This window comes from Chelon labrosus (genome assembly GCF_963514085.1).
Source record: "Chelon labrosus genome assembly, chromosome: 21".
Taxonomy (NCBI): Eukaryota; Metazoa; Chordata; class Actinopteri; order Mugiliformes; family Mugilidae; genus Chelon; species Chelon labrosus.
In genome coordinates this window covers 20,515,918-20,588,006 of record NC_140354.1, presented here as the reverse complement: position 1 = coordinate 20,588,006, position 72,089 = coordinate 20,515,918, and the positions used below count along the sequence as shown (strand labels likewise).

General features: G+C 43.2%; 1 protein-coding gene across 1 annotated transcript; it reads right to left on the bottom strand.

Moving 5' to 3' along the window:
* Window positions 1-43,049: 43,049 nt before the first annotated feature.
* On the bottom strand, window positions 43,050-71,531 carry spag9a (sperm associated antigen 9a). Its single transcript, XM_084571384.1, has 29 exons — window positions 70,999-71,531; window positions 66,215-66,335; window positions 62,909-62,979; window positions 62,733-62,821; window positions 62,496-62,646; window positions 58,003-58,138; window positions 57,813-57,906; window positions 57,602-57,723; window positions 55,389-55,446; window positions 54,382-54,534; window positions 54,239-54,290; window positions 54,017-54,147; window positions 53,883-53,939; window positions 51,837-52,007; window positions 51,631-51,760; window positions 51,186-51,275; window positions 50,967-51,086; window positions 49,878-50,064; window positions 49,586-49,801; window positions 49,287-49,500; window positions 49,071-49,187; window positions 48,901-48,981; window positions 48,739-48,806; window positions 48,485-48,633; window positions 48,221-48,392; window positions 47,907-48,020; window positions 46,794-46,970; window positions 46,247-46,384; window positions 43,050-46,164 (listed from the first exon to the last, which is right to left on the bottom strand). Exons 1-29 carry the CDS (start codon window positions 71,296-71,298, stop codon window positions 46,046-46,048), a joined length of 3,798 nt encoding a protein of 1,265 aa, XP_084427510.1. The 5' UTR covers window positions 71,299-71,531; the 3' UTR covers window positions 43,050-46,045.
* Between the last annotated feature and the right edge of the window lie 558 nt (window positions 71,532-72,089).

Here is a 72,089-nt window from a genome sequence, read left to right as displayed (position 1 = left end):
GGGTGGCGATCTGGATGCCCTGCCCACAATTCCTCCAGACTAACTCGGGTTTTCCTTTAATTAACACTACGCTCTGCCCTACCTCCACCAGTTACAAAGAAATGTTGGATTATACACTGTTTATTTCCAAAATATGTGCAAACTTTACCAGATTTGAATAGGTACAAATCTACAAAAAATGGAAATAGAAGTAAATAGACACTACATACATAGGAAGGATAAATGATAAGGCGCAACAGTATGGTTGAAGGAGCATTGACATGAATAAAGATGGAGTTATCTGTTGCAGAAAGGTGAGTTGTTGTATGAATGATCATATGAAGTCGGTTTGAGGCCGTTCAGAGTTCAGTATTTAATTCACGTGAGTATATTTCTGCACAATAGATCGATCATCTCTCTAAGACAAACCATCTACGGCAGTTTAAGCTGCACTTCTGACTTTCTTTGTTTTGTTGTTACACAACTTTCAGGCGCTGACAGTAAAGTGAGGAACCAGAACATCTGCAGGGAACATACCCAAACATGCACTTATTAAAAAATATAGTTTATACTGCATAGTACTGTTTTTAGCATTAAGCTTCAGACCCTTTGACCCTTAGCTGTTCAGGGACGTCCAAATGAGCAACAGCAGGCGTCTCTAAGCTTCCCCTGCCCCACACAACAGTCAATGCACATAAACACCCCTGCTCAGGTCAGACGTATAAAAGCAGCTCTAGCAGGTAAACAGGCGTCCAGCCGTGAGGAGAAAACAGCTGCAATTACAGTCCACGGGACGGGGCACGAAATGAACGGAATCAAAGAGACGCGCCGTCGCAGTTATTGTGTGTGAAAGGCTCCCGTTGTGCATTTGTTGTGTGTTTTCTTTTCTTGTTTTTTTCGACTCAGCACGTGTCCGACTACAGGTTAACGCTCGTATGCAGGTGCACGCATGTGTCCGCTCTGCGTCTTCAGCCTCGGAAAATTACCCACAATTCACAGAGGATAAAACGAACAGATCTGCTGCAGTCTGCAACAACAACACGGAGAGTCTTGGTCCGAGTCCAAATGTTTGTTTTTAGCGAGATGGGTTCAGCTTTGTGGCAATTTTGGTGGAATTATATTATAAGAGTATACCGAAAACAGTTTATAGTATTTAGAAAATGTTTTATTTAAATAATCCTGGTCTTGTTTGGTTTTATTTAAAAAATTTCAATCTTTGCAATGCCACCAAAAACAATTTGATGCATTTAACACCTGTTTCACCTGAAGTGACTTTAACTGACTCCAAATAAATCCCAGCTGGTATCGTAGCTTGTAGATCTTCTTCACAAACAATGCTTCCACAGCCAACCATGTGGAAAAGAAATGAGAGGAAGATTTTGCACAAAATTGTAAAAGATGATCCGTATGTTTGGCGAAGAAAAAAAAAACATTATTTCTGTTGCGACTTCGCCTACCAAGGTTCATGGAGGAGGAAAAGAAACTGCGTAAAGGTCAAGACTCCAACAACCCTTCCAGCATCGAAACGTGTCGGTCTAATGTTGTTGCTGGAGTCTTGACCTTTATCTACAAAAGCAACACGCCACTGTGGAGCACGGAGGTGACAGCATCATGATTTAAACTGGGGCTTTAGCGACAGTGGAGAGATTATCATAAATGTAGTTTTCACCTGACAGGGTGGCAACACACCAACGAACACCGGAATCCTAGAGGAGGTCTGTGCAAAGAAGATGAGAGATTTATCTTTTATCCAAACAGACAAACACACTGGCTTTCAGAAGAATTGCTTCAGTCTTTTGTTATTTGTTTTAACAAATTAGAAATATTAATAAAAATATCGATAAAAATATTACGGAGACAAGATGTGCTTGGACTTTAGTCATCCACATATTAAATAAAAAATAAATAAATAAATAAATAAATAAAACACTCTTTAAGACCACTAGTAAAAGAAAAATAGGTGTAAAAAATTAAATAAAATAATTATAAAAAATATAAAAATATATAAAAATACCAAAATAAATAATATACAGTATATAATAATTTTTATAAAAAAATAAATGTACAGTTCAGCGGTGCAAACCTATGCAGTTAAGTTATTCCACATTTTTTATTTTAATATTTTATCTTAGTTTTCAGAGCCAAACGTTCTGATATGATTCATCGTCTTTTTGCTGATTCAACAGGATGTTTAGCCTATTTATACCCACTGTAAACACATAATCACATCATCAGTGATAGTGGGCGCTTTGTCCTTCTCCCTCAATAATAAACAACTCAATTAAAAATGACTGGAACCTGAACTTGAACACCTCCACGCATCCACGCGGGCGTAACGGCAGTGGCAGCAGCAGCAGCAGCAGTCGCCCACGACATCTAGACGCACACAAAACGCAGCAGAGAGGGGAGGTGGTGGGTGAGTGGGTGGGTGGGTTGGTTAGTGAGAGAGGGGAGGGATGAATCCTCCTGATCGTCTTCAGGATCCGGAGAGACACATTTCTGTTGCTTGGATTTCTTAAAGTGTCTCCGTCTGTCGTCTCGTTGTCTGCCTTCAGATGCGGTGATGTCATGGTCACCGTGGCAACCATTCTCACGGTCCCCTCCTTTGCTTTTTTTTTTCCTCTTTCACCCTTTTTGATCCTTTAAACATGCATTATGTGACTGTGACGTTGCCAGCTCATCCAAGAGCAGGCTGATGTGATTTCCTGGGAAGAATGAAGCAGAACGAGGAGGCCTGGGTCATAATCTCTCCATGCAGCCTCCATCTCTCCTTCCTGCACACATTCATAGCTCACACAGGTGGTCGCTCTGCATACAGAGACTCATATCGGGGTCTTTTTCCTGGGCGAAGGGAGGAGGGCGTTTAGAAAAATGCATCGATTTATTCAGTGAAAGAGGCATGAGGTGGGGGACGACGGCCTCTGAGATGCAAGAGACAGATACATAGGCTGCAGTGATTGATGAGGGACTCAACGGTGGCGAAGCAAAGCACAGAGGCAATGAGAGAGAGAGAGAGAGAGAGAGAGGGGGGAAGTAGGGTACATAGCATGTACAGCGTCCTGATAGACGTTAAAAACATCCGTCCACTCCTACGGCCGTGACAGCGCAAATAGAGGAGGACACAACGGAGCAAATTTGAGACAGAAATAAGGACAAGGTGGACATAATCCACATTTTACTCTCAGCTGGGAGCCTGAGTTATTTATAGCAGAAGAAGTTTGCTTTACCCATCTGTGTCCTGCAGTCTTAAACTTGGCCGCGACTTTTCCTTTTTTTTGTGCGAATGTAGGTTCCGATTTGAATGCACCATCTGTCGCAGTTCATAAAACGATTATTTGGCTAATTAGCGGCAGGTAAATCTGTCTGTATTTGTCACTGTGCAAGAGTTTTAAATCAGTTGTCAGTTCTGGTAAAGAGTTAGCGATGAGGAGCTGAAGAGTGTGGAGGGGCCTGTGGAGGAGAAACTAGGGTTACAAATGAGTGAGAATTCATAGAAGCTAGGGTTACATTTGTAACCCTAGTAACCTCGTTGCAGAGCGCCAACACTAAAGTACTGAGAGACTTTATAAGCAGAAGTCGACAGAAGGGGTCGACACTGGAGCTAATTAGCTTAGCAAGAAACAGGAAGAGCGGTATCTTGACTGCTTCTTCAGATAATAATACATTGACCAGCAAGAATCAGTATGATATTGAATTTGGCTAAAAGATCCAAAACACAACAGAAGCTCTAAATTAGAGAGAACAGTCAGGAAAGCTGAAAGCTGGTTGGATTTTTTACCTAGAGGGAGAAGATGGAGGAGGTATCACAAAGATAGGTTTGAAACTGAAATATGTCTAAATGATTGAGGAAATCAGCAGCGATACCCAGCCCTGACACTGAATAATATTATCATGTGTCTATTGAGCCAACGACAGCTGCAGGTTGGCACCATTTTCACAAGCTGGCGACCATATTGGATATCCATTGTTTTACGCTTTCTTTCTGTTATCTGTTCAGTTCAGTCATTCAAACACTCGAGATAGCAATTGTTATGATTATGTAGCAGTAGGACCCAAATGTGAGACAGTAAAGTGCTACAGGGATGGCAGGATAATCCAAAAACAGGTAAGGACCACAACCAAAGTGAGAACTTGGGAACACGAGGAACTACGTGGACCTGAACAAACAAGGTAACATCACAGACGACCTGACAGAGAATAAAGGGAAAGGCAGGGCTATGTATACACATGGTCAGAGGGGCTAACGAGACATGGGTGAAGCTAATGAGGGCGGAGCCACAAGGAGAAAACAAGAAACACAGAGGAAGAAAAACAGGAAACACAAGGAAAACGAAGCAAGGTCACAGAAAATACTCAAAAGACTAAAACCATGACGGACGTATGCAGTTCTAGGGTTAGGGTTGTAGGCGCTTTAGGCACCTCCCCAGAAATGTAACTACGCATCACGGCATCGCAGACCGCAAGAACTGTGAATGGTCCTCTTGGCAGTAGCGCTTTAGTATTCCCGGCTGCTTCTTCATCTCCGCAGTTTTTGAGTTGATTGTTTTGGATCAATAAAGATGGAACACATGGAGGAAAGGTTAACTGAGGAGGTTCAGTCACCATTGTTGAAAGCGAAGCAGGAAGTAGAAACAAAAATTAACCTGACCGCCAAAAAAGACACTGGTGTTGTTACAGAGTGAACTAGACTGACACCAGCGTAGGCTACGTACGTTGGTTAGGGAGTCTATGTCCCGCATGACTTTTAATAAGCCTTCAGCCCTGTAAGCCCTTAACCCAAAGATCCCAACGTCATTCTGCCTTCCGAAATATAACCGGAAAAATCGTCTGCATAAAAGCGCAGCATCGTTTGCTGGTTTCAGGGTATTCTGATTTACTGATCAACCCTCGTATTGTCTTCCCGTGCAACTTTTGTCCTCTCAGATTCTGTTTGGCTAAATAATATTGGTTAATTCTTCTGGGATGTAAAATGATGTGACATGAAAACATGTCATGCGATAGACTGGCGACCTGTCCAGGGTGTACCCCGCCTCTCGCCCAGTGGCAGCTGGGATAAGCTCCACCCCTGGCAACCCTCCACAGGATAAGCGGCTACCGAAAATGAATGAGTGAATGAAAATATTTGCCCCGGTGGAAAAGAAGAAGGTTAAACTTTGTGCTTGGCTGAAAGTTATGTACGAGGTCACGGTCAACTTTGGCATTTAACGTCAGGGCGTCTTGAAATGTTAAAATGCATCATATATATACTGGTGTGTATTAAAATAAATAAATAAAGGGCTGTGTAGCTGCAGCGTGTCACGTCCCACTTAGCTGATAACGGTCAGGACCTGCTGGCATTGATCGCTGCTGCTCTCACACTGACTTGGTTCTTATGTAAGGGCACCGGTTTATTTTTAGAGAGGGCTATCAGAGGAAACACCCACTCACACTCAAATCCAGGCCTGTGCCGTTTCACCATAAGGAACGTACATATGGATTACATGCTGCGTTCAGGTGTGTGGTGGAGGGGAAACGTATGTTTATGTGCTGCATGTTGGGTGGAGAATTCTCAGTTTCAGGTTAATTAAACGGAGCAATTAAAAAATAAATGGCACGACGACAAGTTCTCTGGGCTTCTGTGCCCGTTGCCACGGTTGTTTGCTTGGTTTCCTTTCTACCGGGGCCCGGGTCATTGTGACAGCAGAGCGAGCGGTCGTTCAGCGGTCAGGTCACAACTCCGCGCTCATCTGTTATGTAACGGCGACGTACACTGACCCAGTTAGCGCTATTGCATCACAAAACTAGCCTCTTACTGCTGATGCATTTACGCCGTCTGTGCACTAAGTTAAAATGGTTACAGGGAGATCAGATAAAGAAATTGGATTAGCTCCACGGAGGAGAGGAAAACAAAGACAGCCCAGAGAGGAGCAGAAGATCCAAAGCTTGTGTTGCGTTTGGACACATTTATAGGAAAAAGTAGGGTTTCCAGTGGATCAAGGAATCATCTTATTGGATGTACATACAATAAACAGTGTTGTGCAAGTTCACACTAAACAAGAGTTCAAAGTTCAGCTCGCACAGATAAAAGTGAACTAGCTCAAGTTCATAGTTCACATTTTTTATGCGGAAAAAATGAACAGTTCACTATCCTTGTTGCAACAGAAACTCTGACTGACTTGCCCATCCATCCCCAGTCCGATCTGTTCTGCTTTTTTGAATAACCATTGACTGTATATATACTAGGAAATAACCCAACTGTTTGTGTGGATCAGCTGCTTCTGCGGTGCCTGGACGGGGGTGAACATTGTTATTTCCTTCAAGATTGAGATTCAGTTCACAGTTCGCAAAAATTTGTTCGGTCAGTGTTGTGCATCAACGCTAAAGACATATAGTGAATATTGGTTTGAAAATTGGTGGAAAGGTGTAGAAACTACACATCTTTGATTTTCAGCCCCTTAAGGGACTTAAAGTTGCTTCCCATCCACTCATCCATCCATTTTCAGCTGAGTGGCAACAAGCAAAGCAAAGTCCTCAAGGTGCTCCTCCTCATGAGGGATCCTGAGCCGTTCCCAGACCAGATCTAATCTCTCCAGTGGATTCTGGATCTACCTTCTACTTCCTTGCGATTCCACTCACCTGTCTTACCTTACGTCCTTTGTCTACCTTCGTTAGTTTCACCTGTTCCTCGTATATGGAGTCCATTCTTTCCCTTTGTTTCTTGTCAGTTTGCCTCTGTTTTCTTAAATGCACTCACTTGCTGTTTCTTGGTGTTTTTTTTTTTTTTTTTGCTTTTTGCTTGGACTTTTGGTTGGACTGTTTATTTTAGCACAGTGGAAGCGATTGACGTCAGCTTGTCACTCTTTTCACTTCTAATGTGAAGGCTCCAGATAGGGTCAGGGATAGGGTTGAGGATTTCTGACGTCTGGATGGAGCTAAAAAAAATAAATAAAAATAAAGCTGCTGCTCCTTTGTGTCAAAAGAAGACAGTTGAGGTGGTTTGGCCTCCTGGGTGCCTACCTTGGGAGGTTTTCTGGGCCTGATCAGCTGGTAGAGGAGGCAGAAACAGCAAACTATATAAATATAATGGAACATAATGGCAAGGTGATAGAAACATCCATTTGTCGTGATCGCGAGAGGGTTGCGGAGGCGGATTGGAGCCTATCCCAGCTGTCACTGGGCTGTCAAGCAACCATTCACGCTCGCATGCACACCTACGGCCAATTTAGAGTCACCAATTAACCTAACGAGCATGTCTTTGGACAGTGGGAGGAAGCTGGAGTACCAAGCAAGCACAGGGAGAAACAGGCAAATGAGACGCTGCGACAATGAAAGTTGAGCTTCAACTTATTTTTGTTGTAATACATGATTTGCATTGGCTTCACCCGTTGCCGAGTTGTAGCTTCAGTTGCTCGCAGGCTGTGAATGAACTCATTTCGGCCTCTTGTGTCCGCAATGTCGTTCTTTCGGGTCATGACCCGAAGCTCTTGACCGTGGGCGAGGGTTGGAACACAGCTCAGCCTTCACCACACTGCCGCTGCCAAACCAAACCAAACCACCTGTCTGGAAGTGTGGCACTTGTGTTTGGAACTGCATGTACAATCACAACCCGATCAGAACACCCGGTCAGTGCCCAAAAATATCCAAACGCTACTCATGCCCCGTTTGAGTTCACCCATGCGTGTGTGTCCCACCCCCCATCCCACGTCTCACAGCCTTTGATCAGTCCAATGCCACGCAACCGAATGCCAGGACTGCCCCGCCGCCCCTCCTCTCGCCACACTCCTCAATGGCCTCCTTGTTCGCGGCCAGCGCTGTAGAAGTTCAGGGCAAGCGGCGTTTAAAAACTTGTTGTTTTGTTGCGGATGGACGGGGCGGACGTGGAGGGATGGGGAGGTAACGAGCGAGCCGGCGAGCCAGTGGAGCAGAGGTCAGCGGCAATAATCAGCATTGCACATGCGAACGCTGCAGAGCACAGGCTGCAGCCACCGGAGATGGGACGAAGAACAAGAGGGGAGGGGGCGGGGGGGGGCAAGTGGAAAAATCATTATCTGAGCTCAAAGAGGCTGTTTCTGGTCAGATTACTGCCAGCGAGCGCTGAAAAGACATTAGCGGCGAAAGAGCACGAAGAGAGAGTTTCCTTTTTAGTTTGTCCCTTCGTCTGGTTAGATTAACATTTCATGAGTATGGAAAGAGGTAAACATATCAGAGCCCTGCTGCCCCGATGAAGGGATTTGGATGCAAATGGAACAACGACAGGAGGGAGAGGAGGAGAGAGGGGGGAAAGAAAAAGCAGACATGAGAGGAGGGAAATTGTTTTAGTGTCCGTGATGCTGATGATGCCAGATATCGCTGTGCCTTTTGGGAATCAGTGGGGAACATGATGCTGTTTCTATTCTTGCACATCTGCATCCTGTGTACACGCTCCTGGATGCTATCACCGTCCTCTCTGTGTGTGTTCTAATGATAATTTAATGCACGAGGTTTGCACGTGCACGCACACACCAGCGAGTCCCGATTGAGATTAAAAAATAAAAACAATACGAAAACAATGAGGTCCCGGTTTCTTTACGAGGAGTTGTCAAAGGCCTCGGGGCTGGAACGCGAGGAGGGCACAATGACACGCCCCCCCCCCCCCCCCCCCCCCCACCCCCTTCAAGGACAATGCAGGAGCAGAGGAATGTGGCTCACCTCCAAGTTGCCCACACGGAAAAAACACAAGAGCCGATACAATCGATACAGAGTGTAGCTCGAGGCTAAAAATATGCGAGAGCAGGCAGCTGCCGAGGGAAATATGAGAAAAAATAAAGGAGGGAGGAGGAGGGTCAACGTTTAGCGATCCGACGGCGAGAGCTCACGTTACTGATGAAGCCCGGCTCGGTTTACATCTTGACATGTAGAGCATGAAAGCGCTGAAATAAGAGACTCAAATTTCCTTTTTTTGTGCAGCGTCAGACGAACTGAAAACTCCCCCGCGATGCATTTTGTGTCAATAAATAATAATTAGAAAGAGTCTGGGGAAAAGTTCAGAGTACTCATTTGATAAATGCACTAAAATCAAGATATTTTAACGTGGTCGGTGCATTTTGTTTGTTTTTAAAGTTTGCTTTTAATACCCGTAGTCTAAAACAAAGAAGAGAAAGTTAATATTAGACTTAGTTATCTTTCTACTAACGTGATTTAAAAAAATAAAAGTGCAACAAGTCAAAACTCACTGTATTTACCAACAATGAGCCAGGAAGTAGACTTCATCATCTGTAGTTTCCATGGATCATTAAAGGGGAATTACTGTTTTTTACAACCTGGACCTTATTTCTGGCATAAAATATGATCGTTTACTCACCCATATAACTTATGTGTAATTTGTTTTCCTTCGGGAGATAATTAGATCAGCGTATATCCATATAGTGGGAGTGACTGGGGCACCGAAACGCAGCCTCTAAATAACGCGTTATCTGCCGTGAAACTTGTTCATTTCACAAATATTTTGTTATGATACGCTCGTGCTATTCCCCATTGAGTCCAGAGTTACCTGTTGTCTTCTGACCTGGATGATGTCATCCCTGACACAACCTCAGAAACGGAAAAATATTCAGTCATGTTGCAAAAAACTAGCAGTAGCAAATTACAGGTAAACAAGCCGACCATAGCGGGGGCGCGCAGCACTCAGAGATGACATCATCCAGGTCGGAAGACATCATCTGGGGTCTGTAGATTGACCTACAGACCCCGGATGATGACAACAGGTAACTCTGGGGAATAGCACTAGCATACGATAACAAAATATTGATGAAATGAATGAGTTTCGCAGCAGATAATGTTTTATTTAGAGGCTGCGTTTCGGTGCCCCAGTCACTTCCACTATATGGATATACGCAGATCTAAATATCTCCCAAAGGACTACAAATTACACAAAAGTTATATGGGTGAGTAAACGATCATATTTTATGCCAGAAATAAGGTCCAGGTTGTAAAAAACGGTAGTTCCCCTTTAAGTTCAGCACTAAATAAACCTGGTGCTTCTCCAAAAACTGCAGTTCCTCAAATGTCCACTAGTGGTTAACTCCAAAAGTGAGTCAATGCTTATAGACCTCCTCCTCCTTCTTCTTCTTCCTCCTCTTCTCCTCTGTGTCCTTCTTCTAACTCATCCTTCTTCTTCCTCTTCTTCTTCTTCTTCTTGTTTTGTCTCTTCATAGTCCATCTTAATCCATGCTTCTCCAGATTCACAAGACAAACGCCCAGAGATAAATTCAGATGACCAGATTTCCTTGTGTCAGAAAGTCTAAAATTACATCTGAATATTGTTCCAGAGTCGCGTCCGTGCTCCGTTTAGACCAACAGAAAAGTTTTTAAATCATTGACTGATGGAAACTACTTCTTCTTCTTCTTCTTTGCGTTCACGAAAGGCAAATTTACTCCGATTTTTGAATTTTGCTTTTATTTGTTATTTTAGAGTCTAAAACCAAACTCAAAAAAAAAAAAAACATAGACGATCTTCACGTAATTTTAATTTTAATTGATCTTGCCATTAATAATTCCAGATAAGCCTTCATGCTCACACCTATGGCCAATTTAGAATCACCAATGAACCTAACCAGCATGTCTTTGGTCAGTGGGAGGAAGCTGGAGTACCTGGAGAGAACCCACTCAGGGAACACAGGGAGAACATGCCTTTGCACACAGAAAGGCCCCTGATGGATTAGAACCTTCTTGCTGTGAGGCATCAGTGCTAACCACCACGCACGTTTATTACTGAAATGATCTCAGTCACCCCTCGGTGATGATGAGGAAAGTATTACATTAGAGCAAGAGATTGAATTTCCATCTTTTATTACACCTTTCCCCCTCCCCGACCCATGCATACACAGCCTAATAACAGGAATGAGCTGGGACCAAAGGTTGAGGTATTTTTACTCAGTTTTTATTTGTTATCAGCAGTGGACCGCTGACACAGCTGGACTCTAGACACATTTTGTGAAAATAAGGTTCTGGTGTTTGACATCGGTTGATCAGCAGAGATTTAAACATCACTGCAAATGTCACTGGACTCGTTTTGTCAGAGGAGCTAAAGAAAGACTCAGCCCACAGCTGTTCCAGCTCTTTCATTCCTTTGTCCCTGCCCATGAATTGCTTTCAGCCCCCACAGCTCGTCCAGGATGCCGAGGCCGGTGTTGCTCTTGTCGAGGACGCACGGTCCTTTCTCCACTCTGTCTAACAGATCGCTCATCCTAAGTTGTTGCTGCTGCTGCAGAAGGGAGTTTATTCACTTACACAATCAGTCCACAGCCCAACCTGCGCTCTCAGGAAGTGATTCATCCTCCCTCGGGGTGACCTGCTATAGCAGTTCAGGGATTTCCCTGCACGCTACAACAACTGTGATGTTTGCATGTGCAGCAGTATCCTGGATATGAGGCTTATGTGGCAGAGAAATGTGGTTATTCACATCCTTGTATAATAAGTGCGGCGCCGTGGAGTAGTGGTTAGCACTGATGCCTCACAGCAAGAAGGTTCTAGGTTCTAATCCATGGGCCGACTGGTTTCTTTCTGTGTGGAGTTTGCATGTTCTCCCTGTGTCTGCGTGGGTTCTCTCCAGGTACTCCAGCTTCCTCCCAGCGTCCAAATATGCTGGTTAGGTCCATTGGTGATTCTAAATTGGCCACAGGTGTGAGTGTGAATGGCTGTCTGTCTCTCTGTGTTAGCCCTGAGACAGACTGGAGACCTGTCCAGGGTCCCCCCCTTGCCCAATTACAGCTGAGATAGGCTCCAGGCCCCACCCTGCAACCCCACAGAAAATGAACGAATAAAAATGAGTTCTTCTTCAAGAACTACAAACATGGATAGCCAAAAACTGAAGTTCCTCACGCTAGAGGCAGGCTCCAAATGTCCACTGGACCTCCATCTGTGTGGGGTGAAGAGTTTCCAGGAGGGACAGCATCCAAGCTGGAATCCATGTGGACAGCAACGTTGGAGACATCTTGGTCTTCTAGACTGGACACTAGACCCTGTGGTCTTCCTCCTTTTCTTCTTCTTCTGTTAACTCATACTTCTTCTTTTCCTATTTCTTCCTCCTCGTCCTCCTCCTTCTTCTTCTGTCTCTTCCTAGTCCTTCTTCTTCTACTGCATCAATTCACTGTTGTCACAAAAGTCTTCTCTTATATGTCGAGGAGGTTTGACGAGCCACGGCGGGTCGAACCGCTTTTGCCATTAGAGCTCTGTAGTGATTGATTGAAACAAATTTCTAATCAGAATGATTGATCAGGCTGAAGACGTACCGTCCATGTAGACAGCTTCCCATGAGGAGTGATGATAATGTGCCCGGCGGTGCAGCATCATAGGTTCACAGCGTCATTCATCCTCCAGATTATATTCATTCATCGTCACCGCTACAGGCAAACCGAGCCCCCAAGGACACGCTAACAACGCCATTAAACGAGGAGGATAAATCCTGCTGCGTGTGTGTGTCATTGTGTTGGCATTAAGTGTTACGCAACAGCAGCACTGAAGTCTTTAAAGATATTATTACACTTTTCTATCATCCCCATTGTCACTAGAAACACGTATTTACTTTGGGTTGAGTGCTGATCTAATACAATGTTTTAGGAAGAGGATAAACTATGGCTACAGTAAAGCCTCTTTTAGAATCATAAACGCTGTAACCTATGTACGTAGCCTACACCGGTGAGAGTCATTTATACTTGTGCGCTCTTCAGTCTGGCTCGTTCAGCCACCCAGACACTGGTCGGTGCGGTGGCTTTTTTGCCAGTTGGATTAATTTCAGTTTCCACTTCCTGCTTCACTTTCAACAATGGCGACTGAAACTTTCGCCGAAATTTCACCGAAGACGAGTCGTACAAATGTTCATATCTCCTCCTCAGTTAATCTTTCCCCAATGTTTTCCATCTTTATTGATCCAAAACAAAACAAAAAATTGCGGAGACGGAGAAACAGCGTATGAGTCCCCATTCAGACCTCACATTAACATCCAACCTGAGCAATCTGATCGCAGTTGGTCAACTTCGAACACCTGAATTCACACCTGGTGTTAAGATCTGTCTCCACGTGCGTCCCCAGACAGAACCTGAGATCAGATCTCACCTTGTCTGTATGTAAATGAACAAAAAACAGTAGTATATTATAACAGCTGTTGTCTCTTAATGGATCTCTAGCTACTGTTGTTTCAGAACCATGAACAGCAGAGTGTTGTGTGCGTGCATCATGACTTGGGGAGATGATACGTATTTTTGAACAAGCGGTAAAGTCTGTCTCTCACCCACTGGAAGCACAAGTTATTATTTATATATGTCCACCTTGACGCTAGTTATTTTAGAGACAAAGCTCACGTTAGAACTGAACCATGAACACTTACGTACGCTAACTGCTAATTATTGTTTAGGTTTATTTCTTATTTAGTTAGTCCCTTTTCAGGTGATCATTTCTAATAGTGGTTGAATGAATGAGTTAAACTCCTCTTCCACAGATCAGCCCTGTGGAGTAGGTGGTCTTTTATGTGACCCAGGACTCATTGTGTGTTCACACTAACAAAAGAAGGAGGTCAAATGTGTCCCAGACCTGGGCGATCCACATCAGACTGGGACATATGTTAATATAAGGTCTGTTAAACTCCGGTCTCAGATGTCAGATTACCCCTTAGATTAATAGCAGTCTCCCAATTAAGTTGAGTTAATGGGATCGTTTATTATTCAGCTCTATTGTCCCTTCATACTGTAATAACGGCTGTGAGGCAGGACAGTCTGGGCACAGAGGTAGAAAACAGAGATGGCCAGCGGACGTGAGGAAAAACACTGAGTCACTGTTGTCCTCCAGGAGTTCTGGACATATAATCGATACCTCGGGGGGTGATTCAGGCACCAGACAGTGGCGTCGAATCCGATTTTTATATCATTCGTACTGTTTTAAATATGTAGAAAGTGAAATTAAAATGAACAGGTCCTCTCTGGAGAAATCTAAAACACATCTGTGGGTGTTTACCCATAAAGGCATTTTAGGAAGCGACCCCCCGCCACACATCCTGCACGACTGAAACATTCGACTAATAGCTCGGGCCGACGCCGTGTTTGGATAAGGAGGAAAAAACCACTTACCTCCTCCCCTCTTAGACAATGGAGGCTTTGGATTCACACAACTCCTTAGATGGGACGGGGCCTGTTTTTTGTTACGGGAGCTGTGTGGCTTTGATTTGCATCCTCACAGATCGGTTAGCCAGCAGACAAAGAGAGAGAGAGAGAGAGAGAGTCCTGAATAAATAATTGAATCGAGTGTTTCCATTTACAGAAGTTAAGCAGAGACCTCCACCCCATCCCCTTGCCCATGGTTTATTTTGAAAAGTGGTGCAGTAGATGTTGGTCAGTCTGTGCAGAGAAACATTTTAAGTGAGTAACTCCTCCTGGCTGCAAGACTCCAACCCCTCCCCCACCCACCCTACCCCACCTTCACCTCACGCACAGTTTTTGGATTGCCCAACTCAATGTTGAGTGTGTTGCCAATCATGTACCTCTGCCAAATTCCCATGAGGGTTAACAGGTGTCTTTCCAACAACACCAGCCTTCAGTTGTCTTTGTAGATAAAACTACACAAGTATCCATACTTTTACTTAAGTACAGAATGTGAATATTTTTGCCACCTCTGATGACACCTATTTTTGAACAAGCGGTAAAGTCTGAGAGAGTCCTGAATAAATAATTGAATCGAGTGTTTCCATTTACAGAAGTTAAGCAGAGACCTCCACCCCATCCCCTTCCCCATGGTTCATTTTGAAAAGTGGTGCAGTAGATGTCGGTCAGTCTGTGCAGAGAAACATTTTAAGTGAGTAACTCCTCCTGGCTGCAAGACTCCAACCCCTCCCCCACCCACCCTACCCCACCTTCACCTCACACACAGTTTTTGGATTGCCCAACTCAATGTTGAGTGTGTTGCCAATCATGTACCTCTGCCAAATTTCCATGAGGGTTAACAGGTGTCTTTCCAACAACGCCAGCCTTCAGTTGTCTTTGTAGATAAACTACAGCATGTGTTTACATTCAAGTGACAGTGAAGTCCACAGACAGAGGAGGTTGGGGTGGATGGACGTATTAGTAAAACATTGGACATAGATAACAGCTGTTTGCTTCCCTTGGGTTAAATTTAACCACATATTTTTTGGTACCAATTAATCCTGACAACAAAGATCTGTTATCTTTTTTTTTCAAGGATGGCTTCTGTCATTTTAGGTAGTTAATATAATACTGATGCATACTCAAGTGTCCATTTTAGTTGGTTATTTGACGCTAGACAAACAGGATGTGACATTATGATAATTACAAGTTGCCATGCCAACCACTCCATGAAGTAGTCCCGTAGGACAATAAAGAGTTGGAAACAATAAATAAGAACAGTTTATAATCCAACATTTCTTTGTATCTGGTGGACGTAGAACAGAGCGTAGGATTAATTAAATGAAAAGTGTGGGCGGGGCATTGATATTGTAACTCCGCCCAGCTCTACTCGTGGACCATACTGATCAGACTCTATGATCAGAACACGCAACCTGCTGTAAAATCTGGCGTTGTTTCCCCATTGCTACACTTTAATTACACAATGAGAACATCCCGTTTTTACAAGTTTAATTATTAAACTGGATCCTGACTCGGTGACATTACGCCATAAATCACAGGCGGCGTTTTAAAGATTTGAATGAAATCCAGAGTGCTTTTAGTCCATCATCCTCTAAAGTTTGAAGTCCTTTGAGCCATTTATCTACACGGCTCTTCCCCTTCCCCCTCCCTTGTATTCCTGTCTGTATCTGCTCCAGCCGAGTGTGTCTAAGCTCCATTGATTGATGCACTCACTGTATGAAAGTACTGACATTTCTGCTGAGGACGACAAAAGTGGAAAGCGTTAATTTTTCCGGCTACATTAAAACAAATCTGCGTTTCTATTTAGACTAATGAAAAGAGGGGGAAAAAAGAGCATGGTGTTGATTAAGTGTGATTTCATTGCCTGGAATTAGGCGACAGCGTGAAAGGCAGAAAAATACATAATTTGCAAAATGTATAACGTGTAAACTGTATATTCTCAGTGTGAGCTCAGCAGTCTCCGTTATTGCATGGATCGGTAATGTCACCGCTGTCACCCTCGCTCTGTGATTTACGGTTTCAGCATTAACGGAGGTGTCAACACCAAAAAACAAATGGGCCGGGACTTAATATGCAGGCGTGCACGACATGCAAGCCCTACTTTCAAGGACAAAGTGTTCTGCATGAAACCGAAACATTTATTTAACGTTAAGAGTATCTCTGGTGAGTGAACTCAGTGGCAAAGTTTTTAATTGAGGCCCTGAAGCGGTGATAAGATTATTCCAAAGGGTATGTTGGGTTGCATTTGATAAGGGATGTGAGGGATGGCAAGGTGAAGCGGTTTTTGCAACACTCTACAACGTCTACATTTCTGCAGAAGAAGTGACTCAAAACATCTTGAAATAATATACCGAATGAAAACGAGACAATATTGCACATCTGTGAGGTGCAAGATTAAGTACACCTTTTGGATTACAAGTTAATCCCAAAGTCAAATTAGAGTCCGTCAGTTCAGAAGCGTTTTCAGTCACTGTAACGAGACTTGGGAGTCGTTCGGTGTCACATTTTTTTTTCTAAAAAAATCACAGGTTTCTTAGTTTCAGCTCTGAAATGTTGTGGAAGGACCTGGACCAAGCAGTTCAAGTGAGGAAACCCACCAACATCTCAGAACTGAAGCGGTTCTGTAATCAGGAATGGGCTAAAACTCCTATAAGTTGCTGTAGGTGGCAGATCAGCAGTTACCGAAAATGTTTAGTGTGATATTAAAAAACTAGGGTTTGCATACTTTTGCAACTTTATTTATTTGAATAAATAAAATGTACAAGTATAATATTTCTGTTTAATTTGTTTGGTCGGGTTCTCTTTGTCTACTTTCAGGATTTCCACTGAGGTCAGTAAAGAAGCAGCTGGAGACATGAATCGCCCACGTTTTTTCAAACATACCCCGAGATCTCTCCTGCTCTTGATTCCAGCTGTCTCTTCTCCTTTTGGCAGTAACAAAGGTTGAGGAGTGTTAATGTTTCACTCACTCTGCCAGTCTGTCTGCCAAGTTCCTAAAAATGCACCGTAGGGCCTCCTGGAGAGAAAAACTGCTTGTGCAAACACAACCTCTTTCTCCTTCTGCCTTTTTCCCTACAGACTTTTTCCCGACCCTCGTTTACTTAATCTAATATTTTCCGCTTTGCATGTGACACAAAGTGCACTTAGGCTTGATTCAGCGACTACTTTCATACTTTAAAACTACTACAATATACATATTCAGGTAATGAATTTTTAAATTTTTAAGCCAACTTTTTCCTCCAGGGGTCTCATCATTCAACAGATCTTCTCAGGCCTGGAGCATTTTTTTTATTTTTTTTTTTAACAGCACACCTGAATCCAGCAGAGCAACGGTGGGGAAAAGGTTCTGGATCTGTTGCCGGGTAGAAGCGCATCTCCACCCCTCCCCGTGATTGGTCGGTGTCGAGTCTTAATGGCTCCACCTCTTGGAACGGTCCTCTCCGAGCTCAGCCATCTGTCACAAGCAGGCGGCCCCAACAACTGTTCTGGGGCCAGGTATTTGTAAAGCGCTGGCTGTTAAAGTTGGAGGACACGGGGTTAGGTAATCCGTCAACGGCCCCAACAGATGACTTCAACAGATGAAAACTTTTTCTCTCGTCATTTCTGTGAAGGGTGACGCGGTCGGACAGATACTTGTTTGTGCGTCCAGTGTGGCCCTCACAGCGAGGCACCGTTAGTTAATCATCTGTGGATTCTTAAATATCTTCCAGAATGTTTGTTTGTAGAGAGGATGAATCATCTGTCATCTTCACATGGGCCTCACATGGAATTAAACACATAAGATTTACTAAAATTACACTGTATTATGTCATTTAGCCAATTTGAGGTGCTTCATGTCCAAAGACATGATATCGTACAAGCATTTCACGTTTTATGTCTAAAATCGTTGTATAAAAAACTAATATGTAAGTTCAATTTTAAGATAAAAAGAAGTCTGTTAAATATATTGATTTAACAAACTAAACAAGCACAAAAATGGCAGTAAAAGTACCTTAAAATATACAAAACATGTCAATAAAGTTCTATAAAGACTGATCGCATATATCATTTTATTTAGTGTCTTGACTTATAATTTCAGCTGTTTAGTAAAACAAATTGAAACAGTATGTGGTCTATTATTGATGTATAAGGAGACTCAAGGAGTTAAGCTACAAATTTCCTCAATAACCAACGTCTTTATGAGTTTTGTGCAGGTCTAACTAACATCAGGGCAGAGATTAATACACAATAACTTGCCTAAGTCATGAGGCACACACACAAAACAGCGTTGTTCTTGGTTCTGAAACAGCGGTGGAGATCCATTAGAGACAACCGCTGTTAAAATATTCTACTGCACCCCAAATAATGTCGGAGTTTATTTACCGACAGGGAAACTGAGATCAGATCTCAAGTGCTGGCTGGGGATGCACTTTAATACCAGGTGTGAACACAGGTACATAAAACTGGTCACTTTAGATTGCTAAGCGTGTCAACAAAGTTCTATAGAGACGACCGATGATAACATCCGTCCCGGGGATCACAAGTAGAAGTGTGAAAACTTGTACTTTAAGATGCATTGAGGTCGTATTTGAGAGATCTGATTTCTCTGTGGTCTGGTTCGCATTTGTCCACATTTGACCTCCTTCCTTTGGTGGTGCGAACACACAGTGAGTCCTGGGTCACACTGAAGACCACCTACTCAACAGGGGTGATCTGTGGAAGAGGAGTTTTGCCTCATTAATTGAGAAAAAATTTAAAAAACAACTGCTATTATCGATGAGCTCCGTAAAGCACTTGATGTTCTTGGTTCTGAAACAGCAGTGGACATCCATTAGAGACACCCTCTGTTAAAATATTCTACTGCACCCCAAATAATTTTGGAGTTTATTTACTGACAGGGAAACTGAGATCAGATCTCAAGTGCTGGCTGGGGATGCACTTTAATACCAGGTGTGAACACAGGTACATAAAGCTGGTCACTTGCGATTGCTAAGCGTCAACACAAGTGTGAACATTTGTACTCTGAGATGCACCGAGGTCGCATTTGAGAGCTCCGATTTCTCTGCGGTCTGGGTCGCATTTGTCCACATTTGACCTCATTCCTTTTGAATTAATAGCACCTTAACGCACATGATGTTCTTGGTTCTGAAACAGCAGTAGAGATCCATTAGAGACAGCAGCAAGATTTGCACCCTACAGCACCCTAAATGATGTCGGAGTTTATTTACATACAGAAAAACTGAGGTCAAATCTGAGGAGCTGGCTGGAGATGGATTTTAATACCAGGTGTGAACACAGGCGCTAAAAAAAGGCCACTTGTGATTGGATCATCCAGGTTGGATGTTAATGCAAGGTGTGAACGGGGCCACTGCCTTCTAGTCTCTTCCTTGTGGTTAATAATTGGTGGCTATGTTCCAATAATAGCAAGTTTATTATACCAAGAAAAACCAGACCAGACTAAACTCTACCACCTCACATCGACAGTACGACAAGGCTGCTTGGACTGGGATGCACTCAGGTGTGAGACTGCATAATGTAATCCTCTATGAAAGTGAACCCGCTCATCCTTCCAGGAACTCATTTCCGCGAAAAGATGTGACATCCCTGGCGCCGTCCTCTTCTCATATTATGCCATCTGCTGCTCCATCACAACACTCGACCGCCTCTCCAGCCTCTAATCCCTCGTCTTCTCTTCCCTAATTAGATGGCGCGAGTATCGGCGCCATCTACGTGTTGTCGTATCTCGGATGAGAACGAAGAGTGAGCTGAAAAGTGACTGGAGAGACAGAAACTATCCAGAACACTGTTTAACACTTTGGTTTCACTTCTGAGTGTTTTGCATCAACGAACTGCTGCAAAGACTTGAAAACAACAGAACTACTGTGCATACAGTTCATCAGCGGAAAAGGAATCTGCAAATTAAACATGGCTGACCTGCCAACCGCACAGCAAGAGGGCTGATTGAAACAGAAGTGCACACATATTTGGAACAGCAGTGAGGAGTTCAGTTTTTAAAATGGGAACTGTTGATTGTGGCTTAGTGAGGTATCAAGAGAATGATGCGTTCAAGTAGACTGGGCAGGTTGATGTGACCAGGACTACAAATGGGACATCCCTCCAGCAGCCTAGACCTACAGCAGCATGAGTATAAGATTAAAAAGGAAAGTTTTAGTCCTACCCTTGAAAGTAGAGAGGGTGTCTGCCCCCTCAAACCCAAACTGGGAGCTGGTTCCACATGGGAGGGGCCTGGGAGCAGATGCAAACCTTTGACCTTGCTGCCCCAAAAGCTGCCCCTCTACGGCTCTACTCCATGGCCCTTACATTATGAATGCCTTCCTAATTTTGTGCAGGTCTCCCTTGTGTTGACTCATCGGAGAATGGACCTGGGCCTTCTGAGGGTGTCCTGTGGTGTCTGGCAACAGGATGTTGTTAGTCAGTGTTATTTACGTCTCCTGTAAGTGGTTTTAATGTTGTGGCTGATCAGTGTCGATTGGAATGGGGTTATTTTTAATGTGGCCAATAAATGAGCAGTAGGTGGTGATTCAGAAACCAGACCTCACTCTACTGCAGTCTGCTTCAAACAGGATGCACTCAGGTGTGAGACTAAACTAAACTCAACCAGAATAAACACAGACGTACTTACGCTCACACTTTCTCTCAAATATGCACCAGACAGATACGGGTTTCCAACGTAGTACAAAAGTGTTCTGCAGCTTCCTCACCTCCCTGCACATGAACAGGGCAAATAAACATTGCGGGAAGGGTGACCTTTTTATTACCAGCTCCGAGCGAGCGGGTCGGCGTGGAGTTAAAGTGACCGAGGCGACCGCTGTAACCTGGAGGAGATCTTAACCGACAGCAGGCGCAAATACAGACGGAGACGGTGCGTGTTTGAGCGCCCGTGCTCTCTGTTTGGCTATCTGATGTCCTTCCAGAGAGATTATGGTTAATTGCAAACAAGAGAAGAAGAAGGAGAAGAAGAAGAAGGGAGGGGCAAGTAAGAGTCTGCACATCCGACGACGGCGAGATAAAGGCAGCGGTTGATGAATTCACGACGCTTTGTAAGATGAACATGCTGTCCTTTCTCTCTGTCTTTCATCTAAGGGGATCTAAAAAAATAAATAAATAAAAAGAAGGGGACGTGTGCAGGAGAACATCAGGTGATTTCTCCAGCAAGGTCAAAGATAAGGAAAAGATAAAATCCATATGTTTTTCCAGGGCAGCAGGTCAGAGCAGGAGAACACTTTCCACTCTCCCTCCATCCATCCATCCCTCTATTATCTGGTGACCACCTGGTATTAGGCTACACCCTCCCTCCTCCATCTGCTCTCGTTCTCAGGCCAAGGAAACTCTCATGGAGGGACGGATGGATGGAAGGATGGAGGGTTTGGAAAAAACAGGGGAGTAGGTAGGAAAAGCAAACAGTGAGGCCTGAGCACCTTTTATCAGCTTCAGATTAAGCACTGCACACTGCGCAAGATTCAAATCTGCAATTATTAACTCTTGGGGGAGATTAATCCCGACAGCGTTGCTATTTACGTGCAAACAAATCAATATTATTATCTCAAATGTCAGAAGAACGCGCTGACGCTCGCCCTCAACGTCCTGATCGGCTTCTCTCATCGATTCAGATTCCTATGTGACGGTCGTGTGTCTTTTTGTTTTTACAGTTAAATCTGAGGAAGTGGCTTTTGATTTTAAAACGTAGAGGGTCTGCAGATCAATGAAAGAGGACATACAAGAGCAGTCGATGTGCGTTTGGCGTGTTGCCGTCGGAAATACGGAGCCTGATGATATGGAGGCCACGTCGAAGGGCACAACATGTCCAGACAGGTGTTTATCATAATCAGTCAGAGAGCGGGTGTGAAGCAAAGTGTGAGCGACAGACGGCCGGTCGCCTCGTGGATGCAGCTCTCCGGTTTAATGTCTCGGTTGATGTGTGTGCAGGTTCAGGTGTAATAACGTACACGAGTCACGCACAATCTCATCTTTTGTTAGCTCAGTTTGGTGCGGGTCTGTTTGGTTTCCAGCACTGATGCCTTACAGCAAGAAGGTTCTAGGTTCGAATCCATGGGCCGACTGGTTCCTTTCTGTGTGGAGTTTGCATGTTCTCCCTGTGTCTGCGTGGGTTCTCTGGAACCAAATGGAACCAAAGTGGTGGACAGTGTTTCCTTCAGGTGAAAGTTTGAGGAAACATCATATGTCAATTAGGGAGGTCCAGATCGCTACCGGGGGGGGGCTAATCCAGGGATATACCTATTATTTTAGGTCTGCGTCAAACAACTTCTTCTGTTTTAAGATGCCTTCTTTAAAAGCTGCCAAAAGAAAGAAGAAGAAGAAGAAGAAGAAGAAGAACCACATGACTAAAAATGGTCGGTGGAAGAACTTCCCTCTGCAGGATTGAGTCGGTCAGGCGGTAATTAGTAATAGTTCAATGTGGATGACTGGTGAGGTGGTAGTAGTTGATCATTATTTCCAAATAAGGAAAAGGACGGACTGAACGCTGCGTTTAAAAGAAGGAGAAGAAAAGTTTCCTGGAGACAGCGTCAAGGAGAAAAATCTTCCAGAGAGGGTTAGGGAGTTTATGGCAGCGTTGGATGACCAGAGCCAAGGTACGAGCTACCCTCTCCAGACTACATTAACTTTGACAGAAAGGTTTTTTGACTCTAGGAGAAGACAAGGAAGACAAGGAAAGGCTTCAGAAATCTACAGGGGAGGAACTTGGACATTTAAACTTGATCAGGATGTCCCTCATGTCAATCAACTACTTCCATTTGTCGTCCTGCAACATAGGACTTTGTATAAATCCCATCTGCAGCAGCTCACACTGTTAGAATCCCTGACATAACTCTGAGTGCATCCTCTCTAATGTTTATTTCAGGTTACTATCTACCGCCTACAGAGCACCGCTGTAGAGGAAAAACCTGCACGACAGATCATAAACATGCTCACTCTGCTCTGCGTGGTTTAGCTCTTGCCTTTTTTATTTTTATATTTTATTTTTACTGCTCGTCATAACTCTCGGGCCGTGCACCTCGCACCCTGAGGTGTCAGCCCGGTGCATGCTTTATGACGGTCCCAGGGGAGTATGAAAGATTGGATGGACATACCTTAATACCTTGAAGGTCACCGGGTGGGCTTTGTGTTGTCGTGGAGCGGGCGTCAGACTAAATTAGAGAACAAAAAACAGACCAAGCAGAGCCTAGATCTTGGCTCGAGAGACAAACAACAGCAGAGAAAATATCCTGTGTTTGGAAAAGGCAGCTTTTTTTTTATGTTCATCAGCTCTGTACTCTGGGATTTATGCCACCCCCTGTCTAAAAGTGCGCTCGCCTTGTGCTTTATGACACTAATATGAATCAGGGCTGAGGTGCAGGGAGCAAAAGGCAGCGTATAATTTAACTGCATGTCCACTGCTTCACCTCTAGCGTCCAGCGTCCCATCACTCTGCCTCTACTGCAGCGTCCTGTCAGAGCAAAAAGAAAAGAAACGCAGGAACTAAAACCTTTAGACTCTAATGATTTTACTGTAGCATAGCTCCACGCTGCAGCCTGAGCATGAATCTTCCATCACCCGTGAAGATAGGCTGAATTTTCAGGCCCTTGTGCACTTGTTCTCTGACACAAAGTATGTTCACGTCATCATGGATTCAAAACCCTGGACTTGGAAATGTAGTTGGACACCAAATCGTTCACACAGACTTGGGAGGATGTTTCTTTAAAGGACTGTAGTGGATGTATGGAGGTGTTAGAGACTGGAGAGGCTTGAAACACTCCAATCCACTCGCGCTCCACCTCTTTGACCAGATTTGAATTAGCCAGGAGTTCGGTGGAGTCACTGCCATGACGGCAACGCCCTCAGACACCTCTCTGAGCTTCGGAACCGCTCGTCAGGGATTACATGGAGAATCTGTTCATTGCTTTACACGGACAAAGTTTACAACGAGTGTTTGATCGTGCTCCGTTCAAATTCAAACGTTAAATACACATGCAAGTCAACTCTTCTTGTGTTTATGCCAAAAAAAAAATAAATCATCGTATTTGTTGGATTTCTGTTTTGGGTACACCAAAAGGTCGAGCCTTATGGTGCATATTTCAGCTAATACCAGGACTCTGTATCAATTAGATAGTCCTCCAACCAATCAGAGCCATTTTCTTGTCAACAAATTCCACTCCATGGCGCTGCTACTGTTACTCTTCTGTCCATCTCCACATAAAGCGACGCCCAAGCGATTAGATTTTTTCCAGTAGATCTTTGCCAGAGCATGATTAGTTCCCAATGGAAAGACTCCAGACCAAATTCCCACCAGTTAGTCCAGCTTCCATTTTCAGACACTCAAAAGTGCAAATATTTAACATTTTGTCTGTTTCAGACAATGCCTCTGGTCTGAACCAACAGACACCAAATAATGGGTTTGATCCCTTGTGATAGTTTGTCAAGCCTTTACTGCATACAGCCCACCCAAACAATTTCAGTGGACTGGGAGATCATTGCAGGAGCATAACCAGTTCCCAGTGGAGAGATTCCAGATCAACATTCCACTACAAGGAAAAGAAATCACAGAGTCATCGTCCAAAAATGTCCTTCATGACTGCTGGACTAAAGGCTGTTACATACTCCACGAGAAGCGAAAAGTTCGCACTTAGGGCTTCAAGAACAAAATGACGGCATTCTGTTTCGGCAACTATTCTGTGATTTGGCACAAATTGGAAGTGGGCGTGGCTAATGCTTAAAAAACGGAAATGCTAGCGGCCACTCTGTGAGCTCCCAGACGCTAATATTCACAGTGTGGCCGCTAATCTCTCCTGGGTAGAGACCTTCATACTGCATGTTGAATGAACGGCACGAAACGACTGGCCGACGCCCCACAATGCTTAGCCCATGTGACGTATGCTGCAGTGGGAGGAGCCTATGAGGACTTCCCCTGAAGTTCGGCACTTGAGTTTCTCGTTAAGTATAAATGACCTTTCCAGAATGAACTTTGTTCTTGTTCTTTCGCACCTCGAGAACAAGAACAAATTTCTCGCTTCTCCCCAAGTATGCAACAAGCTTAAGTATGTAGATGTTAAAGTGCCCCTTTCTCCTCCTTAGGCTACGACCTTTACAATTACCCCTCGTATTTCTAAAGCTCTCGGTCTTCTGCACGCAACTAGATAGTCCTCCAACCAACCAGAGCAACTTCAAACTAATTCAACTCCAGGTTGCTCAGATGTTATACTCTACTCTTGACTGGCCCGGCAGATATTTGCAGGAGCAGAATCACTTCCCAAGACACAGAGTCTCTCTTCCCAAGACACAGAGTCTCTCTTCCCAAGAGAGACTCTGTGAAAAAATAATTGTAGGAGGGAGAAGTTAGTCTCGCTTCCAGGTTAAAGAAAGTAATTTCCTGAGTCAAACATGTTGCTTCATGTTAGCCCTACGTCAGTCAGAATACCTATGGTCCCATAAGGAAACATATATGGTCGTTTTGACGCAACTTTTACGTTGCTGAATTTCCTCAAGGCGCAAATATTCCTGTGCGACGGGTTTTCCAGGACTAGAGAGGCCGTTATGTTTCCTCTTGGCTATTTTCGGGCGTGAAGATACTTGCGAGCAGAAAGGTTTATTTTGGATCAGTGCTGGGTTTCTCCAGCAAGCACTCAGGACAGATTTAGGAGTGCAGCCAGGCTGATGCAGCGGGACGCCTTCCCCTCCTGTTTACCATGTCAACACAGCACACAAGTGCAGACTGTCTGCAGGGAGGAGAACGAGCAAAGAGGCAAACGCGCTCTTTAAGGAGATTAATCAGCAGCCCCTTCGCCCGAAAATGTCAAATGCGTGTAGTATTTTCTCAGACGGATGGTTGTGAGTTTGCAGCGTTACATTAGCATCACAACATTTGTCTTTCATGCTTGTGTGGCGTTTCATAAATTTGCTCACAGCTGATAAAGTTGTCCTGGCAGTCCCACTCATTTTCCTGTCACCGCTCGAGAACGGCGGCGGCCTGCAGCTTTCCTTTAAAAGGTTTATGGCGTCCAAAAAAAGAAACGGGAAGTGTGGAAAGAGGATGAGAGAAAAGGAGAGTGTGGGAGTTAAGGGATCTGTGGAGGGAAGTCTCAGCGGACGGGAGAAAGGAAGATAAAAGAAATAAATATATTACGCAGCTGTCACAGAGAAAGCCACCACACTCTCTCTCTCTCTCTCTCTCTCTCTCTCTCTGCTGTCGATTATTTCTCAAGCGCCTCGGCACGCCGCTAATCTGAGGACGGACGGAGCTTAGGCAGTCGTTAATAGCTCTGCTGACGCCTCTGACTCGTCACGTTCTCAGGTCAAACCACCAGCCAACAACCGGTGGCTCCAAAACAAGCGGTGCTGTCCGTGCAAATTAACCAAAGAGTACTTACTAGGTGAGCGGCGAGAGTTTAGTGTTCTGAAAACACGCCTGACCCGCGGCGCATTATCTGTTTATCAGACTCTGCTGAGTGACTGTTTTGCCTCTTTTGGGCTCTACGTGAAGTTTTTATGCTGCATGCAGTCAAAGTCAAACGTGATCGGTCAACATTAACCATCCAATATCTTTTAAAGTTTATCCTCCCGAGGGTCGCAGGGCTGCTGTGGTCCATATCCCAGCGATCATTGGGCAACAGTAACTTCAGCGTAAACATCAAAAATGTGATGCTGTTCAAGCAGACTGAGTCGTAAAGACTTAAACTGTACCAATAGCCTAATCATTAATGAGACACAATTTAAAATGTGTGTTTTCACGTATTACCCGACATTCAGAATCTAAAGCGGCGTTTATACCTCTGCGGGACGTAGACGCCGTAACCTACGTACGTAGCCAACGCCGGTACTAGCCATACTCGCTCTGTAACAACACCACCCAAACACTAGTCGGCGCTGTGTCTTTTTTGCCAGTCGGGTTCACAAACTTTTGCCGAAATGTCGTACAAATGTCTCCAAACCTCCTCAGTTAACCTTTCCTCCATGTGTTCCATCTTTATTGATCCAAAACAATCAATTAGAAAATGGCGGAGATGGAGAAGCAGCTGGAAATACTAAAGCGTAAACACGATACTACCAAGAGGACCAATCACAGCGTAGTTACATTTCTTGGGAGGTGCACATCAGGCTACGGCGCTAGGGTCTACGTTGTCACCGTAGCCTCTGCGTCAACTTACCAACTTAGAGGTATAAACCGCCTGTAAGTTTGATGGTATAACTGGAAATTTGGATATATCTGTTGCTGTTTTCATTCAGTCATTCATTCATTCATCTTCTGTCCTCCACTTGTCCTCTAGAGGGACGCGGAGGGGCTGGAGGCGGGGTCTATCACAGGGCTAACACAGAAAGACACTCACACCTACGGCCAATTTAGAATCACCAATGAACCTAACCTTCTCGTTGTCTTTAAATCTGAGAAAATTCACTATTGCCAACAGATTCTGCAAATTTGGATGCATCCATGTGAGTTTTCTTTTTTAATAGAAATAACGCAAGAGGAAGCAGGTAGATTTTGGCTTCCTGTACTTTTATTTCATTGGATATAAGCCGATAAAACCCAAGGTGTCTAATGCTGTGGGGTGATTCTAATGTTATTTTCCAGAGCTGGTGTGAGCGTCGCTTGTTTTATCCGCTCTCTGACCTGCGCGCCCTTTATGAATTTTAACAACTCCTTTACGCATCAGAAATATCGACAGCCGACGTCAGTGCTGAATGAAAGATTTATGGACAGTGACTCGGGTGGAAGGGCCTGACGAGCCGCGGCCTCGTATCAGATGCAGAGTGACGGCGTTCAATTAGAGCCTTTCTCAAGTTTGGGGGGCTAATCGCTGAAGGTCAGATGCTGTTAGGATTCCTTCGATCGCGAAGGGAACTGAGCGCCGCCGGGTAATGATTTCCTCACTGAGAGTATTGACGTTCAGCGCCAGTTCATTAAGAGAGATGATTCACTTTGTAGGCCGTCAAGGATCTGCGCTGGTTTTACACCCGGCGGCTTTAATGCAAGATGTTACTAAAAAGAACAATAAAAAAAAAAAATCCAGATTATAACGACGTCCTGCGGGGAAATCGGGCAACGATAATGTCGACGTTGATGTGGTTCGTGGGGAATTAGCTGAAATAGGTAAAAACACATGATCCTCTTTATAGAAACTATTGCAACATCTACCCAACAAGCTGTGAAAGACAATGAGGCCTCACAGAACAATATCGTGTATAAGGGTCTCCATGTGCCTCCAAAACAGTTGTGACTCATCAAATAATGGATATGGGCCTTCTGAGGGTGTCCTGTGGTGTCTAGGAACAAAATGTCGTTAGTGGGGGGCCTTTGAGGGTAGGGGCCTCTGTGGATCATCCCACAGATACTTGATCAGTTTGGGATCTAGTGAATTTGGAGACCAGGTCAACACCTTGTGCTGTTCTTCATGTTTTTCTGAGTTGTTCCTAAAGCGTTTTTGTGGCTGCATCCTGCTGGGGATGGCTGCTGCTATCAAGGAGTGTCAGTACTATAGGGTGGGGTGGGGAGGTGCCTGGTCTGGTCTAGATGGGTGCTACATGTCTAAGTAACATCCACACCAATGAATGCCAAGTCCAGAAGTTTCCCAGCAGAACATTGGATCGTCACAAGATGGTCAGTGTTATTTATGTCTCCTGTCAGTGGTCATAATGTTGTGGCTGTATATCTCAGTGCTTTGGATTGGGCTCTTACCCCAGTTCAGTTCATTTTGTCAAGATGCTTTGCATGCTTTGCACCAGAAGCCCCCAGAGCAAGAGCTAAGGCGACGAATGCAAGAACTCCCTTTAAATAGGAAGGAACCTTAAGCAGCTCATATAAGGGTACATATCTGCTTGAGGCCGGCCGGATAGAGACTCTTGTTGAATCATAACATACCTCACTGAAAGGTCAAATCTGAAAACTCACTCTCCTTGTGTCTCATCTGTCTACGCGTTAAATAGCTTCCACTGCACCTTATTCCTTCTTGTATAAGCCTGAGCTAGCTTTGGTAGCAGAAAGCCTCAAGCTGACCTCAATCCCCTCCCGCTGTGGGTCACCGCCTTGCCCTGCCGAGCTGCTCCTTGGCTGTCACACAGAGCAGCGGGCCAGCTTGCGCTTTTAGCCCTCCAGCTAGCCTGTTCCCATGGCCCCACGGTGATTAGCCTTGCTATTCATACCCCTCCACCAAAGCTACTCTCCCAAGCTCTACGCCTCCTCAGCCGTTCTCCTCGAGGATGCGACTGGTCGAACTCGCCTCACTGCAAATCTGCTTAGCACACTTATGTCGGATAACTTTCAGCGTGAGTAGTTATGTGTGTACACCCACGGGCAAAGTAGAAAGTGAAGTCGGTCAGTTAGTGTGCACACACACACACCTACAAATTAACTACTCATTCACATGGTGTGTGTGCAACTAAGTCTGCAAACATTTACCGGGGCCCAGATCCAGACGTGCATGTGAGTGTTTGTCTTTCTGTGTTAGCCCGGTGACCTGTCCAGGGTGTCCAGGCCATCTCTTGCACAATGATAGCTCCAGCTCCCTCCACAGGCTAAAGAGTTGCACATGAATGAACAAATAGTCTGATGGTGCATGCACAGTGTAGCCTGATACAGATAATACGTAAAAACGCAAACAAATTGCCGAAAGTATTAGTAGCAAGTCTTGCATTTGCGGACCCAGTAGGCGCTGCAGGGTAATCTAAACACACAGCTCCAAAAGAAACTGGTGAAGACCAAAAACCAAGGACGAACCACATGGAAACATCAAAAGCAGTAATGGCAAAGGGGAAAATATAACACATGGCAGGGCTTTATGTACATGGTCAGAGAGGCTAACAAGACACAGGTGAAACTAATGAGGGCGGAGCATGCAAGGAGAAACCAATCTGACAATCAAAGTGGAAGTAAAGCAAGAGAAGAAACACCAAGAGAGAACTTTACAAATAAAAAAAAAAAAAAACAGGAAACACAAAGAAAAGCAAAAAGGGTCACAGAAAATACTGAAAATTCAAGATGGTGACAATTAGAATCTGAAACTGCTTCAAAACATCAGCAGATTTTACAGAAGACAAATCAAACAAATGAAAGTGAAATATTTTGATGTATTTAATTATTTGTACATATATGTGAGTTAAAAACATATGTGACCACCTTGTACAGCAGTTACCCGTAACTAAACGTTTCCGGTAACTGCTGATCAGTGGTCTACAGCAGCTTGGAGGAATTTTAGCCCATTCCTCAGAACAGAACCACTTCATTTCTGATATGTTGGTGGGTTTCCTCACAGGAACTGCTTGCTTCAGGTCCTTCTACAACATTTCTATTGGATTAAGGTCAATCTTGGTCGTTACAGCAACAAAATATAGCATTCGATCGCCACAGCTACTCACAGCTAGTTACTACAAAGGCAGACGGAATGCTTCTCTGCTCTTTGAGAGTAAATGCACTTTGGTTTTGCTTTACATTTAAGAATAAATGTAGAATTGATCCAAAGCCTGCCAAATTTTTGTTCACTAGACCAACTCTCAATTATTTACCAGCAAAATATGGACTTTCAGTTGAAATGAATAGTTTTTACATTGATGAACTGGTACTTTTAATTACTCTCCAACAATGGATGGCACCACCAAACATTTTCAGTCTGTAATCTCTCCCCTGAACGGCAAGTTTATTCTTATTTGGAGGATCAGAAACCTTTCTTGGACACTTCATAGGTTTATCCAAAAAAGGTTTAAAGAGGCAACTGGACTTGTAGAGTTTGTTCAGAAGACGTTTCACCACTCATCCGAGTAGCTTCTTCAGTTCTGGTGGACTGGTGGGAAATCTGAGGTTTAAATAGGAACTCCTCCTGAAAAAACTTGCTTGTTATGCTAATAACCAGAAAAACTGGTGCAGCTAATTTCCCTTAACGACTGGGTACTTACCTGTAGTGGAGGGGGGGACTGTGTTGTCCCTGTCCTCTTTCCTATGAATGGTTCTCTAACGACTCTTGTCCGTCAGAGGCTCCAGTGTCAAGGTGTGAATGAGACTGAAACTTCTTGGGGACAGAAGTTAAAACTGTATTGTAAATAGATGGCAAATTAAATCTCAGTCCACCTCCTCTGTTTAGTGAAGGTTTTTCCAGTTTGACATAGATGGCTTCCTTTACTCCTTTTTCAAACCATCGGTCTTCTCTGGCTAAGATTTGGATGTTGTTATCTTCAAAGGAGTGTCCTTTGTCCTTCAGGTGTAGGTGGACCGCTGAATCGTTTCCTGATGAGCTGGCTCTCCTGTGCTGGTACATGCGTTTATGGATGGGTTGTTTGGTTTCCCCAATGTATAAATCTGTACACTCCTCACTGCACTGAACAGCGTACACCACATTACTCTGTTTTTGCCTGGGTGTTTTGTCTTTAGGGTGGACCAGTCTTTGCCTAAGTGTGTTTCCTGGTTTGAAATAAACTGGAATACGGTGATTTCTGAAAATTCTCCTGAGTTTTTCGGACACTCCAGACACGTACGGGATGACGATGTTTTTTCTTTTGTTGTTCTCCTCCTCTCTGTCCCTTTTGGGGTATCTTTTTGAGCCTTTTAGAAAGGCCCAGTTGGGATATCCACATGTCTTAAGTGCCCGTTTAATGTGCTTTTGCTCCTTCTCCTTGCCATCCGGTCTTGTGGGTACATTCTGTGCTCTGTGCTGGAGCGTTCTGATGACCCCTAGTTTGTGCTCCAGAGGGTGGTGGGAATCAAATAATAAGTGCTGGTCAGTGTGGGTGGGTTTTCTATACACTTCAATGTTGAGGCTTCGGTCTTCTTCCACATGCACCAGACAGTCCAGGAAAGCCAGACTACCTCCGCTGATGTCCTCCCGAGTGAACCTCAGATTTCCCACCAGTCCACCAGAACTGAAGAAGCTACTCGGATGAGTGGTGAAACGTCTTCTGAACAAACTCTACAAGTCCAGTTGCCTCTTTAAACCTTTTTTGGATATACCATGACCTGGATGACTGAGAACCTTCACAGACACTTCATAGGTTCTGTTTCATTCTTCCGGTTTACCAGTGTTGGTGAATTCATAGAACTAGAGTTACATTGGTAACTTCCATTCACCCATCATTGGTTCTCCATACTTAGTTGCTTCCTTCCCCTCCATCTCTATAGGTGCTCCTCTTTTCAGCTCTGGCAACCAAACTTTGTTGGTTGATGTAAAATCCAAAGCTTAATCTGCACTGTGTCATATTTTCTGGCAAGGGATTGAATGTAAGGGACGTTTAATTAAGATTTACTTCCACCACACTGGTTGTAGAGCTCCAGAAAAGTGCTGTCACTCACTTGATTTAAGGAATTTAAACAAAAAAAAAACTCCACAACGACACAGTTTGCTGTTTTGCCGCAGGGGTTGACGGGAAATCTTTGCTGCATAACAACACCAAGTTTACACAACCCGAAACTGATAAGGCCTGCAGCTACGAGAGCATTGTGACATAACAAGCCAGAGGCAATTGCCTAGGAACAGAGCCAAGCATAAACACAAAAAAAACACACAGGTTGGCTTATGCAAAGGTCACGCCTCGCACTTTAGATTGATAACGTGATGTTGGCTTTGATATTATCACATCGGTGCTCAGTCAAGGTGGGACGGAGCGAGATATGGAGACACAAAACTAAATATAGCTGCATAACGAAATAAAGAAAACCACTGGTTCAGCAGAGAGAATAAATGAATAATTCCCACATTCCTTTAAAGGTAAAATACCCCTCAGAGGTGCAAGTATTCCCTACAACTCAGTTCACAAGGGCTTGCACGAACATCTGTATTTTCACGCCTAAATAATTCCTCGTTCACTGAAAGCAAAGCGTGCAACATCATGGAAAATCAGTAAAAGACAACAACGTCCAACATATATAATGGTAATAATATGTGAAAATCTTACGACGGTTGAACTGAAACTGTGATATGTGATAATTCAAAGTGTAAAAACTGAAACTGACTCTTATTAACATTCCGTATTGATTTCCAATCCGTCATCAATCTGACTCCTCGCAATCCTTTTAAGAGCGCCGTCCACCGTCATAAATACCCAGCCACCGTGTCACGCTATTCACCCCTTCGGCTAAGATGTACTAGTTGTTCACCTCAAGCTGTCATGAAAGAGACGGATGTTCCCGCGAGGCGTCCCAGAGGACGGACTGCCATGTTGCCCCTGCAGCTCAACCTTGGCAGACGCATTAGTAAATTTAATTCACCTCTGCTCCACTGTGTGTCTAGTGTGTGAGCTGCGTCCGGTAAAAGCCAAGAAGCCTCGGCCGGCTGTATTTCATGTATGTCTGAGCGAGAGATAGACGCGGGCACGGGAAGAGGGAGCAGAAATTAATTTGGTTTGACATGTATGAAATATGGGTTCGCGTCCCTGGAGGGAAGGTTTATAGAGTGGAGTTTCAGCGAGATGGTATCTTAAAATTGCAAGTCTGAAAGATGTGCTTGGTCTCGGAAAAGTTGGGTGGGGAAAGAAAAAAGAAAGACAACAGAATATTTTTAATTTTGTTTTCCGGGATGTTTGTGGAAACTGAAAGAACATCAGATATAGGAAAAAAAAGAAGATTTTCCATGTAGTCAAGATTCAGAACACCTGGTGTGAGGAGGAAAACTAAAAAAATGGATAAGGAAGATAGACTGTAGGTGGGAGGAGCAGGATGACACCACACAGCGATAGAAACACGTTGCGACATGAATTTGTAGAGGCATTTGACCACAAGATAAAAAACCAAATGAGGCAGCTGGAAAATTGTAAAATACATAAACAGAGCCTCCTAAGTTTTTGCATTTCTGCATGAAAATCAGCAGATTTTCACACAAGTCCTGAAAGTCAACAAAGAGAACCCAATCAAACCAATAAAATATTATACTTGTGCGTTTATTTATTCAAGAAAATGAGTCATTTGTTCATATCTGTGAGTTGTAAAAGTAAGTGAACCCTTGTTTTGCGTATCTGCTATGACCTCTGTGTACAGCAGTTACCCGTAACTAAATGTTTCTGGTAACTGCTGATCTGTCGTCTACAGCAGCTCGGAGGAGTTTTAGCACATTCCTCAGAACAGAACCACTTCAGTTCTGGGATGTTGGTGGGTTTCCTCACATCAACTGCTTGCTTCAGGTCCTTCCACAACATTTCTATTGGGTTAAGGGCAGGACTTTGACTTGGCCGTTCCAAAACATTCATCTTGTTCTTCTTTAACTGTTCTTTTGTAGAACCGTTGTCTTGCTGCATGACCCAGTTTCTCTTCACATTTAGCTCATGGACAGATGTCCTGACATTTTCTTTTAGAGTTCACTGGTATAATTCAGAATTCATTGGTCCATCAATGATGTTCAAGATGTCCTGGAACCAGATGCAGCAAAACAGGTCCAAATAAGGACATTAGCAGCCCCATGTTTCAAGGAAGCTGGAATTTTCTTTTTGGAGCCAGACCTCTCTTCACGAAGGGATTGTCCATCTTTATATACAGTCAGTGTTTCCTCAGACCGTTGATGAATGATAAAAGTTTGATTCTTTATGTAGGCACCACTGGTATTGTGTAATTTGAAAATTACACAATACACCAACCGACTCCTTTCACCCACGCACATACTCTGTATTTATATATATCCAAGTTCCTCTGTACTTTTTGCAGAAATTTCTCTCCACCTACGATGTGTGTCTGTTCCTCTCTTCTCACACATGTTTGGATTTTCCCTGGCACTCTGTTTTCTAATGCTGGATGGAGGTTGTCATGGGAACACGTCTTTGACAGTTTTTCTCGGCTCACTCCGCGGCAAAGACACAGAAACTCCCTCAAGGCGCAGAGAGAGAAGTCGAGGCGACAGCTGAACGCATCCAGATTCTGCAGCAGAGCCGGGCGTTAGTCATACAAAGTTTGAGTTTAACCTTCACAGATCCACGGAGAAGGGAAATCATTTCATGCCAGGTTTTTTTTTTTTTTTTTTTTGTAAACAAACCACAAAAATAGACTTGAAGAGTCAATTGTAAAAGTTTAGACAAAGTGAAATTAGGTTAACTTGCTGTAGAATTGAGACATTTACTCTGGGCGAAGAAATTGGGTTATCCTAGTAGTATACATACCGTAGTACTTCATATCCACGACACAAAGTATTCTGGCTTGCTTGCATTTCTGTAAACCAATCACAATCATCTAAAGCACAGGATACAGTAATGGTGCACCTGCAAAATAGTGTTGGTGGAACATTCATTAAAATGGCAGAATGTGGAATGTGTGACATGACTATTAATTATATATATTTAAAAAAATGACATGACTTCACTGCAACAGATCGGGACATTGATCAAACCAATGTCACTCGGTTTTGGCAGAAAATGAATCATGCAAGAACGTCCATTAGACAGCAAACCCTGTCAACTGTCTTTTTGGATCTGTACCACCAGAAAACCCAAGTAGGCCTTCCATACCTGATCCAAGTCTTCTCCAAAGCTGGGCATGCTCAGAAGTGTCACAAAGGGTCACGGAGAATGGAGTTTCGGACCCAGATGCAGGACTTCAGAGGCAGGAGTAGGCGAAAAGATATTTAATACAAAAAAACAAACTTACAAAAACCAAGGACGCTGCAGATAAGGCAGGAAATCCAAAAGGCAAAACTCAAAAACACTAACAAAACTATGACTTGGCATGGAACTATGGCATGGAACATGAATAAACTATGACGTGGAACATGAATAAACTATGACGTGGAACATGGTAAACGAGCAGTATGACAGGACAGAGACAAAGGGGAAGGCAGGGCTATATATACACATGAAGAACCGGGGTGACGAGACACAGGTGAAGCAAATCAAGAGACAAGACAAGGTGAAACCAATGATCTAATCAAAGGGACAAAAAAGGCATGAAGTAAGACAAACAGGAAATTGAGAACTTAGCAAAATAAAACAGGAAACAGAACAGAAAAAACTAAACACTAACCATGACTATGAAAACCAAGAACTTAACAAAATACAATAAACAGAAACACAGGAAACTAAACCACGACAGAAAACGTGACAAACATGACAACATGACAGACAACATGACAGACAACGTGACAGACAACGCGACAAGAAGTTGTTGTTTCCCATAGTGTCATATAGACAGTAAAAGGGGAGGATATTGCCGATTGAAATATATGCTCAATTTGGAGAGTTTGTGCCAGCTGTCTACCAAGTGTCCAAGTCAGTCCACTCATTTTCTAGTCTTATATTTCCTCAGGTGGCACAGCTAAGCCAGCACATAGCCAACCTCCTGCTACTCGACCTTGCATCGCTAAATAAAAAATACAAATCATACCAAATGTCAAAGTACGACCTAGAACGGATCGGTACATTGATCCAATCAATGTCACTTCCATTATGTCGTAGCCGTGGATAAAAGACAAATCAACTCCAACTGACTATCCTGTCAGAAAATGAATCATGAAAGAACGTCAGAAAACCCAAGTAGGCCTTCCATACCTGATCCAAGTCTTCTTCAAAGATTGGCATGTAGGTTGCTCGCACAGAAGCTGTTGCTTCCCATAGCAAAGCGTCATACAGACAGTAATAGTAGGGGAGGAGTATACCGACTGAAACATGCACCGAGTTCGGAGGGTTTGTGTCAGCTGTCTACCGACTGTCCAAGTTGGACTATTCATTTCCTAGTCTTACATTTGTCCTGGGGTTCAGTTCCTCATGTGGCATTGACAGGGCAGTACACAGCCAATCTCCTGCCACTCTAACTTGCATCGCTAAATATAAAAATACAAATCAGCCCAGCACCACAAACACACTTGATAGTCTGTGCTCTAGAGGTGAAGATTAAACTTTAGCTTTGGAGGAGCGTCAACCAATATCAAAGTATGACCTGTACCACCAGAAAACCCAAGTAGGCCTTCTACACCTGAGGCAAATCTTCTTCAAAGCTTGGCCCATAGGTTGCTCGCTATGCAGATTGAAACATGCACTCAATTTGGAGGCTTTGTGTCTATAAACTGTCACACTACTAATTTCTACCCTTCTAGCCTTTGTCCTGCGGTGCAGTTCCTCATGTTGGCCGGTCAATCTCCTGCCACGCCAGCGTTGCACCGCTAAAGTGAAAACGACAGATCAGCGCAGCCCCAAAGACATGCAGTGCTCTTACAGTAAATGAATTGCAGACTCAGTCTCCCATCAGTCTGCTTGTCTCCGTCTCCCTGTCAGAGATTTACGACTCTGTCTCACCACAAAGCTGCCACTGCGCCCGGAGATGCTCAGTAATCACATCATGGTGCATGACAGCTAAAAGCGTGCCGCTTATGAAAATGTATTCACGTTTGTCGGAGCACATCCGAGAGCACGAGAGGATGAGGTTTTCCAGTGTCACATCACCTCATCATCTGAGGCAAACAGCCGACCGTAGGCTTGGTCACCACCATTAATTAGCTACGTATCGCATCTCATCTGCACACAACCCCCCGGATCCATTTAAGTAGAGCCTAGAAAAGTGTTTACTCTAAAGCATAAATCAAGGACAACAGTCACACATACATGATGGACACATATAAGAATCAACTCGTCACTCCATTGATGATGGAACATGTCAATATTTCCTCAAGCGTCTCTCCAGGGTTCTTCAAATGAGAGTGACATGCAAGGACCCTTGGGGAAAGGTCAGCACAGCTCAGTGCCCCGCCGAGGCCACGTCAGATACGACACTGGGGGGGTCAAAAGCGAGGATGTAGCCCATCACGGGGACCTCGCGGAGGAGCATCAAGGAGGACTACGACGGGGGAGGAGGTGGACGAGAAGAGGAAGAGAAGAGGTAGAAGAGGCTGCAGTGGAAGGAAAGTGAGCAGGAAGTGAACACTTTGCACGCCGTGAATCAAGTCAGTACCTTCATTACTCTACTCCAGGTTACCATGCGACAACTTTCACACAGAGCACCTCATCAGTTGGCAAAGACGTGGTTGACATCGGATGAAGCAAACACAGAAAGCTTTTGGTTTCTTTCAGTGACCGTTGTCATGTTTGTCAAACAACGGCTGATAATTACGTCCAATTTATTTTTAAAATGATTTAGCTATTCCGCACGGAGCATAGTCCATAGAAAGCCGTGGTTAAAGCCCCTAAGTTGCTCCAACATGCCGATACCTGTGAAATTTAACATGGTACCATAACAAGATGGAGCTTCGACCTCCAGAGCTTAAAAGTGAAGGCTAGGTAACCCAAAAGCGAAGAAACATGCGACTTTAAATTAAAGTCTAGGGGTACGACCGATCGGAAGCATTTTGTTGTAAACGAATTAAACTCCACAGCATCGCACCACCCAAAATGATTCGATTGGTCCGGTATATCTTTGCAGGGGCACAATCAGATCCCAACGGAGAGACTCCAGACCAAGTTTCTGCAGCTTTTGTAGGCAGCTGAAGATTTTTCCAAGACTTCAACAATTCTCTGCACAGTGTACTTTCAGAGTGTACTGTACATTCGAATATGTGCACAGGAAGTTTCTGGAGGAGGGGCGTGGACCAACGCCCACCCGCACACTGCAACCGGCCTCAACAGTTTGAAAGGATCAGGAGACAGATGGCAGCTACTGTACGTCTCTGAACGGAGAAAAGACAGGGGGAGCAGGGAAGTAGAGGAGGAAAATAGTCCTATAGCCCAGTCTTTTATTCTGTGCCTTCGTCTGATGTTCACAGAGTACAGTGTAATAGCGTGCATCCATGATTTAAAAGCCTCCCCTTGGTCGCGGAGAGAGAGCGCCCTTGGCCTCTTGGGGATCTGGACTAAGCATTTTCCAGGCTATTAAAAGCAAAACACAACACCACTCTGCAGGTGAGGCCTCATCAAACGGCTGAAGAGCTTTAGCTGAAACGAAAGTAGGTAAACAACGTGGCCTGGAGGCGGTGGTGTGTATGTATATGCCCATTTATAGCAAATGACTGAAGTCAGGCAGAGGTTATAAATATATATATGCATATATTGGTGCAGACCAGTTGCATCCTCCTCCTCCTCCTCATATCCTATATTTAGTAAACGAGGATGCAGTTTAACCTTGTTTGTGGAATGAGAAGAAACCAGAGTCTTAATCCATCCTCCTTTTTCTTTCGTCGCAGGAAACCGTTAACGATTGAGCAGCCACATCAAGGCAGCAGGAATCATGTGTTCCTGTATATAAATATAGGGTGGATATAGTAAACGCTGTGTGTTGCATGGCGAGAAAAGCCTCTCTGAAAGTGACATCACTGCCCAGCAGAGCGTGACAGGCGGCCACAAGCAGCAGCAGCAGCAGCAGAGATACGTGGATAATATTACCCACGCTCCTCGCTGCTTTATTTATCCCCTGCACCCCAAGGGTCTGGTTACTCTTTCATCAGTGACGTCGACACGCTGCCGCTGTTGTCGAGCTCCCGACTCCCTCTCCCCGTCGTCCCTTTTATTTATTTATTTTTGTTGCACTTTGCATGCAGGCGGCGCAACTGGATGATTTTAGTCTCATGAGTCATTCCCTTTTCCTTTTTTTTTTTTTTTTTTTTTTTTTTTAATATATTTGCTTTTGAATTGTATGATTCATGGGTCTGGCAGCGGTTTTCTCTCTCAGGAGGCGCTCTGAGTCAATCTGTACAGTTTGTGCCAGCTATTCCACCTCTGCAGCTCCGCTTTGTATATCTACTGTAATCATGCACACGTGTGAAACTGAGAGTTGGGCAATTGCTGCAAATCAGACAAAAACAAAAAACATATCTTGGCCGTTAGAGGGCTGTACGGTAACAGAAATCAAATGAGTACATGTATGCTAACTTAAGAGGGCTAACGGTCACTAAATATCAGCATAATGCATAAGTTAGCATGCAAACAACTTATGCTTGATACTAATTTTACCATGTAATGTAATGTTAGCACGTTGGCACAAGCTCTTAATTCTATGTTAGCATGCTAACATAAGCACTTAATTCGATGTTTTCATACAAACATTAGCACTAAATTCAATGTTTTCTTGTTAACATATGCAATTAAATGTCAGCATGCTAACAAGAGCACTTATGTCAATGTTGGCATACAAAGATTGGCATTTACTTCAGTGTTAGCATGCTATCATTAGCACTTAATTTGATGTTTTCATACAAACATTAGCGCTAAATTCAATGTTTTCTTGCCAACATAAGAAATTAAATGTTAGCATGCTAACATAAGCACTCCCCCTCTTAAGAACACGGTTAAAAACAACGACCAGCAGATGCTACGGCATGCTATCACAAAATTAGAGGTTATCGTTCCCGGTTCAACTCTTCCAGAACTTGCCCAGTTCCCTCTCAACTTGTGAGGCTAAAATTCTGACTAACCACAACTAGTCTTCGTCGGCTTATGGTCCCACCAACACCTGGAGGCTTTGTACACCAGGCAAATTTACTCCTGCACCTGACAAGTAGTCGTCTTGGGCCTCTTCAACGACGCCCTTTAGCCACATCTTCTCAGGTGTGGCTGGTTAAGGTGATTAAACACAAGCACCTCCACTGCAAGGCCAGTGGAGGTGCAGAGGGGCGGTGACGTGGCTACTCCTAGCAAAGTTTTGCAGCCTAGCCAGGTCTGTGTCAAGCTTAAGACCTAGCTTTTGCATGCTAAGCTAAAACTGAAGCAAACTTAATTAGAATTGAACCTGAGCTGCCGTTTTTTGCTGCTCATCTCCACATCCTGGTTCTTCCAGACATGTGACTGATCGGGGCAAGCATGGCGCACAACACACCCCTCTCCTCTTGTTTACTAACCTAGCAGAGTCATCTCTTCCTCCGTCCTCCTCCTTCTCCTCCTTCCACTCCTCCTGTTTTTCTTGACTTCTTGGATTCCTCACCTTCTTTCATCCTCCTCCTCCTCCTCCAACACCGTTAGCCAGGAATGGACTCCTTTGAAAGGTCCCCTGAATAAATCAACCCTTGCCGTGTTGACATACCGCAGGCAACCTCGAAAGTATTGCAACAATCCATGAACTGCAGCTCGTGGGTTTATGTTATGAAGCCGTAAAAAAAAGCAAAAAAACGTTCCTACTCTTGGTAGTGATCGCAGTATTGTTTCGTCGGACGAGCGCAGGGTCGACTTTCACATTTCGGGACCTTCAAGCTTTCATGAACAGACAGAGGACAAAGCAGAAGATTCAACCTTGACTGAGGCCTCGACTTTAGTGAATCAGAGTTGGACGGAGAGAGAGAGAGAGGTGCAGGGAAGACAGCTGGGGACGTTGCACAACCGTTAAATCTCGTCTTCAGCTGCTGTGGCGTCCTGGGTTTGTTTTACTGTAATCTGTGCCTCAGTGAAGCTAAATAAAGAGCCTAGAGAGCACGGCACAATCGCCTACAGCTCAGCTAAATGAATATAAATCATCAGCGCCTCATCTTTAGCTTTGCTTTTATCTCCAAGCTGCTAGTTTTTATTGTTTTTTTTTCCCACCAGCTTCTGTTTTGCAGCTCAGGCCGTCTCAGAATCCCCCGTCTGGGCTGCAACGAACGCTGTGACGTCAGAAAACCTCTTTGTATTTGTGTTCAGGCCTCGCTGTCAGCCCCCGCATGGCTTAAGAGGAGGAGGAGGAGGAGGAGGTGGTGGGATGGAGGGTGAAAGAGAGGTGGGCTTTACGCTGTGATGTAATTTCATGGAAGTTGTTATGTGTGCGGTGATGTTGCATCCTGCACCAGCTGAACAGCTCAGCCGCCTACTGGCCGAGTCCGATAACACGTGTTTGTGTTGTTCAGCTGTTTAGCATCATAAGAATCACACCGATATCCGCAGGAATCATGATTAAGTGTATTTGTTTGTCCTTGAGGGGGCTGCTACAGTCAGTCGAAGCAGACATCGGGTAAGAATCGTGATAAATTCAGTTCACATACATCTTTATTTTTATTTTCTCGAGGAGGAAATTACGCGACACCTGCACAGATGCTGGACAAAGACGGAGGCTGAGGCTGCATCACCGTCATTTGTTTTGGATGCCAGTCATGCAAATCACTTGTGAACATGACTACTGGTGGAGCTGAGAGAACAATATCTAAAAAGTAAAAATGCAGCACCCTCTGGTGGTTAACCCCGGTAAAGCCTGATATACAAACAAATAATAGAAAACACATTATTTTCTTTTCAATCCTTCTTTTTTTAAAATTAAAAATGCTTATAGGACCTTTAAAAAATTATTAATAAAAAATAATTCCAGATAGGAAATCACTGGATGTTTATTTATATATAATATAAAATATAGAACAGAAATTGTACTGGAACATTTTTTGCCTTGTGATAGAATAAAACGGTTTCTATTTTTGCTCAGATAAAGACTGACTTTAAAAACAAATTCCACAGATATGAAATAATGAATGAATGCATATTGCAAGATGACATTTTAATGTCTTAAATAATCAATTTTTATTGATAAATAACTAATTTTCTTGAATAAGTAAATGCACAAGTGTAATATCACTGTTATGTGTGTTTGACTGGGTTCTCTCTGTCGACTTCCAAGACTTCCTCTGATGTTTTGAGTCATTTTTATGCAGAAATGTGTAAAAAAGTGAGTGAGCATGCAGTAGAATACCAGTGTACATGGATCAGGCATAACATTATGACCACCTTCCTAATAATTGTGTAGGTCTCCCTTGTGGTGACGCATCAGAGAATGGACATGGGCCTTCTGAGGGTGTCCTGTGGTGTCTGGCTACAGGATGTTAGTGGGGAGGGGCCTCTGTGGATCATCCCACAGATACTTGATCAGTTTGGGATCTAGTGAATGTGGAGGCCAGGTCAACACCTTGTGCTGTTCTTCATGTTCTTTTTTTTTAAGTTGTTCCTAAAGCGTTTCTGTGTGTGTGTCATTGCTATGGGGTGGGGGTGCCTGGTCTGGTCGAGGTGGGTGCTACATGTCTAAGTAACATCCACACCAATGAATGCCAGGTCCAAAAGTTTCCCAGCAGAACACTGAACCGTCACAAGATGGTCAGTGTTATTCACTTCTCCTGTCAGTGGTCATAATGTTGTGGCTGATCGGTATATACTCAATCAGTGACAGTGAATATTAAGAAAAAACATCTGCAAACAGGTTCAGAAATAATCAGACACACGATAACAGCGACTTCTCCATGAAACTGAGTTTAATAGACTGTTAAAAATAAGGCTATGAATAAACAGGTAAATGTGACCAGTCTCAGGGGTTTTACAGATGGACATACACATACGTACGTACAACACACACTTGGAAAAATCAAACGCACGCACACACATACACACACACACACTGGCGAATGTGTCTTCAAACTCTACGCGCACATACACACGGACATCCACCCCACCCAAAAACGGTGGCAATAAAAACCGAGATTTAGCCGATAGCATAGAGTAGCGGTGCTCTCTTTTTAAAAAAACAAAAAAACAAAAAAACAAATTAACATGCATAGCTTCGTACATGTATGTGGTTTGTTTCTTTCTTTGATCTCGCGGTTCGTGATTACGTCAGTCTATTTTATTCCACGTTGAATCATGTAAACTCATTTTACAACCGTTTTTGTTCACAACAGCGACGTTTGTTTTTCTTCGCTCGCGTTAGAAAGTTACATTCTGAACCGAGAAAGGCTCGATAGCAAAGGAAATAAATACTGGAACGGCAAAAATAACAAGTTTCAAAATGGACGGAAGGGCCTGGTCGTGGCCCAGATCTATAAAAACAAATCTGCTTGATGTTGGTCATGTTACAGTCAAAGAACTCATTACATGATGAAAATGCCCAAAAATAAGAACATAAAAAGGTGCCTTCTAGGCCTTTAAATGCATTTGTAACAACACAACAGGGAATAATTGAAGCAATCAGGACAGACTCTCTTTAGTGCTGTGTGTATGGTGCCACACAAAAATGTTATTTTTAGTTAATTTCCCTTATTCAAGCTCATCCCCCTGAAAATAGACGCCCTCAAGTGTTTCTGTCGTCCTTTGGTTACCTGGACTTTGCTAATAAACAAAAAAATACTTGTACATTTTGTTCCCTTCAAACGAGTAGCACACAGCAGTACGTGGGTTTCTTCCAAACCCCAAGCGACTAACAACTAACATTTTTAAAGTGCCAACGAGCTGTAGCAAACAGGAAGCACTGAGTCGGGGGCAGATTCCCTTCACACATACGGAGGCGAGGGTTTAGCGTTAAAACGGCAGAGCAGGCGACGGATGAGGATACAGGATTTCCTCGTGCAGGCGAGCTAACCTACAGCACAGTTAGCTGGTTCTTCTAACAACAGGAAACCTTAAAAGTGCATTATTCATATAACGAAACATAAGCCTTTGGCTAAACAACCTCTCGAATAATGTTTTGTCCTACAGCCACATTTGAAAATTTTATACGTTTTGACCTAAAGGTATGTGACACCTATCCCTTATTGTGTAGATTTAAAATAAGAAAATGTTAGTGAAAGGTTTACAAATGTAGCCTTGCATGTGGAATATAAAAGAACGACCCGCCTTTTAAAGTCCCCACGAGTTTATAATTTCCTTTTAAAGATTGTTGACTCATGCTGCACTAGGGGGCGTGCTCTAATTTGTATCCAATCAAATATTTCCTTAAATTCTCAAGCCCCTCCCTCTTGATTTTTTCCCCCTTAACCAGTAGCGCTACCGGTGTCGGCTTTCAGCAGTGGGGGCGGAGTTTGCTCAGGCCATTTCGTCCTACAGCTTTTTTTAGCAGCAGAGAAAAATGTGAATTCTGTAATTTAAGCCAGAAAATATATGAATCAGCCTCGTGTATCGCAGGTGACAACAAGCCACATTTAAAATTTCTGACTTGGACGTCACTTATCCCTTATTGTATAGCTAAAAATAACAACAAAAAATATATATATATTAGTGAATGATTTACAAACGTTGCCTTGCATGTGGAATATAAAAGAACGGCCTGCCTTTTAAAGTCCCCACGAGTTTAAACGTTTAAAGATGTCAATGACTCATCTAGCACTGGGGGCGTGTGTTAATTTTGTAGCCAATTAAACGCTTTCTTGAATTCTCAAGCCCCGCCCCTAAAGTTTTTTTTTCTCCTTAACCAGTAGCGCTGCTGCTGGTGTCGGGTTTCAGCTGTGTGGGCGGAGTTAGCTCAGGCCGTTTCGTCTTACAGCTTTTTTGTCAAATAACAGCTAATTTTATAGTGTGAATTCTGTAATAAAAGCCAAAAAATACATAAATCAGCCTCGTATTGCAGGTGACAAGAAGCCACATTTAAAATTTCTGACTTGGACGTATGTGGCACTTATCACTTATTGTAAATAAAAATAACACAGGAAGAAAATTCAGCATGTGGAATATAAAAGAACGGCCTGCCTTTTAAAGTCCCCGTGATGACTCATGCTGCACTAAGGGGCGTGTACTAATTTTGGATCCAATCAAATATTTTCTAAATAATTCTTAAGCCCCTCCCTCTTGAATTCTTTTTTTTTCTCTTTAACCAGTAGCGCTGCTGGTGTCGGGTATCAGCTGTGTGGGTGGGGTTTGCTCAGGCTGTTGGGAGTTGACCAATCAGAGCAGACTGGGCTTTTTAGGGGAGGAAGGGGGAGGGGTGGCATTTCTACCTCTAGTCGTTTCATGGAGACTTTAAAGAAAGCAAAGACCCTGCAAGAAAAAAAACAAAAAAAAACCTTTTATCATTCATATCTAAACCCGACAAACAACAACAACAAACAATTACCTGATCAAACTGCCCGTACGTGATCATGTGCTAACCTTTTTCCTGTGTGCACCAGCTTCTCCAACATGCAGCCCATCAGAGCCTGGACGTTTTCTTTAAGTTAACATAACCGCCATCTTTCAAATCCATAAAGAATAAAATGTACAAAACATGGACTAAAAATAATTAGTTGCTTATTTTTTTTTTTTGTTCGTTTTCTTTTCTTTACAAAGGAGTCGGCTACTCAGGCATTAAGAACAATCAGTAATATGAAATTAAAAACTTCGAGGAGGAGGGCATGCGGGGGGGTCGGCGGTCGCCCCTGACACAACAGTCCCCGTGACGTCTTTCAGTCGTGAGAGGTCATGACCTGCCAGACGATGAGGTGGCTCCGCTCGGCCTTGGTGGGCGCCGACTGCTGGCTGGCCGTCGACTCGGATAAGCCGTCCAGCTCGCCGACTTCATCGCCTGGCGAGGAAGAGGATGAGTCAAGTAAACGGCAAACCAAGAGGAGGCGTGTTTCTTTGATCTTGCAGCGTGGTGTACCCACCCATTCTGAAGTCAATGTAGCCTTCTCCCCCACTCATGACCAGGAACGTTTTGGGCTCGGAGGTTGTCGTGTCGGAGGATTCGGATGGAGGGTCGTCAGAGCCTGAATCTGCACTACCTGGGGGAGGCATCACCTGCCCTGTGACAGAAGGAAAAATGACAGTCAACAAACATTTTAGCTTACAGTGAAGACGTTCAACTTGAATTTTGTAAACTAAAATCGCTCTGATTACTTGTACATCTATTCGATTGAGTGCCAAGGCATTTCGGTCAAGACCAGTTAAATCAAAGAAACTCATTTGCATTTGAAGTGAATTATTTCCATGCCATGCATCAGCTGAACTATTAGCTTAAATGCTGGCTGGCTTATAGATTGACTCTGAGGCCTGGCTCAAACCAATGTCACGCACAATTTTGGTCAGTGCCCATTTTGAAATTGAAAATGATCCAAGGTCCCACATAGTGAACACACAGTGAGTCCTGGATCACATTAAAGACCACCCACTCAACTCAAAGGGTGATCCGTGGAAGAAGAGTCTAACTCTTACCTGGCACGGTCACGAAAAACTTGACGGCGTCTCGGTGTCCGTGGAAACACAGCTGGGCGTGGGCCATGGAGCAGTACGGCACGAAGCTGCCCGGAACGGCACAGTCTGAGCCGTCATCACCGGAGACCCGTACCGCATGGCCGGGCCGATTTGGCACTATTCCTGTTGTCTTGTTAGCTAAAGAACAAGAGAAATAAATTTAAATAAAAACAAAACCGAATGCTTATTTTGTAAGTGAGGACAGGGACTTGATAAAGAAAGAAGGCTAGGTCATGAGTGAGGCAATGAACTCCAAGACAACAAGTTGCCGGTACAGAATCTCCATCCAGTGGACAAAGTTGCGTTACGAACAGAGGTGGCCTGAAAGTTCAGTCTCTCAGATACATGACCAGCTGGCTCATACGTTATATACCTACATGAAAGTAAATAACTCTTCATTCAAAAAAGAGAAACCAGAAGAGTTACTATTAGCTATGAGGCTAGGAAGCTAGGAAGAGGTGCCAACTATCGTACACAACAGGGATGGATACTCCCAAATCACGCCGGCATCCTGCTTAAGTCCAACAAGTGCCAACGGTGGAGAAGATACTGCAAAAACTAGGGACACAGAAGCTCACCAGTGTGTCTGGGAAGGTTCTCAATCATCCAGACCATGGTACGTCCAAACAAAGTTGGGGTGTTGTCCAGCAACACCTACAGATGTTCCTATTTAAGCCCCAACTCCCCACCAGTCATTTTGCACTGAAGGAACTACATAGATGAAACGTCTTCAAGAAAGTCTACAAGTTCATCGACAGCCCAACACTGGCCGACTGTAAGCTTGGTGTGTCAAAGCCTTACGGACCTAAAGTTTTCATCAAAAAAAAACATACAATATCTAAAATTCTTCAATAATCCAAAGGCGGTATGTGTCCCCAGAGTAAGGAAGTGATGAAATTCAATCGCCCAAACTTTTCTGATTACCACCTAGCTATTGGAGAACCTTCGCTACGTCCCTCTGCACCCCCAGTGGCCTTGCCAAGGTGGTTTAGGTGTCTTTTAGGTTTATGTTGCAGCCCTCCTAACACCATAAGAAACCAAAAGCTAACATTCAGGTCTACATCTGGGTTTTACCTTCAGACAGCGGGATGGAGATGATGACGCCGTTTCCTGTTCCCACCCAGAGTCGGCTGCAGGATATAACGAGAGCTGTGATTCTCACAAATGAGAAGCCCAGTTTACCTGTACCTGCAACGCACAGAAACAGACGTTTAGCTGAGTAGCAAGACCTAGAAAATGTATATACTGTATGCTACATCAGCTTTAAATCGTTAACATTAGCCAGTGATCGATTCCCATAAAAGAGTAAAGACAACACTGGTAGTTTGTTCAAATAGGAGCCAGAAGACAAAAGTATTCCTGGAAGACGGAGAACAGTTTGAGTATACCCAGCATCTTGCTGACGTAGGGCTCGATGTCCACGTCCTGGAGGTGTTGATAGGTGTGGGCGTGAAACAAGCGAAGGGTTGAATCCAGTCGGATGGACACCCAGATCCCGTCTCCGACCCAGGCCAGCTGCCGCACCTGACTCTCCTTACGAGGATGAGCATCGAACGACTTCTGCTCAGTCGGGACAGATTGCAAACGATGGGAAGTGAGGAATATTGTAGGACCTCAGACTTTGGTATATTAGTTTGTGGCTGACGTTGTACCTCTATCCTCATGGCCTTGGGCTGGATGACGTAGATCTTGTTCCTGTAGCCGCACCAGACCTTGTCGTGGACCACTGTCATACAGCGGATGGAGTGGTGGGGCCGGCCCAGATCCAACAGGTGGTAGTTGGTTAGATCCCACTGACCATCTGTTTGGTGGAAACAAACATTTAGGCATCAAACTATTTTCCACAACCCCCATTTTCACTTATAACACAGCAGGTCTAAAACATCAAATGAAAGCGCAGACTTACCGATGCCTCTGTGGAAAATAGCTAACGTCCCATCAGCCAGTGCTACCAAGACTCTTCCTTTGACGTGCCTAAAAACAAAAAAAAGCCATGAAGACACTTTTAATACATCTTTTTTTTCTCATGCAGGTATAAATATAAGTCCGGTGATTCCTTGAGACTCACACTATGCCGAGGATGGAGTCTTTGAGCTTGATGGCGTGGAGACACTTCCTCCATCGAGCCACAGACGAGTGGACATAGAGACTTGGAAACGAAAAGAAAGACGAGTGAAATACTGTCTGGCTTTCATCTATTTATATATTTATAGCTCCCTCTAGTGGCTGTTGACTCACCATCCGTTCTGAGCCCCCAGCCACATTGTCGGCAGAGCGCTGCTCATCCTTAGGACTTCACCCTCCGATGGGTCCAAGTCTTCAGGCAGGGGAGTAGCACCGTCCTGCCCGGAGCCCCTTTAGTCAAGAGAAGATTCATATTTGCTGTGGGTGATTACCTTTTTTCTAAAACCCTTACTGACACTTTCAACAGTTTTAGAAGCAGCTTGCTCTCACCTCTGTGATTCAGCCGGAGACGAGTCGGTGGGTCCGACTCCCAGCGGGTCGGTGAACACGTGCTCCGTGTAGATTCCCGGCTGGTTTTGATCTGCTCCCTGATCCTCTTCCTCGCCTTCTTCGCCCACACCGGCGTTGGCCTCCGTCGCTTCCGTCGCCTCTTCCGCCGTGGGAACCCCGTCTTCTGCCGGACTGTTCTCTCTGGACAGCTCGACTGTTGGACATGTGCATCACAGGTTTTTAAGGGTTAAAAAAAAGGCACTTCATGACTTGGTGAGTCAGTCAAATCAGGGATCTACCTGAGCCTGAGGCGCCGCTATACTCAGCTGGCTGGTCATTGCCGCCTGAGCTGGCCGTCTGGGGAACGGCGGTGGCGCCCTCTGCCGCCATTGCCCCATCGCTGCCTGTTGAGCCCACGCTGGCCACGCTGCCAGCCAAAGACACCCCATCGCCTTGGTTAGCATCCTGGTCTTGGCGTACCTCCTCGCCCGCTGGATAGTCCGATTCCAACACACCTGGAGAAGCGACGCCAACAGTTAAACAATGCAGCATAAAAGGAAGTAACTCAACAATGCGAGGACTCTGACCTACCTGGCACACTGGCAATGCAGACAACGTGAGAGTTGCAGGCGTAGAAGCTGTCAAGAAGGTCCGAGGGCTGAGTGGCGTCCACCACCACGACTTTAGTGGAGGAGTGGGTGCTCGTGCAGACCCACACCCTGCTGGAAAACTCGTCCTGGAGGATCAGCTCCTTCTCCTTGTCCCCTTTCTCTTGATCCTTAAAGCGAAAACACAAAGACAGTCAAACATCATGTCAAACTCTTTGTTGTTGAAATGGTAATCTTTCCTGTGGATTTCTTTTTCACGTGGAGCAACTTTTCTTGGATTTTATTCTTTCCAACCGCCAGAGACGTTATCGTCACAGAACCCAAGTTACATTCGTAACCCTTGTTTTTCCAGCATATGTCCACCATACTACTATTTGATTAGTAGTGGATAATTAGGGCAGTCATTTATTTTTATTATGGAGCATCGGAAGCTTTTTTTGAATCAACAAAGATAGTGTATTCATAGAACCCAAGTTACATTCGTAACCCTTGTTTTTCCAGCATATGTTTGCCATTGTTCCAATTTTCTAATTCACATAAGGGGCTCCAGTCTTCAGCTCTTGCAAACAGTCACTGTTGATTCACATAAAATGCACCACTACCAGATACCAGATTCAGAACTGCGGTATCCTGCAAATTATAGAAAGACAAACAATGTCTTTTTTTATTCCGGAGCTTCAGAAGCTTTATTCTTAGTGACAGCCAGAGACGGTGAATTCATTGAACCCAAGTTCCATTTATAACCCTTGTTTCACCAGCATAAAAAAAGCAGTGGGCCAGCACGTATAAATATCGACAGACACCAGATTTAAAATTCTGGTATACTATGGTAATTTGGATAGGCTTTCTTGGGTTCATTCTTCCTGACCGCCTGGGAAGATGTATTCATAGAACCCAAGTTACATTCGTAACCCTTGTTTTTTTGTTTTAGATCTACAATACACTAGCAAATAGCAGTTGCTGGTTCTGTATCACAACCAGTAAGATACTGGCGTAAATTAGCTTAATTGTCTTGATTCATAAAACCTTAAGTTAAATTAGTGGATGTAAAATGCTTCGCTAAATTACTCACCTTGCTGTCTTGCTCCAGCTGGTCCAGGCTACTCTGAGAACCCTTCGTCCCCTGCTTAGAAAGATCTGATGAGGGAACCGTCCTCCCCCCCGACAGGTTGACGCCTGCAGCGCACCACAGCTGGAGAACGGAGAGAGAGCGTCTTTAGAAATTGAAGAACAAATGCACAAACGCTGCCCTGCTCGTATTTAGGCGCCGTCTACTCGTTCACTTACGCACCTTCATGGAAGCATCCTTCTGGTCCAGAGGTCTCAAGTAAACCGGAACTGGTAGGTTCATTTTGTTTTCTGTCTGTCCGCCATTTGCCACCTGTGAGGGTATGACCAGTCAGTCGGGTCGTTTTTGTGTTGTATTCCAAAATTTAAACGGTATTCAGTACTTTGCAGATCTCATCTCAAAAGGTTGTCAATTTAAATAAATGGCTTTATCTGTGGAGTGCAGTAAAATTTACATCTAAGCCTCAAAATCTCTTTTTTTTTTGCTTATTTTGACTATAAAACGGTCAGATAATGTCCTGTCAGTAAGTGCTTTTGCCCATTTTTCCAGAATATCTGGAATGTTTACAATATTACTGCATGTTATGTTCATTACTGTAACCCAAAGTGTGCAGACCTGCCGCCGGCGACCCATTACCTTGACTCCTGTCCAGACTCTCATGTCCTACCTTGTATTTGCTAGGCAGACTCCAGCCATGCGCGGTGACTCGTCCATCCTCCTTCTGCATGTGGGCCTTCACCTGCCTGTACTGGGCTCTCTTCTGCTCTTTACGTGACGGCGAACTGCACTGCTCCGCGCTGCAAGAAGAGCAAAGAGATGTCGAGATTGTTCGGATTTGGACGAAACGCGCAAAACAGAGTCTGGTTTACTCACTCTTCATTGAGGAAGTCGAAAGTCTTGGACTTCTCCGTGGGGAACTGGGAGAAGGTGCTGCTCCTCTTCACCATGCCGGCGGGTGCGTTGTATTTCAGGTTGGGCTGCAAGTCCATCCCCTTCTTTATGGGGGGCGTGCTGGTGGAGGAGGAGCTAAACAGTCTGCTGAAGCTGCAGGTGGTGAAGTTACAGAAAGCAACAGAGCCGACAGGAGTGCAGGGGGGAAAAAAGCAAGGGAGGGGGGGTGTCAACCGAGGATCACCAACATTTACTGTACAGTGACATAAAGCATGCTGGGAGTTGAAGTAACACAGAAAACACTTTAAGATAAACACGGCATCTTCCTAAAGTGCTGCAGGATGATTTGATTCATGTCTACAGTCCCCTACAGCCAGAGAAGACAGATGGTTTGAAAGAGCAGTAAAAAAGTCTAGACATTATTGGGTCAATAGAGTACCATTCACTGGAGAAAGGACACTACGATCACTATGTTTCCTCCAATCATAGGTGAGTAGCCGATCGTTAGCAGACCCTAGTCATGTGAGTTGCAGGTGGACAACATCCCCAGATGTTCTCATTTAAACCCAAATCTCCCACCAGTCTTTTAGAACTGAAGTCTTGGATGAAACGTCTCCAAGAAACTCTACAAGTCCAGTTGCACTCGTTTCAGTTTGTTTCCTGGAAATTGTCTGTTTTATCTAATATATCTAATAATGTCTATTTAACAGTCAAACACAAAAACCTGACAAACTGAACTGTTTGTATCACAAGTCTTGTCCAACTCAACTGAAGGCAAGCAGCACCACCCAGTGGACGGAAGAAGCAACTGATCATCCATGTAGTAACATAATACTGCCATACAATGGAGTACCATTTATTTATTAAATGCATAGTACTGTATGATATCCACCAAACAGGGCTTTATATACACTGCCTCACCACCTGGATTTAACTGAACAAGTAGGTAGGAGCCTCCTATTGGATAACTACTGCATGGGTGATTATCTTTCAGCTGGCAACAACTGATGCAATGAGTAGCTTCTCATTTCTTCAACAACCATGTCTAAAGACACATCCTGTGGTCGTGGAAAAGAAGTTAGTCTGTTTGAGAAGAGTCAAATCATTGGCATGCATCAAGCAGAGAAAACATCTAAGGAGATTGAAGAAACTACTAAAACTGGGTTAAGAACTGTCCAACGCATTATTAAAAACTGGAAGGATAGTGGAGAACCATCAGGGTAAGAAGAGAGGCAGATGAAGTGATGCACCCATCATGCCTAGTGTCTACTGTACAAGCCTGTGGGGGCAGTGCTATGATCTGGGGTTGCTGCAGTTGCTCAGGTCTAGGTTCAGCAACATTACGTGTCCAAAGAATGAGGTCAGCTGACTACCTGAATATACTGAATGTTATTCCATCAATGGATTTTTTCTTCCCTGATGTTCACGGGCATATTCCAAGATGACAATGTCAGGATTCATGGGGCTCAGATTGTGAAAGAGTGGTTCAGGGAGCATGAGACATCACTTTCACACATGGATTGGCCACCACAGAGTCCAGACCTTAACCCCATTGAGAATCTTTGGGATGTGCTGGAGAAGGCTTTGTGCAGTGGTCAGACTCTCCCATCATCAATACAAGATCTTGGTGGAAAATGACTTCGGCAACATGTACATGCATTTGTACATGTAGTCTCCCTTCAGCTCCCTATGAGCAGACAGAGTAGGAAAACACCAAGAGGTACACAGCAGGCGGGAGACAGGAAACCCAGGGGGGACAAGGAGAGTCACGTCTGAGTGGTGGTTCATGATAACAACGACACGGAGAGCAAAGATTACGGATAAAGAAAACATCGAAGTCGGATCCTTTTGGAGTGAAGGAGCAGTTTAGTGTCAAGTAAAGGGCGAGGGGGGAGGGGAGTCTATCGAATCATCTTTACCTAATGCTGCCAAATCAACGGCCGGAAGAGATAAGAAAAAGAACGGTCAACTTGGGATTTAAAGCTAAAGCCAGAGACAAAAGAAATAAGTAAATATGAGAGGACTCACAACTGCCAGATGCTGGATTTCTTTTTTTCCGTGAGCGCTGGATTTTCCCTCGAGGCTCTGAAGAAGAACAAGAGGAGGACAAGGTGAAGCCATGTTCAGCTATAGGTTACAAACTAAAGGAATCTCCTCTTTACCTGATCATCTCTGTCCACCGTACGGCCTCCTGCAGCTCCATCAGTCGCTCTTTGTACTGGTTCCTCTCCATCAGCACTCGGGCCATCTCCACTCGGGTGAAGCGCTTCCTCTGAGCCGTCGGTACATCACTCTGTAGCAATGGAAACGCACACTTATTACTTGAAGAGCAGGCTTCTTTACAGCAAATGCAAACTAAAGCACATGAAAAAGTGCAGACTTACATCTTCTTCATCTTTAGTTTTATGTCTCACTTCCTCCATCTCTAGTCGGACTCTGGAAAATATTATGTTTACCATTTAAAGATATAGAGGAAGAATTTTGTTGCTATTTTGCAGCTCACGGGCCCTGATGTAAAAGCTCTTACTTCTTGAGTTCCTCCTCCAGCTCTTTGTTCTTGTCCTCCAGCTTGGTTCTGGCCTGGACCAGAGCCTCCAGCTCTCCCTGCAACATCTCCTTCTCACAGGTCAGCTCATCCACCCTCAATATCAAGTCTTTATTCACCACGTTCAAGGCGTTCCTGGAAGCAAAAGGCCGAAACGCAGGATTAAAAGGGAGATCAGACGCGCACTTCCACAAGTTGATATGTTTCTTTCATGGCTTGGGGGAAGCTCAGTTACGTGTTTTGGCTAAAATCAATCATTCTGCATATTGGTAGAGTACATTAGTCCATCTATTTGTATCGGAATTGAACCCAGAACAGCTGGAAACCTCTGAAGACGTTCAGCAAATAATTTCTGAACGAGACGTTTCTGAATGTTTGGTGAACTTGATGCTACTTTGAGTCGCTGATCGCTAGCCTGCCAAGTAGCGACCGGCTAGCGGCGAAATGAACGTGAGGTTTACTTTAGTTTACCGACAGCTACGGTACATGTCTCATTATTCATATTAATGCTCCTCCAATCTTAATTTTGGACCTCAGCATTTATCCTTCCCATGCATATAGTGTATATTTTCATCTATTTCTTGTAGATATGTAAGTATGCAAATCTTTAAAAAAAAAAAAGCAAAATATATTTCATTATTATTATTTTTTATATTTAATTTAATTCAATTTTAAAATAAAACAATTAAAAATTAATAATTCAATTATTTTTTATTTAACAAAAAAAATATTTTTATTTTAGGTTAAAAAAATAGGTTGCAAATAATTTAAAATTTTATTTAATAGAAAAATAAAATTATTTTTTAACCTATTTTTCTCTTTACTAGCAGTTTTAAGAAAAAAATGTATGTGCAACTGAGCTACCATGACCAGGCAATGTCCCTTGTGGATCAGTAAAGTCTAAATCTATTTAGATTATCCAGTAAAAAATGCGCCACTGGGATTAAATTTATGAGCAAACGCCAAAGAAGTGTCGGATATGTACTCACTTTGTCTCAAGCAGTTGTGAATTCTCCTGAATTAGATTTTCTACTTCGCGGCCCATGCCTGAAAGGTATTGAAAGACAACATTAGAATTGTTATTTTATTCCCATTAAAAACACAACAAACTGAAGATGTCACTACTTTAACACTACACATATAGATTAATTATTACTACTAAATCTAACAAGGCAAAAAAAAGACACAAGTGAAATATCCCCTAGTGAGATATTTGTTACTGGAGGTTTCACGGCACAAGAAAGCACGACACACAAACACACACACAGTCCACAGCACATGACCGACGGGAAAAGAATGGGTAGAGAGGATGAGGTCTTACCAATCAAACTAAGGTCTGAGAAAACCATGCAATCCAAGTCAGGCGGAAAGAGTAAGGAAGAGAGAGAGGGAGAGAGATGTGGATATAGTTTGAGACAGTGAAATGACCAAAATGATGAAGGAGCCAGAGCTTAGCGTGTAGCTGCTGACTCCACAAGCAAAACAGAAGAGACGCTGCCAAAATCGCTAAGGCTAGGTACATATGCAGCAGCAGCAGCAGAGAAGACAGGGGCAAAACAAAAATAAATATATATAATTATATATCTTAAGCTGTAAAAAGAAGAATTAGGCCAAAAAAAGGGAAGAACTTCATCATTCATGCATCAAATCCTGTCAGCTCTTATCAAATATGGTGGGTGTGGTTTCAGAGGGTGTAGTAGAATGAGCAAGGGTCAAAGTTTAAGTAAAGTTTGGAGGTCATACACACCAGAGTACTCCACTGGGATCAGAGAATGAGACACGGGAGAGAGAGAGGGAGGGGATGTTAACATGGGTAGACGGCTAACACTGCGTTCAACAAGCTGGACCGAAGCAAGAGGCGTAGCTTTGCAGAAAACAGCAGGAGTAAGAGTTACAGTAAGTTTAATTAATTAATTAGAGTTAAGACACATGTGGACGTTTATTATGCATACGGTGACCAAGGTTTTAACAGATGTAGTCAATTAAAGCTAAAGTGCGGAACTTTTTTTTTATATTTCATTCTCACCAGATTCAGAAAAATTCGCAGAACCCAAGTTACATCCGTAACTTTTTTTTATTTTTTTCTGCTATGGGCTGCGCTCCTCATGTTTTTTTTGGCAAACAATAATTGTTGGTTGACGTAGATGACAGTGCTACCAGTGAGCTGTCCTGCTACAGGATGTGGGCCAAGATGGCGCCTCCTCTTGGGAGAAGTCCATTAGCAATTAGCCACAACGGCCTCTTGTGGTAAAGTTTCGCCAACTTTAAGTCACGTTTCCGCAACATTCAGAGTTTAAAATATCAGCAAATACAATAAAATCAATAATAATAACTCGATCAAAGTGTTGCTGCACATTTTGCAATACTGTGCAAGAAGTTTTGGGCCTAAGTGGGCGTGGCCTATATGATCAGATGGATATTAGTTCTTATCTTAACTTTGTACCGACAAAGGGTGGATCTTCACACAGGAAAGTTTTTGACGCAGTAATAATAATAATAAAAACAATCAATTCATTGATTAGTAAATGAAAAAAAATAAAAAATAAAAATGGTAAGGTCCTCCAGTAAAAGCATGTTCTAAGCAGACATTTAAATCACAGAGTCAGACGACCAGATTTCCTCCATTAGATCGTTTCACATCCATGGAAAAAGTTCACTATTGTCAGGATCAGAGAAGATCAGATTAAAAACGGACATCCATTTATATTTAATTAACGTCCCACACTGTAGCTTTAAGATACGACTAATGTCACATGATGTTTCGGACAAATTTTGGAAAATGTATTCTGTTAGCGATGACAAGCAAGAGGTCAAGAACGCCAGAAAATGACATTAGGTGAAGGCTGATATAATTTTTTTATCATGAGCACTTGCAGAAGAAAGAAAGAAGATGCATTAAAATGATTAAACATCTTTAAATGCTAATATATCTTAAGTATCATTGCTGCAAACCGGATAAAGTATTACTTCTTATTTTCCAAACATAGTTATTATATCAAGTGCTGTGCCTGGTAGAAATCTTGATAGAAGCTGACACACTAGAAGGCCACAGTTTCTCTATAATTGAATAATATAATATAAGAATGCAAAATGAGTCCATCCATTTCATTCCTATTCCAACACAATCCAGAAGAAACTGCTGCGGCTACATTTTTCAATCTCACTGCTGCTTTGTCCCAACGAAGGCCAAGTTTTGACTCACCCAGCAGATCAGCCCCTTCGTCCACGTCCCCTATGAGCCCGGTGCCTGCGGACGACAGCTCCTCAAACAGGGAGTCTGTGTTTCGGTCGAACGCCAAGTTCTCGATGCCTTTGGTGGGAGTGCTGAAAGAGCAATAACAAGAGGAGGTGATGTTCTGCTACCCGGCGAAACTTTGATTAAAACCAGACTGACGCTGTGCTCCTTGTTCTACCTGCAGGGTTTGTACTCAATGAGAGACATGTCCAGCTCAGGGGTGGACTCGATGATGTCCTGCACGTCTGCCATGTCCTCGTTTTCAGGCAAACCTGCAGAAAATAACAAAGAGAAACAAAATTGTAAATTAAATTAAATCAAAGAAGATGGACAAAACCAATTAAGAGTATTATAACATGTGACCCTACCCACTGATATGGATCTGGTCCCTGGTGCAGCCTGCACCTCCGTGCTCTTACTGTTCATGTCGTCCTTCTCCACGTCCGAGGCGGTGGTGGACATCGGTGTGGCCGACTTGGAGCCGGTGAAGTCTGATAGCTCATCCTGTAAAGACAGGGACCTTAGATGCGTGCAGTGTCAAACTGAAGTGGTGTAGAAATGATAAAGCAACCAAAGTATAAATCGCACCAAAGCCACATAAAGAGCACACCTAGGGCACACAGCGTAAAGGGAAACAACACAATAACAGAGACATAAGGGTCCAATTTCTCTCAGCTCTTACAGGGTGCAGAGAATTAATCCCAAAAGAAAAAAATCTCCATCAGAAATTGAGCTTCTTGAGGCTGTGACACACCAAGCCGACAGTTACCATCCGTGGCCCTAGCTTTGGCGCCATGTCCCGCAACGTTAGCACAAGTTTGTCGGCAGCTTTTCAGCCTGTCAGATCAGTTTAGTGAACCTTCAGCACGCCATTTGGATTTCATTATGAGGCAACTGGATTGTCTTACAACCAATCCGCACTATTTTGTTGTAAACAAATTTAATTCCAATCAATGTTCTGCATAAAGCAAACAATTTGATTGGCGCGTCAGATCTTCGCCAAAGCTTATCTGACTCCCAACGGAAAGAGACTCCAGACTAAACTTTACGACACTGTCAGCTTGTGAACGAGAGGAAGTAACACCAACCTTCAAATGGTGCAAAGAAGACTCTTTATCTCACCTGAACAATCAAATACACAAATATTTTCACAACGAACTGATCATTTAGAATGAAGAAACTACAGATCAACTGCTCAGCATGATTCAGGAGAAGCTAGGTCCGTACGACGGTTTATAGTTTTTCCTAGTCTCTCAAGAAATAGTTACCTGGCAGTAGTCTGTATATTGACGAATACCAACCACTGCCACCTGCTGGTCACACAGGCGCTGAATGGCCGTTGGTTGTAGTGTTTCTGGTGCGTTGAGGTGCAACTTTTAGGTCTAGTATCCAAAAAAGCGCTGAAACAACTGGACTTGTAAAGTTTCATCCAAGTGGCATCTTCAGTTCTAAAATCTGACTCATAATTGGTCGTTAGAGCACCATTCATTGGAGAAAGAAGCCAGGATCAGTCTCTTGGAGCTGAAGACAACTTGGACAAGTGGCAAAAGGCCTTCAAGAAACTCTACAAGAGTCTACAAGAGACACTTATGTCCAGTACTTATTTGATGTCCGTTTGGTGTGTCCATGCCTTTAGCAACAATTAATTGCTTTCATGAAATTGGAGCTCAAATAAACGCAGAGAATCACATTTACATCAATAAAACTAAACACTGAAACACTAAAATAAACAGCGATGCAAGGAGACAACACAGAACTAATACAAACACAAAGTTCACACGGCACTACTGGGACTGCGGAGGGCTTCCCACAGCATCCACTAAACAAAAATGACCACAGGAGATTGTTGTCTAGGTTCTACATCTACTACACAACACAACACAAATCCACAGAAGACCCAGGAACAGCTGGAATACTGAAAAGTAAGACCAATGCTACACAACTACAGTGAGTGAAAGAAGGCTAGCTTCAGATGTTACTGCACAATGAGTGATATCGATCATGTGGAAAATCTATATGAATGAAGCGAAAGCGAAATTTAATACTCATGCATTTTGACAGAAATGAAAACAGGCAAGAGGCCAGATGCAACCATGGCGTTACTGACTTTGACAGATTAGTAATTAACCAGATTCCCCAATGTAGCCGTCATACAAGACATGGTTGCATGTAGCGCTCTACAGCTCAGGTGGTCCATGAAGTGAGGAGCGACTCAGTTTAAAAAAAGATGAAACAGCATAGCGGAGGACACTACTGAAGCCCACACAAACAAACGTAAACTGCGCCAGCGCTGCTGCTGAAACGTCCGCCAGCTGCCAACCATTCAACTACCTTGCAGTCGTCTGCGAGTGAATTCCCCCAAGTAGAGTCCTGCGCAGCCTTACCCTCCCTTTCCTTTGGGGGGTCGGCAAAGTCCAACTGCTTGGGGGAGGGAGAGTAAGAATGAAGCTCACATGTGCAGAAGCAGTTCATCAGAAATGCATACACTCCGAAGTGTGCATGTCTGTGAAGTGAATGGAAAAGTACATTCATACGTGTGCGTGTACAGCTCGTAGTGGAGGAAGTTTTGTCTCCCCCTTCTGGAAGTCAAGGATAACTAGACTGTAATCCTTCCCTTGAATGGTGAGTTTCTGTTTTATCTGGACCGTCATACATTTTTCTTGGACAAGTCCCTGGTTCTATTTTAGTTTTCCAGATCTCCAGAGTTCATAGAACCCAGGTTACATTAGTAACTTTGTTTTTTCCAGCATGGTTCAGCCATACTGGTCTTAGCAAACATTTTCTGTTTGTTTGGGTCATTTTTGAAGCTTCTCAAAAGTGGCTTTTCTTTGTCTTACGTGACAATAAACTTTTTGGATTGTGGACAAAATAAGGCATCGTCTTTCACTATAAGAAACTGTCTTAGTGTAGTCATTAGTTTCAGCCCTAACAGACTCACTTATGATGGAAAATCTTCAGCCACAATAACGTCCAAGTATTTTACATTTTAGTTTTCTCTACAACCGTTCAAATATGGAGGACCAAGCCATCATAAATTAGTAAATGATTCAGTTTATAAACTGATACGCTTTTAAATGCAGCAAAAATAATATTAAAATATTAAATGTACGCCTTCATTAAATTATTAAGCTGGAGGTACATTAATAAATAATTTTATTTCTTTAGAAATGTATAGAGAAATGTGAAAAGAAAGAACAGAATTGCATAAGATAGGGCAAATAAATAGGGAAACGTAAAATATTACAGATTTAAATACACTGTATAGGATTGAAACAGTCAATTAATAAACGGGACAGTTTATAAACTGATTTATACCCATATGTACATATTACAATTGTACATTGTTATATTATTATACATGATTAAATATTATTTTTGTTGCATTTAACCACATATATGTTTATCCACTGAGCCAGTTATTTATTTAACTTTTCTATTTGTGGTTTCAGATGTTAGGGTTCTCCATTCTTGAACAAATAACCTTTATCTCATTTAAAACTATTAATTGATTATGAAAATTACTAACTTTTAGCCAACATATCTGATTTATTTAATAGATTTAAGAGATCTCCTTGAATTAATTAAAATGCAATGGTATAGAAAACAGGACTAAGGCAGCTTTTAGAGATCATGGAATGGTTTTGCTTGTGTGACTCAGACATTAAATCAGTGTTTGAGCACAAACACATCATTAACCTGGAGTCACTTCGACACCTCCCATAAATAAATATGAGCTCCCTCTATTTAACACTAAGAGCCTGTGTGTGCATATCAAAGACACTTGTGTTCAAAAGGCCGTGGCTCCACAATAACCGGCTCTGATTACATAAGAGCCAATCACATTCCAGCCAGACTTTTTTTATTTTTTTTTTCTCCCTTGCCCGTTCTCAGTGACTGGCTTCGAGCCATACAGCCGCTGCGCTCCCATCATGCACTGCGCTGCGGCGCTGATGTCCCAGTTTTAACAAAAACACAGCAGCTCTTAGCTGTCACCGCTACAAACCAACCCCACATGTCCAGTCATTTATATCTTATTACTATTTAAGAACAATCATCTCTGTTTCTGTCAGTGTTTAAAGGCATTTAACATTAATTTAATATTCTCAGGGATAATAAAGCTATTTCCAAAAGAAAAATGCCGCATTGTTTAATATTCATGCGACTCTTTTAATGATGTCCTCTGACTGCTACACCGGTGGAAGTTTGAATATTCATCAGTGGCTAAAGAGGAGCCTGAAAACAGAGGTGGCCTTTGTCAGATGCCGGCTAAAATACACAGGAGCGGAGCCGAGCCTCGTCAAAGGATCTCTATTTTTAATCGGATCCAAATCACAAACTCCTTCATCTCCTAGCTCGGTATGGATTTGAATTGAGATATTTGTTTTTAAGTAACAGCAGCCTGATCAATCGTTCTGATCAGAGACTCAAACTATGAACTTAAATGAAATGATCTAATTCGATGTACTATGTGTTTGCATGCCCCCAAAACACTATATGTTCACTATAGAAGTCAATTGATGCTGTAGAGCATCAAATCCGCTGGAAATAGAACAGAAGAAGAAGAGTCTTCGTCTCTGAGATATTGATAACACTGAATTGATTCAAGAAGAAGGCGACCAAGATTGATTGATTCTGGCTTTCGTTTTCTGTCCCTCCTGGAAACTCCTCACCTGATGTTTACCCCAACGTGGAGCAAACATGCTCAGAGAGAATGGATTTATTCCAAAAAGCAGAGAGAAACCAGCACATTAAGAGTTTACATGGTTATTAGGAGATCAGACTTTCCTACTGAACAGACATGTTTGGACATTTCACATATTATCATCATGTAGTCTGAACTGCACTCATGACCACCGCCTACCTTCAGACTCGTGTTGGACCGAGGCTGTGATGGGTCTGTGAACCTCCAGCCCTCTGTGCCCGGCGTCTCGGCTCTGGCCTGGGGATCTGGGATTAAGAGAGACGCCCCTCCGGATGACGGGAAAATCCCCAAAGAGAGAGGCCGTTCTCTCCTTAATAAGATTAGAAGCAGAGGTCTTTAATCAGAATCTCCAGCGCTGCCGTGGCTGGACACTTCAAAGGTTTACTTTGACCTCACCTGACTCGGCCGATCGCGCTAGAATCTGAAGTCTCACTGATCTGCTGCATTTTGATCCTCTCCACATGCTCCATGTAATTATGGATCATCTGCAGACAACACAAAAACATCCAGGAGGAAGTAGGTAAGAATGTTGTTAATGATTACAACTCTATGACCACTTGTCTGTATTTTACCTCTGTGTGTCGTTGATGCAGGGAGTTGTATTCCTTCTTGAGGTCCAGCTCTCGTTCTTCTAGCCTGCCAACTGAAACAGACAGATGACATTTGTCGGTTTAAATAAGACACTTTACAAAGGAAAGACAAGAAAATAATCCCTAATTACTGCCGTTTCAGAACCATGAAATGCTACAAATGTTCACACCTGGCTTTAAATGTGCCCTCTATGTGCCAATGAATACCGACATCATTTGGAGCATAGCAGAATGTTGAGCAAAAAGCTGCTGTCTCAAAACAATGGATCTCTATCAACTGTTGTTTCAGAACCATGAAATGCATCCTGGGTGACCGATTGAAAGCTACTTGCGTTAACACCTGTAGCACCATCATCATTTGAGGTGCAGTAGAATACTGATCAAAAAGCTACTGATTAAAAACAGCAGATCGCTAGCTACCGCTGTTTCAGAACCATGAAATGCTACAAGTGTTCACACCTGGCATTAAATGTGCCCTCTATGTGCCAATAAATACCGACATCATTTGGCGCATAGCAGAATGTTGAGCAAAAAGCTGCTGTCTCAAAACAATGGATCTCTATCTACTGTTGTTTCAGAACCATGAAATGCATCCTGGGTGACCGATTGCAAGCTACTTGTGTTTACAACTGTAGCACCATCATCATTTGAGGTGCAGTAGAATACTGAGCAAAAAGCTGCTGATTAAAAACAACAGACCACTAGCTACCGCTGTTTCAGAACCATGAACCATGAAATGTATCCTGGATAGCCGATCACACACTACATGTGTTCACACCATTAAAATACGTCTTATGTGACCTGAACAAAGCTTTGCACTCTAAACGCAAATAAAGAATATTGAGGAAAAAAGCTGCCGACTCAAAGCAATGGATTGCCATCTACTGCTGTGTCAGAACCATGAACCTCACTGTTAGTTGTGTGTTTTTTGTCGTGTGATCGTCTGAGGTACTCCCATTCTTTCAAAGCAAGACGTGAAACTGTAGCGCAAAACTCAGCTTAAACAGGGGATGTCAGTTGAGTAGGCGGCCTGTCAGTGTGGCCAGAGGCTATTGCATGTTTACACTATTAAAAGAATGTGGTCACAAGCAGCCAAGACCACGTCTAAATGTGTTTTCTTTTAACATTTTAGACCTTCTTGTACCTTGTTAAAAGAGAACTGATTACTGATTGAGTAATGTCTGTACATAAAAGTTTGTGAATGAGTTTTGACTTCCTGGCAGGTGCTGTAGCAGGCGGGGGAGCTAATCTCACTTAAGTGGGTTTCAGTGTTTGGTCGATTTACGAAGTGACAAAAACACCTAATCCCCTTATTAGCACATCCGGTTTAGCCTAAGCCACACCGTAAGTTGGAGCAACAGACGGGATGTATCAATTACAGCAGTTTAAGCCTCTGCATGTTGTGCGATGATGTCGTTGCCATCGTGAGTCACCAAATGCCTGGAGACAAGTCATGAAGGGAGGGGAGGAAGTCTCTGGTAATCCTTCTTGTGTGTGCGTATTAGGACGTTTGACAAATCACTGCAAGGAGAAGCTGAATGTGACACTGAACATGATGATACTAATTGAATGTGTCACGATTACGTAAAAAATCTGTTCAGCAGTGTAATATCCAACCAAAAAGGAGAACACCATTAAAAATCCAATGTAGTGTGAAAGTCATGAGATCATAAACAGCCTCCATGTTAGCAGATAGGACATGAGCCAAACTAAAACATCAAAGTACTCCTCAAATACATTTTCCCAAAGTTGTTTTCTGTCATTTTTCACGTTGCTGTATGTTCAAGTGTTAATTATTCTGATAACTTTAGTTTTAAGTAGTTATTTTATGGTACGAAATTGGATGTTATATCATCGTGGGCAGTGTCTCCACCAACAAACACCACAGTATAAACTTTGGCTCCAATTGACGTCAAATACACAAGATGGCGGCGCCCATATTCCAAGATTTTTGGCTTCACTTTTGCCAGTAGGAGGTAGCCATCCGAGCAGCCAGGCTACATCAAACTTCCACAGACTATTGAGTTTAGTGGTAGTATGGATCGGTCATCATTACTGCATCTCCACCACTGAACACTACTGTGAAATCCCCGGCTGCAAATAACGTCAAAATTGCAAGATGGCGCCGCCCTTATCCCCAGATATTTGGCATCAATTTTCCAATAGGAGGTAATTGGGGAACAACGTTTATATAATAGATTTGAAAAGTTCACAAGAGATTTAGTGGTAGTATGGATGAGTCATCGATACCACAGCTCCACCTAGAAACGCTACTGCAAAATCCCTGGCTCCAAATGACGTCAAAATCTAAAGATGGTGACGCCCTTATCCCAAGACTTTTGGCTTCACTTCTGCCAACAGGAGGTAGTGGGGACACGCTGGGCTACGTCAAGATAATTTAGTCGTAGCGTGGATGGCTCATAATTACTACTACTTTGCAAACCTTGGCCCAGAGAATGCCAAACTTCCAAGCTGGCACTGACCTTTACCCCCAGATTTTTGGGTTCACTATTGACGTAGTGGTGACATATCGTTTATCTCTATTACTATAAGTGAGAATTATCAACACAAAACTACACAACCAGCAAAGATTATAAAGTTAATCATCTGCCACTGACTTCAGTAACTCTTCAGCAGCCGTGGACTCTGCCTCTATAGGCAATCAGAGTTGGTGATTCAACCTACAGTTATGAATAAATGATTTACTATTCAGTAGGCGCAGCAGCAAGTTAGTTGGACCCAATGTTGCCCTGGATGTGTACAATAAAGCAACTAACACTGAAATAAAACAAAACTATGACATGTGATTTTCCAGAATAACCCAAACTGCTCGCTTTGTTAGTGCTTTGGCTAAAAGTTAAACACGGAAGGAAATTAATCTTTTCCGTCCCCTCCCATCTTTGTGTGATTGAATGACTCACTTCAGTCTCGATACCGGAACAGTAGTCATTGTGTGAATCCACATCTTCCAACGAGACGCAACGTGAGAGGCAGTCGGATCGCTTTGATCCACCAATGAGATGGGCGGTAATGCGCTGCCGCATTAGGAGGATGGGAATAACAGAAATCCTATAATCCCATTACTGTTACCCCCGCAAAGAGGGAGGGAGGGAGCGTATGGTTGTGTAAGTGTGTGCATTATAAACCATGAGACAAGACATCAAAGTCAGAGGGGGGGGGGCGAAGAAGAAACCATCAAGAGAGTGTAAAAAGGCAACAGCAGAACAGACTGAATAACTGATGGTATTGCTATCAGTGAATGGATGATTTTTGTGTTTTTGCGCTTACTCTGGTCAGCGTAGTTCTTGATCTTGAGTTCCAGCTGCCGAGAGTGAGACTCCATCCTGTCCACATGGTTCTGGAGGTCCTTCTTCTCCTGTTCATGGGTGTCTTCGAACTCAATGAACTTCTACTCACACACAAAAAGACACACTCAATCAGAAGTTTGCTATTAATAGTCTGAGGTGGGTTGAGGTAATTTCCGACAAGATAAAAATATATCACACTGAACCAAACATGAGCGTCCGATTGACAAAACAACAGCAATGAAGCCATTAATCAGACGGCCTACCACACTGTGAGTACATACATAATAGCACATCATTTATCACAACATGTACAATGATTCTAAAACGAGTCTAAAACAGAATCGGAAAGTCCGCTTCAGAGCGGAAAAATGTTTGTGTGTCAGCGTCCACATCCTGTCCAGATGGGTAAGCCGAGGCTCTTATAATGTGGCTTCCCTTCTTCCTCAAGGCAAACAAGTCTTTACATTGTCCGCGTTGCACTATTACTATACTGCTAAATAAAGATTAATTTTGTTCCCACGCTACAATCTTGACCCATGTTCACAGCTTTGAATTTCTCTTTTGTGGGGTTTTCAAGTTATATATCTAAAAACACATTAATTGTAAATAATAATGTGGCTTCCCTACTTCCTCTGGTCAAACAAGTCTTTACTTTGACTGCCTTGTACTATATGACTACAAATTGGAGATTAAATCTGTTCAGACACAATGATCTTGACGAAAGTTCACACCTTTGCATGTGTTCCCTTTTTGCAGGGTTTTTCCAGGTATGGATATAAAACCCAATTAAAAGGTTAAATTATGTGGAACTCAAATAATAATTCAGTTAGCTGATTTGAGAAAATCAACTTTACTTTGACTGCCTTGCACTACATAACTGCAAATTAAGAGATTAAATCTGTTCAGACGCAACGATCTTGGTGAATGTTCACACCTTTACGTTTCCCTTTTGCGGGGTTTTCGAGGTTCACACCAAAGAACAAATTAAATGTTCAATTGGACAAAGCTGAAACAATATTTTAATTACTCGATTTGAGAAAAATAACTGTACTTATACTGCCTTGCATTAAACAACCAAAAAATGAAGATTAATTTCGTTTAGACTCAACGATCGCGATGAATGTTCCCAGCGCACGCATGCATGCATATTTAGTACGGTTTTAATTAGGGTATAAATTTAAAAATACATCAAGTATTCAATTAAATCAACTTGAAACAATAATTTAATTAGTATAATAGAGAAAAATAACTGCACTTTGACCGCCTTGTACTACATGACAACACACAAATTCACGATCATCTTTGGTAGGATTTTAAGTGACAAATGTAAAAAAACAAACTAATAAAACTTGTGCAGAGCTGAAACAATAAAGTTATCTAAGAAAATTGAGTTTAAATATCGGAAAAGATGGCTAATAAATGAATAATAAACTCAAACATTGGTTGTGGACAAAACAGAATGCAACACAAGCGATATATATTATAAAAGAGATAACATTAGCAGCAATCCTGTGGTCATAAAGAGCCGACAGTACAGATATTGTAAACGTAAAACATCCAACAAGCACAATGCAGGTTTGTAGGCGATAAGAAACAGGATAAGAGCTGCTGCTAATTCGTGTTAATGATCTGAACAGCTGGCTGGATGCCTTAGATTTAATCTAAACATTCTCATCAGCCATCTCCCATCTAATCTGGTGTACCACAAGGTTCCGTCCTCGGCCCAGTCCTCTTTATCATCGACCTCCACCCCCTTGGTCACATATTCCTTTTTTAACCAAATCTTTTATCTTTTGATCTTTTCAGTGTCTTATACTTGTAGTTTCTTAATGCTTTTGATGTCTGTTATGTATTTTAAACCCTGTCTTAGCTTGTACAGTGTTCTTGGGTGTTTTGAAAGGTGCCTATAAATAAAACGTATTATTATTATTATTACATAGTCATCAATATGTGTGTGTTTAATCTAGTGCCTATGTCAGGAACTAGAGCTACTATCTGTATAATCAGATAAGAAGCAAGGAACGGTCAATAAATTGAGTGAAAGGACTAAAAGAAACGTCAATACATGTGAAAGATTTAACAGTCTGTCTTTTGGAAGCGGCATCCTAAAAAGAAATGCGACCCCCTTCATTACTCTGGTATGGTGGTGGTGGTGGTGGGGGGGGTCATTTTGGTGAAACCCAAGACTACAAAAATAAAAAGGAAAACAGACAAAGGATCACATGACCTGGAAGTAACGCCATGCCTTCCTCAGGGGTGCAGACTAAGAGTGTTTCCTCGGACGATCCCACGTATAAGCACGTTTATATTTGACACAAAATACTGCGACCGAAGTACACGAGTGTGAGTGTTGGCTGGCTGTCGTCCTGCTTCAGCATCACTAAGCGTACAGAGGGGTCCGCTGGCATGGCGTCCCGGCTGTTGTCCCCAAGCCCTGGGCCAAGGATGCAAGCTGCGGCAGAAGGTCCGAGTCACATCACATCACATCGACCTTCATGCTAAAGACGCTCGAAGCAGAGTCACCACACGAGGAGGAATTAACCCGGGCCAAATCCATAATACACCTAAATGTACCATTACCATATTAAAAACCTTGAGGCAGCTTTCTAAAATCTCAAAGAAAATGCTTTAGGGTTATCGTAGCTTGGGCCAAACATGTTCTATCACATAAAACACGACTTATACGAGCTGTGCTAATGGTATGAAATGGTAAATTCTTTCTATTTCCTTAGTGTCACAATTGTTGTGAACGTTGATGCAATTGTGAATGGATGACAAACTCAGTTGAACAGCTATGTGTTGCATTAGAAAATGAGTTAGCTAGCACGTTTGTGAATGAGCTAACAGTAATCACACATTGGTGACGCTTGGTTTTGAAGATACGTGGGAAATAAATGAAATTATGGGTCCAGTATTTATTTTGGTGACTATGGGCTCAAACATAGTCCTCAAACTAAACACTTTTTATCTCTTTAGTGGCTGTTGTCAGTGTTGTGTTGTGAGCATTGATGCGACTGTGAAGAAGATGCTAAATTTAGACATTTACACAGCTAACAGCTTTATTTTTTTTTTATCTTTTCTATCTTTTCTAGCCGACTTCTTCTCTAAATTTCTCAGGTTTATTAAATAAATGTATACACTACACCAGTAATAGTTTGCACAGAAGTGTGGAGGCATGCTTTCCTCCATCCTGTCTTATATTTGCACTTGTCGGCCGCTTCATTAGGTACAATGCATTCTAATGTAACAGTCCTGCATTAAATATCATCCTCATGACTGTTTAATGTTCATTTTTTTTTGTTGAAACAGCGTCAGAAAGGTGGTAATTCAACTTCATGATCATTCTGGAGGCTGTATTCTGTGGCGCTGTTAAACTGGATTGAATTCAGTCGTCTATCAGTTAATTTAAACCAACGTTGAACACCAGAACCTTCACCTGTTTAAATTAGAATGAATTCATGGCCACTAGTGTACCTAATGAACTGGCAAGAGAGTGTATAATCGACACGTATCACCTGACATTAACGATATAAAATCAGTACCACACTTTAACCTGATGATCGCTTTGTGTCGTCTGTGTCAGAAGTTGTCAGTTGAGGCCGCACCAAGCTGTTGCACCAGACTGAGATCACGCAACGTAAACTCACTGTCCAAAACATTAGGTACACTCGTGAATTCATTCTAATATAAACAGTCCTGCACTAAATCTGACCTTCGAGGCTGCTCTGATGTTCGGTTGGTGTTGAAAGGATGTAGCAGACTGTATTAAACACTACAGTATCTCTGCTAATGCTTAACACCAGAAGCTGCACGAAAATAAGATTTAATGCAGGACTGTTATATTAGAATGAACTCACTAGTGTACCTAATGAACTGGCAAGCGAGTGTATACTCTATAACAATCAGCAATAGTTTGCACAAAACTGTGTCGGCTCGTCATCCTCCATGCTGTCTTGTGTTTACACCTGCTGGCCACTTCATTAGGTACACTAGTGCAAACAAATTCATTTTGTCACATTGTGGATTGAATTTAAATGTCAAAATAATAGGAACACGTGTCAAATTCAGTAGCACTACAAACCGAAGAGCCAAGTCAACATCTCTTCTCAGTTATTTGAAACTAATACCCTTCATGAAGAGAATATTTAATGCAGGGGGGCTGTTATATTAGAATGCATTCACTAGTGTACCTAATGAAGTGGCAAGCAAGTGTGTATTCTATAATGATAAGCAATAGTTTGCAAAAAAGAAAATAATCTGTGGAGGCATGTCATCCTCCATCATGTCTATCTGTTTACACTCACCGGCCACTTCATTAGGTACACCACTGCAAACAAATGCATTTATTTATTTTTTTAGAGGATGTAGATTGAAGTTAAATGTCAAAATAATAGGAACACGTGCCAATTCAGCAACACTACAAAGCACATCCTCCACAAACAAAAATAAAAGTTGGATCAGCTCAGTTATTTTAAACTAATTTAGTGCAGGACTGGGTGTGTACCTAATAAAGTGGCCAGTGAAACGCTGAGTCACTTCACCTGCTCCTGTTCAGTCTCAGACGTGGCTTCACTATCTGATGCAATAATCACACTGATTGATTATCCTGATTACTCTCCTCCTGACTTGTTTACATCCCCACTGGAGACCGTGGGCGCCGCCAGGGCCACGTGCTCGGGTGGACTCATGTCTCAGGGATGCTGGGAGGAGAACACACCTGAGACAGCCGTGTTGTCTTACTGTTTTGTTTTATTATTGTCTCACCTCCTCTGCGTGCTTCCTGAGCGCCTTCTCCCGCTCGTACTGGGTGATGAGCTGCTCGTTGTCCTCCTTCAGCAGCTCCAGCTCCACTTCGTGCTCCTGGTTCTCCGCGAACACCGAGTCCAGGTTCTCCAGCACGGCCACCACCAGCGGCATCAGCTCCTTCACCACGTCCTCGTCGTACTTGCCGATGAGCCGCTCGAACTCGCGGTAGATGGAGCTGGCCAGGCCCGACACCCGCTCCGACATCATCGCTGATGTCCCCGGGTCGTCCTGGTACACAACTCCGTCCTCCAGCTCCATTTTTCCTGTCCTTTCAGCTAACGGGACCGATGTTCGAGGGGAGAAGGAGAGGGGGGGGGTTGTCTTTCCCGCGTCAGCCCGCCACTATGCACCCAGCTATCCCCTTTTACTGATTAATTCGTCTTTAAATAAACGGACACATTGAGAAACGGTCCACGGATGAACCGTTACGATGAGAGACGAGCTACGTGGATTTTCTTCCTATTTTTTTTCCTCGCTTGTCCCATGCCGCATTCAAGAGCCTTCCAAAAGCTCCGACTTTACACAACTTTCCTCGCAGACGCTGTCAGGCTGGAAACCCCAGCTCATAGAAACGCTCATATTGGTTTTCGATCAAATACACATCCTACGCGTATTACGTGGAAGAAGATTTGATGAGCTGTCTTTTTATTGTAAATCACAGTTTAAGCGTGTTTTCTTTTGTCGGAGCCTCATAGTTGTTGGAGCATTTCCGAGTGCACCTGAAGCCCCCATCTAACAGCTGAGTTGTTGTCTTGATCACGTGATGACGTCACATCATGCTACCGACGTAAGAGCGTTAGCGGCCCGACACTGATTTATCATCATATTATATTCAGCCCCGTTATGTATTTTTATTTATTTATTATCCTATATATATATATATATATATATATATGATATTTTATTATAATTTTTAACTACATAATAAAATAATTAGAAATAGTGTAAATCAGAAAGATTGTGTTACTATTTTATAATTATATACCTTATTGTTCTTCATATACTTACCTCTGTGTATTTGTATATTACTCTTAAAATCAGACATATAA

Excerpts from the sequence above, each read along its gene's own strand:
- spag9a (XM_084571384.1), bottom strand. The coding sequence starts at position 71,298 with ATGGAGCTGGAGGACGGAGTTGTGTACCAGGACGACCCGGGGACATCA. Across the intron at positions 51,761-51,836 it reads TTCGACTTCCTCAATGAAGA|CGCGGAGCAGTGCAGTTCGC; the intron begins GTGAGTAAACCA and ends CTCTTCTTGCAG. Across the intron at positions 48,021-48,220 it reads CTACGTCAGCAAGATGCTGG|GTACAGGTAAACTGGGCTTC; the intron begins GTATACTCAAAC and ends TGTGCGTTGCAG.